This window comes from Desmodus rotundus, chromosome 4 (assembly GCF_022682495.2).
Source record: "Desmodus rotundus isolate HL8 chromosome 4, HLdesRot8A.1, whole genome shotgun sequence".
NCBI lineage: Eukaryota > Metazoa > Chordata > Mammalia > Chiroptera > Phyllostomidae > Desmodus > Desmodus rotundus.
The window spans coordinates 65,949,548-66,021,636 of record NC_071390.1 but is presented as its reverse complement, the minus strand read 5'-3'; the positions used below and the strand labels follow the sequence as shown (position 1 = coordinate 66,021,636).

At 37.9% G+C, this 72,089-nt stretch overlaps 1 protein-coding gene across 1 annotated transcript; it reads left to right on the top strand.

Annotated features, from left to right (window-relative positions):
- Positions 1–26,904: 26,904 nt before the first annotated feature.
- On the top strand, positions 26,905–48,804 carry PTPN20 (protein tyrosine phosphatase non-receptor type 20). Its single transcript, XM_024561057.3, has 4 exons — positions 26,905–27,234; positions 31,616–31,831; positions 47,772–47,834; positions 48,696–48,804. The coding sequence occupies exons 1-4, from the start codon at positions 27,040–27,042 to the stop codon at positions 48,759–48,761; spliced, it is 540 nt and encodes a 179-aa protein (XP_024416825.3). The 5' UTR covers positions 26,905–27,039; the 3' UTR covers positions 48,762–48,804.
- Positions 48,805–72,089: the final 23,285 nt, after the last annotated feature.

Genomic DNA, 72,089 nt, shown 5'->3' with positions numbered 1-72,089 from the left:
AAATGTGTAGAGAAACATCTGTGTTGCTGGTGCATACCATAGCAAGCATAGCATATCTGGTGCTTCATTACAGCTAAGGTGGTACATTACTAGAGCCAATGGCTGTGGTGGTGAATTTTTAAGTCCTCCATGGTTGCTAAGGTAGTGTCATCCAGGAGGCAGGCATTAGAGCTATAGTGTCCAGCTTCCTCAGATTCCTCCTCCTGGCAAAGGTAGCACTTTTCTTGTCAGACCATCCTATAGTGTTATTTTTTGGTTATAATGGGGAAGCATCCAATTTTTAAACCCACCCAGTGATGTTGTCAGTACTAGCTAGCTAGATAACATCTCTCTGTAATGATTTACATTACCTACAGTGAAGCCTGACCTGTACAGATTTTTGGAATACTTGAACCAGGCTGCAATAAAAAGAAAACAAATTCAAAATGATATTAACAGTGAAGAAATATACTTTCGTTTAGGAGGTGTTCCAGGTTCACTATGATTAGTTGTTCAGTGATCTTATCAAGAACATAGATTCTTTATTTTCTTTTTCATATTCACTATACTCAGCTCATTCTTTTTATGGTCACAATAGGGCTGCTTATGATAATCAGGGCCATATGTTTCTGTGCTTATGTCTGGGCAGGGGATAGAAGTGGGACAGAGGCTAGATTCTCTTGCCCATTAGCTCTGAATAAACTTCTCCTTGCTTCTCACTGGCCCAAATCACCTGCCTATTACTGAATTATTCACTGGCAAAGAAATTATTATGGAATGATCATAAAAGGCTTTAACTAACCATCAGGGTAGAATCAGTGTTGGGGAGCCAACAACAGTGTCCACTGCAGTCATTCTACCTTGTCTTTCCTTTCTGCCTTTGCTCGGCACTTTTTCCCCCAGAAAGGTTAGAATACGATGAAAAGCTCTAAGTGTTTTTCTGTTGGGGGTCAAAGATGACAGAATGGCTTCTGCTCTTGTGGGTATTTTATCTCTCCTTCTGAGCTTTCTAGACCTCATCTCATACTAAAGTTAGAGATATCTGTGAAAAATTTTAAGATTTCTGTGAATATTTCTCCCAACCCACAGTCCTTCACTCTCACCCCTACAGAAAGCTTTTAGGTGTAGTAGTGTTCCAAGAAAAGATGAGTTCCCCAAGGCTGTGCAGGTTTTCAGAAACTTCTCTCTTTTTTTATGCCCATTATTCTGCTTTGTTGCTTCTAATATACTTTTTGCTGGTATTAACCTGATTTTATTAGGGATGGACAAAAAGTTTGTTTAGTTTTTTCCATAAGATGGCTATAGGAGTACTTAGTTGTCTTTAACTTCATTCAAATAAATTTTGTTAGATTGTATCGTGACAGCTGTCAGTGTGCATTTAAAAAACTTACCAAAATTGGTGAATTTTTGTGGAACCACTTTGATATTGAAGATGAAAAAAATACATAGCATTTTTGGCATATTATGCTTTATTATTTCAAGAAAGGTTAAAAACACAATTGAAACACACACAGAGTTGTGCAGTGTATGGAGAAGGTGCTATGATGGTCAAGCGTGTCAAAAGTGATTTGTGATGTTTCTTGGTACTGTTGACATTTTGGCCAAATAATTCTTTGATGTGGGGTTGGCTTAAGCATTAGAAGATGTTTAGCAGCACCTGGCCTCTATACACTAGAAGCCAATAATGGGAGAAAGTCAACATACTCAAAATATCCAAATCAATAAAATTATTGGTAAAAATGAAAAATGTGTCTTTTATATGGAAAAACCAAAATGGACTCTTTGGCCAACCCAATACTTTATATTATTTGGCTTTAGACAGAGATTTAGGGAACTGGTTTCACTTGGGCATTTTACTTCAAAATTCTGAAATTTAAAAAATATTCTTTTAATACTTTTAGACATTACATTTTGGCCAGTGGACATTATCTATAAAATTTCAGATATGTGGAATCTAGACTGTCAACATGATCTAAAAGATCATCATTTTAAAAAGAAAATTTCTGTGTGTACTATTAAATAGAAACTATTTTATTCTAAGTGTATAACTGTATAATATGTATTATATGTAATTATAATAGTATATGTCTATTTTTAGTTTTATTGATCACATATAGATCCTCTTTATTCCTGTGTGTTATATGTATGTGTACATGTATGTGCACACATATGTATTTGTGCTTGATTTGTTTTAGAAGGAAGAGTGTGTTAGACTCTATACATCCTCTGATCTCAGACTCCAGGGATTTGCAAACACTTGGATCCAGGAAGGGAAAGGTTCTCTCTTTTTCTGTCCACATCTTGTACATGCTTGCCTTGGTGTAATTGTCAGTACATAGGCCCAGTTCACATTACACACAGAGCACTTACAGTGCAAGTCTAGTGCATCTGTTCTGCTTATAGCACTTACAGTTTTATCCAAGAACAGTGGGTCTTATGTAATTTCAAGGTACATAGTTATGATTTTTCCAAAACAAGGGTACTTTCTTTCAAAGTAATAGATGCTTCACCTCTGAAACAATAAACTTCCATTAATCCTTAAGTGACTGTGTCTTTATTTAGGAGAAAACAACAACAACAACAATAAAATCTCACTTCACATATATACAAATAAGTTACAAATGTGAATTTTTCTCTCTCTTAGGTATACAAATTGTTTCTGAAAGGGAGTTAGCTCAGTTGGCTCAGGTTCAGCCATTAATATTCAGTTTTCATGAGAAATCAGCCATCAAGGATTGTTTTAAAATACTTCAGAAAAAAGTACAAGAACATGAAATCATCCAGGAATTTATGGTAAATATTTTGGTCTTAACAAAAGTCTATATATTATTTCTTTTTCCACATCAATGTCAGAGGGTTTCTTTTCTTTTCTTTTTTTTTTTTTAAGATTGAGTACATACATTGTTTTTGTTTTTAAATTACATTTATTTTATTTTTAATTTTTTTTGTTGTTCAATTACAGTTGTCCCCATTTCCCCCATATCTCTCCCCTGCCCTGCCTATCCCCCTTCTACCCCTGCACATTCAGTCCTCCCCCACCCATTGTCCTTGTCCATGGGTTCTTTATACATGTTCCTTGACTTGACCCTTCCTCTTCTTTTCTCCCATGAAATTACATTTATTTTTAAATATTAAGTTTGTTTTAGAATTTACAGGTGTACCTGGTAAAAAAAAGTCAAATAGCATAAAAGATTATAAAATGGATAAAATGTCCTTCTTCTTCTCCCTTGAGTTGTTTTAGGCCCCCTTTCCACCAGTAAGTTTGCCATATAGACTAATAGAAAAATTGTTAGCATATACTTTCCTTACTATTCTACCCTTCCTTTCCTTTTAAAACATTTTCTGCATAAGAAATTTCCAAATACATTATCAACACATAGAGTTCTAGCTCATTCTTTTTGTGTTGCCTGGTTGTTGATTGTCTGAATGAAGACCTTTTCTTTAAATAGTCACCGATGATGGATATTTAGATTATTCTTGTTTTGACTATTGTGAACAACATTCACCCTTCTTCATATGCCTGTGCATATGTGTACATATTCTTTAGAACAAATTCTTAGAAAGGCAACCAGTATTTTGTGCTATCAAATTTTTAGATATTTGCTCATTTCTTATATGACAAATGATTCCTTATTGATGATCTAATTGGCAGTTCTTTATTTGAGAACAAAGGAATAGCTTCCCATGTGTTTTTAATTAAGCCTTTCATGTTTATTTTTAGTGAACTGGTAGTTCCAATTCTTTGCACAATGTTCTGCTTATTCTGTTTCTTATCCATTAATAAGTCTTTACATAATGAAGAAATTATCCCTTTTGTATGTGCACACATTTACTAAGAAAAAAATAGCTAAATTTTAATGGTCACATATGGCAAGGTTTTCTTTTGGGGTTTCAGGGTTTTCTGTGTCTTTTATGAATTCCACTTTCACTTTAGGATCATAATAATTTCATGTTTTTTCCTAATATTTTGATGATTTTTAAAATTTAAATCTTTGATCCAGCTAGAATTTATTTTTGTTATAAGGTACTTGGCAGGGATCCAGCATTATATAGCTACCTAGTAGTCCAAGGATTCTCTGGAAACTTCTTTTTTTTAAAATTTTTATTGTTATTCAATTACAGTTGTATGCCTTTTCTCCCCATCCCTCCACTCCACCCCAGCTGAACCCATCTCCCTCCCCCACCTCCACCCTCCCCCTTGATTTGGTCCATGTGTCCTTTATAGTAGTTCCTGTAATCCCCTCTCCTCACTGTCCCCTCTCCACTCCCCCCTGGCTATTGTTAGATTGTTCTTTAAAATGTATGTGGGACTTCAGTAGATGATAAAACTGGCATTTTACATCACTGAAAAGAAGTTTCCATCTTTTACTTACCGAAGATGGAAACTTCTTTTCAGTGATGTAAAATGCCAGTTTTATCATCTACTGAAGTCCCACATACATTTTAATATGTTCTTGGTCTTTTTCTACACATTTGTTTATTCATAGACTGGTAATTCACAAACTGTTTTAATTAGCATAGCTTTATATTACTTTTTACCATCTGTTAACTCTGGTCTTTCCTGATTACTCTTATTTTACAAAATTGTTCCCAACTTCCTACAAATTTTTTTCCTCATTCCCCATTGCAGGACTTGCCAGTACTTATTTAAAGACTGGTGGTGCCAAGTTGGCAGCTAAGAGTTACTGAATAACTTTTAAAATGTGCAGGCTTTAAGGCTTTATCCAGTGATGTTCTATAGAGTAGGACTAGATATATCTCAATTTCTTTTGAAGACCTTTATGAAACAAGGCCTTCCAGGTAGTTTTAGTTTCCTTTGGGCTAGGTCACATGCTCTGTGCTCTTGTTACATATTATTCACTGTTTCCCTGAGAGGACACCTATGCCTCTATGCCTTTATTCCTATCTTTTAACCTGGAATGATAACCAGTCACCTTTGCTCTTCTTTCCTCACACACACACACACACGCACACACACACACACACACACACACACACACACACACTCACACACCAGACTTTCTGGGACCTTTCCTTCCCATACCTTCAGGTACACCCTGGTGGTATCATTTATACTGTTATCTTTGTACATTGTTCACAGGTCCACCTCTCCAGCTTCTCTGTTAACTCCTTTAGGGTGAAGCCATTTTTAGATTCAGATTCATTTCTGTACTGTAATATCTAGAAGAGTGTTAAATACATACTAAACATTCAATAAATGTTTGTTGAATTTACATTTGGCAGATAACTTTTTTTGAAAGGAAGAATTCTTTAATTGGTGTCCTAGCTGTAATTTCTTTATGGGGTAAGGAGTAAACTGTGAGATTATTTATATGTTTTGTTTAAATGTTTATATATTTTTGTTGCTGTTATTCTTTTTTTTTGTCTATGAGATGGTAGATTTATGGAGAGGTCTTAAGTAGTGAATATTCTGTATTAGCTTTTCTTTTAAGGAAAATTCAAGCAAAAAAAGAATCTTTAAGAGTTTAAAATTTCCTCATCAAGCAATGTGTTGATTGACATATCAAATTTGAGATACTTTATATAGTACTTTTTAAATGGGGTTTGATTTCTCCACTTATTGCACAACATTTAACATAAGGTCATGTCATATAAAGAGTTAAGGATCATGAACACTAAACAAAGGCAGGTCTTTTTTGTTATAGTAAATACATGACTTGTATTTCTTACCTTTAAAGGCTTTAGAATATAAGAATCTGCCTTGTGAGTCCAACTCTGGGAATGAACGATGCAACAGAGACAAAAACAGATATCAAGATATTCTTCCATGTAAGCTAAAAATGGTTTTGATTATTTTCTTGTTTACATTTGGGAAAAGGTAAGAAGTGGGTTGTATGGCTTTTAATGTTAGGCATTTTGACCTGTAACCATGATGAGGAGCTCTAGCAGTTAGCAACCGGGGCATATTTTTTGGACATGCTACAGGGGTGTCCAACCTGCAGCCTGCAGGCTGCATGCAGCCCAGGATGACTATGAATGTGGCCCAACACAAATCATGAACTTACTTAAAACATTATGAGGATTTCTTTGTGATTACATGTTACAATATATTTAATGTGTGGCCCAAGACAACTCTTCTTCCAGTGTGGCCCAGAGATGCCAAAAGGTTGGATACCCCTGGCAGCCAAAAGGTCAAGTCTTCTACTCCAGGTACTTCTTCCAGCCACTGGCACAGGGTTATTTACAAAAGTCCTTCAACCTTGTTTTTATGCATTTGTTGTTACTGCTATAGCTATGGACTATCTAAAATATAGTCTAACACTTTGAGACATCTGTCACTTTTGCTTCAACAAGCCCTGACCACCTTCCCTAGACATTTCATTCAGACACATGATTAGAATGGGGCTATTTATATTCTTTGTCCTGGACCATAAATCTGTCAATATATTCTCCAACAGGAGGCTACCCTTTGATTGTCTCCATAGGGCCCTACACATTGCTTGCCTGTACTGCGTGATACTAATGCCACTGCCCTTCCCACCAGGTTGGTTGCTTACAGGATTTAACTGTCTCAGGCTATCCAAACAGCAGAAATAAAACAACACGGTTTTAATCTTAGGCAATCTCATTCTAGGCCTTACATTCTTTTCAAAGTCAAAAAATTTCCAAATTAAATTACAATTTTTCTCCCAATTTGACCTTCCTCCTTTATTATATACCTTATTTAATGTGACCACCCAGTTGTCCAAACTAGGAAATTGAATCACCTGCAATATCCAAAAGTAGTCACAAAGCTCTTTGATTCTACCTCCTTCATCCCTCTGGAATTCTCTCAAATCTCTCAATTCCCACTGCCGATAACTTAAACATTGAGCCTGTTTCATGTCTCAGCTGGTCTCTCTCTTCTTCACTGCCTCTACTCTCATCTACTAACAGCAGCTACTGAAATGATTTTCCTAAAATGCAAATCACATTTTACTCCTATGTAAAAAGTTCTTTGCCTCTCTGTTTCTATTATGGTAAAGGTCATTAGCATGGCTTAAATTTTACCTCTCCAGCTTCAGCTCTCTCATAGGACTTCTTTTGGTTTCTGGAATACGTCATTCTTTTTTTGTTTGTTTTTTGTTTTTCAAATTTTTATTGTTATTCAATTACAGTTGTATGCCTTTTCTCCCCATCCCTCCACTCTACCCCAGCCAAACCCACCTCCCTCCCCACCTCCACTCCCCCCTTGCTGTTATTAGATTGTTCTTAACTTTAATGTCTCTGGTTATATTTTGTTTGCTTTTTTCTCCTGTTGAGGGACAAATACCATATGATCTCACCTATAACTGGAACATAATCAACAGAAGAATACATCATTCTTTTTATCTTATCTCTAGGCCTTTGAGCCTGAGGTTCTTGCAAGAACCATCCATCCTCCCTTCTTTGCTGATGTAATTCCTGCAGTCTCTCAGAACTAGCTCTACCAGGCCTTCCTTATTTTCCTCAAAGCTGGGTTTGGTGTTTTTCTAATACTCTCTATCATTTTGTGACTACCCCCTGCCACTTACCAAACTATATTTGAATTATCTATTATGTTCCTGTTTTCTCCACTATACTTGAAGTGGTTATTATAAAAATCAAAGTAGAACACAGTGACTGCCATCACTGAATAAATATGTCATTTTTAGTTGGTTCATTCAGAACCAACTAAAATAACTCTATGATTATAGAAGTAATGAGTACCTTCACAAGATTATTCTGCTATCTTCTATATAGAGAGTGCAGAAATGCACTGATGAATATTTCTGAAATTAGAGGAACCATTATTAGATATTTTAAGAGATAATGCCAAAAAGAGGTTAGAGGTCCAGTTGTATAATTTCTATCCCTGCATTGTTCATTATCCCTCAAGGAGACTGAATACAAGCAGGCCTTTAAACTGAGCCTCTTGGTAGTACAAGAAACTCATCTTAGGATATTTGGTACACTTAACATTTAATCTGGCTTTTTAATTCTGTGTATAAGAAGAGTGACAACTAAAAAGATGCAAAGATATGAAAAAGGAAAGTTAAATGATTAAAACTATGGAAAATCATGTAAAACTTATTGATTTTATCTTAAAAGAATATCAAATGTTACCCAACCAAGTTCTATTCTGAAGTTCACTGATTTATCTACCTCATATCACAGTGTAATTTAATTTAAAATAAACCTACATAAGTGACAATCATAGAACATTTCTTTGTTTTCTGCACCACACTTATTTGGAATTAATAGAGGAGGTTCCTGAAGAAATATAAAGAAAGTCAAAGAATTAACTAATTTTCCTTCCTCTTCCAATGCTGAGTACACTGAATGGGGATTTCACACATTTCGGGACACTGCAAGTACAGGCAGTCCTCACTTTGCATGGCACCCGTATGCACAAATTTCAGTTACTGTGTTTAGTTAAATATCAACAACCCCTCAACAACACAATTGAAATTTCAGTAATCATGACATATTAACTATGAATAATTACATAGATCATAAACTTCATTCCTAACTTTTCTGTCCACAAAGCACTATGTAACAGATGTGCATCATGATCAGTAACTAATCATGTTACGTCTTTTCAAATATGTCCGCAGTTGTCACTCTGTGCTGATTATTCAACTCACACACAGACAACAAAATATGCAGCTGTGTTGCCTCCTTATCTTTCAATGATAAACTGACATAACATTTTACTCAATATGGATAATCAAAAGAAGGAGCCCTGGCTGGTATAGCTCAGTAGATTGAGCACAGGCTGAGAACCAAAGGGTCACCAGTTCGATTCCCAGTGTAGAGCACATGACTGGGTTGCAGGCCAGGTCCCCAGTGGGGGCCAGGTGAGAGACAACCACACATTGATGTTTCTCTCCCTCTCTTACTCCCTCCCTTCCCCCGTCTCTAAAAATAAATAAATAAAATCTTAAAAATAAATAAATAAAATGTTTTTAAAAATCAAAAGAAGGAATTGATGAAAAAGATGAAATTGTATCAAAAGAAGGAAAAGTGATAACAGTGGGAGTAAAATTCTAAGAGAATGTAAATAGAGTTATAGAAGAAATAGCTGACCAGGAAAATGTTAGCACTGCCACCACTGAAGATACTCTAGATATGAAGCCAGAACTTGTTAAAGGGGAATTTATTGGCATAAATGAGGAAAGCATTTGTGACAGAAAGGATAAATGTGTCCTAAAGTAAGTAAGTGAGGGTGGCAAAACCTTCACAATAAAGGAACTTGAGTTGCTGTTCCACAACATTGAAAGTGCAAAGGATGAAATGGTGGGAACTGATCCAAACTAGGAAGGAAATATGATAGTTCATCAAGACATGGAAATGCTCAGCCTGTATTGTTAGTCATGTGATGAAAAGAAGAGGCAAATACTGTTCAGACTACTCTTGATGAGTTTTTTTAACAAAGTAATTGCTCTGGTTTTCAATGTTTCTAATGTTTTAAATTCCAGTGTGCTAAATTAATATTATTCTTGCTATCTTTACACTTTTCTCAGATTAGTAATCAACAGAGGGTTTCTGATGTTTTGAAAACATTTTTTGAAAACATTTTTAAGGATTATGAAGTAATCATAATTTGTACCCTTGTTTATAATCATTTTTTTGCATAGCTCCAGCTTACACAGTCATATTTATGATCCTGTACTATCATGCAAAGCCAGAATGGGCCCCCCTGTGACATCCAGGGATTTTCAGGTGTAAAGAAGTATCTTGCATTTCTATAGCACTTTACAATTTATAAAGCACTTTAAAATGCATAATCTTTATAAAATTCATCTGAAGTAGACCAGTCAGATATTGCTATTGTGTTTTACAGATGAGATTAAAAGATATTTAAGGCTAATAAAAGGGTGCCTGACCTACTCTGAACTAAGTAATAATGATAGTGACTTATACTTCTATGAATTTTCCACTTTTCAGAGAAGGTTTACACATTTTTTAAACATTATTTTATTGTTGTTCAAGTACAGTTGCTTGCATTTACCCCCCACCACTCCACAACCACCCCAGCCATCCCCACCTTTCTCCCCTGATTCCACCCCCCTTAGTTTTTTCTATATGTCCTTTATAGTTGTTCCTGAAAACCATTCCCACCTTTCCCACCAAAATCCCCTCCCACCTTCCCCCTGGTTACTGTCAGATTGTTCTTAATTTCAATGTCTCTGGTTATATTTTGCTTGCTTGTTTGTTTTGTTGATTAGGTTCCACTTAAAAGTGAGATCATATGGTATTTGTCTTTCACAGCCTGGCTTATTTCACTTAGTATAATGGTCTCTTGTGGGGGTGCTTCACCCACAGAGTCCCCCCACATGTCATGGATGAGAATAAGTCTACCAAGACATGATCTGTTTGGGGAGGAAAGGTGGCCAATCTCTCAAAGGAGAAGGGCCTACAGCCTGTACCTCAATGGGCTTTTATTTGGTTTAATTTGCATAGAAATACAGAGTGTATATACATAAAGCTCATCAATCATTGTTAGGCAGTAGTGATCAAACAATAGATAACATTCGAAGAACTATGAGGGCTTACTCTGAGTCAGGGTCAGATACCCAAAGGGCCATAAAACTTTGGGAAACAAACTCATTTTGTGCTTGGACCCTTATCATTTATTTAAATTGAGGGCATTCTTAGCAAATAAGGTTTCACAGGATTTTATGCATTCTTTTCTTAGGCCTGATTGCCCTGGAAACCCGTCCTTTCCAGCACAGGGCTCCACCTGGCATTGTTTCAGGCTTAAGTCAGGTAGGGGAAGTAAAGCGGCCAAGAGATTAGGAGACTTCTTACAGACAGAATGAGGACTCAGGCTATATAAAAGCTGAAGGGTGAGGACCCATCATACCCTTTTTCTATAGCCCCCCAAGTCCTTCCCTGATGGCCACATCACAACTCTGCCTGCGTTAGGTCATCCCTCACTTGAACAATCTTACCCATCATTGGCTAACCAGTCATCTTCCAGGGGCCAAGCAGGGTGAAGTAAAGGGGGCAGAGGCAGCACCCCTGCCAGGAAGATAAGCTTTGTCTCCTTAGTGCCTTATCATCCCAAGGTCTTTTACTTAGCCTTAGCCGTGGCGGCTTACAGCTTCTGAAACCAGGAAGGGTGGTTCCCAACACTCTTCACTTCCATCCATGCTGTTGTAAAGGGTAGGAGCTCTTTCTTACTTTCTGCTGCATAGTATTCCATTGTGTAAATGTACCTTAGTTTTTTTACCCACTCATTTACTGATGGGCACTTAAGTTGCTTCCAGAACTTGGCTATTGTAATTGTGCTGCTATGAACTTCGGGGTGCAAGGGTGCTTTTGAATTGGTGTTTCAGGATTCTTAGGATATAATCCCAACAATGGAATTGCTGGGTCAAAAGGCAGTTCCATTTTTAGTTTTCTGAGGAAATTCCATACTGTTTTCCAAAGTGGCTGTACCAGCCTGCATTCCCACCAACAGTGCACTAGGGTTCCCTTTTCTCCACATCCTCTCCAACACTTGTTGTTTGTTGATTTGGTTATGATGGCCATTCTGACCAGTGTGAAGTGGTATCTCATTGTGGTTTCAATTTGCATCTTTCTGATGGCTAGTGATGCTGAGCATCTTTTCATATGTCTCTGGGCCCTCTGTCTTCCTTGGAGAAGTGTCTTTCAAGTCTTTTGCCCATTTTTAATTGGGTTGTTTGTCATCCTGGAGTGGAGTCCTGTGAGTTCTTTATATACTTTAGAGATCAGACCTTTGTCCAAGGTATCATTGGCTAACATGTTTTCCCATACAGTTGGTTCTCTTTTCATTTTAATGATGTTTTCTTTAGCCATGCAGAAGCTTTTTATTTTGATGAGGCCCCATTTGTTTATTCTTTCCTTTATGTCCCTTGCTCTAGGGGCATATTGGTGAAAATATTGTTGCATGGAATATCTGAGATTTTCTTGCCTGTTTTCCTTTAGGACTTTTATGGTGTCAAGACTTATATGTAAGTCTTTTATCCATCTTGAATTTATTTTTGTGTATGGTGTAAGTTGATGGCTGAGTTTCAGTTTTTTGCATGTAACTGTCCAGATCTCCCAACACCATTTGTTGAAGAGGCTATTTTTACTCCATTTTATGCTTCTGCTCCTTTTGTCAAATATTCATTGATCATAGAGACTTGGGCTTATTTCTGAGGTCTGTATTCTGTTCTATTGGTTTGTGTGCCTGTTCTTATGCTGGTACCAGACTATTTTGATTACAGCAGCCTTATAATATAGCTTGATATCAAGTGTTGTGTTCCTTCCTACTTTGTTCTTCTTTCTCAAAATTGCTGTTGCTATTTGGGATCGTTTATGGTTCCATATATATTCTTGAAATGTTTGTTATATATCTGTGAAATATGTCATTGGTACTTTAATAGGGGTTGTGTTGAATCTATAAATTGTTTTGGGTGGTATGGACATTTTGATGATATTAATTCTTCCAATCCATGAACGTGGTACATGCTTCCATTTGTTTGTGTCTTCCTTAATTTCTTTCTTCAATGTTGTGTAGTTTTCTGAGTACAAATCTTTTACCTCCTTGGTTGGCTTACACATTTTTCATCAAATGTTTTCTACAGTCACATGAGGAAGAAAGAGCAGATGATCATACCTGATTTTAAAGACGCAAGTCAAAAAGCAAATGACAATCATTCAATAAATGGTTCAATAAATATTTCAATAAAAAGTATACAGGTGACAAATATGTGAAAAGATATTCAATATCATTAATCATTAAGAAAATGAAAGTGAAAATTATAGTAATATATTTTTCCCACCCACTACAATGAAGAGCTTAACAATTTCTTGTAAAGTTAGCCATCTACCTACCATGTGGCTCAGCAGTTCTACTCCTATGTATTTTCTTAAGAGAAATAGAAGCATATGTCTGCATAAAGACTCAAATACAAATGCTCATATCAGTTTTATTTTCTATAGCCAAAAACTGAAAACAACCAGATGTTCATCAATAGAGTACATAAACAAATGTGATACACTCATACAATGGAATACTGCCCAGCAAGAAAAAAAAATGCAAACTAATGATACATTCAACAACATTAAATAATGTTGTACATAGTCAAAATAATTATGTGGAGTGAAAAAAGCCAATCAAAAGAGCATATACTATACATTAAAGGCTAAATTGAGTTCCTCCAAATTTGTATGTTAAAGTCCTAACCCCTAGGACCTCATAATGTGACTGTACTTGGAGAAAGGGCCTTTAAAAGTGTGATTAAGTTAAAATGAGGCCACTAGGGTGGACCCTAATCCAACATGATGTGTCCTTACAAGAAGAGGTGATTAGGACACTCAAAAGACTTCAGGGGCGCATGAGCACAGAGGAAAAAAGAGGATATGAGGGACAAGAGAACATTGTAGTAGTGATGGAAATGTTAAATTACCTTTACTGTAGTGATGCTTTCCTGTAGGTCAATTATACCTCAATAGTTTGTTTAAAAGTGTGGTTTGTGACTGAGTGCAAAAAATATATTATACCTTTTATATTTTGTACAGTTTATCATTATAATGTGATAGCTAGGAAAATACCGGCTCTCTAAGGGAGAGATTCAACAAGGATTCATACTTTAGTGATTGTTTAATGTTTGTTTCTATTAATACCACTAACAGTAGTAGCAATAATAATAGTAGTAATAATATGTTTATATGTGCCCAGCACTGATCTAAGTCCCTCATAGGTAGTAACTCATTTCATCCTCACCACAAGTCTATGATGTTGGTGCTCTTAGTATCTTTGTTTTATAAAATGGCTTAAGCTAATTACTTTCCTCACAGTCACACTGCAAATAGAAGATAGATCTGGAATTTAAACCTAGGCTTAACCATTAAGCAATAGTGCTACCCTATATTAATTATTTTTCCAGACTATTAATAGGTTTTCCTGTGTTTTATGCTTTCAAGAAATAATTTTTAGTACTTAAATTCTCAGCCAAAAACTGTTTTTGCAAGTCTTGTTGTTTTCTACCATTTCCCCTTCTTTCCATGTTCCCTTCATTTGAGGTCTTTGTTCGGATTCATTAGTTGTTTGGTTAGAGATGGGCTAAATAGTTGATATAGTCTCAAACTCTGTATGCAGCTCTCTGTAGTTTTTTTTTTACCTTCCACACACTCCTCTGCCATCTTGGGTCTCTAAATCAGTATACTTTGAATAAAGCAGATTACCCTTCATATATGGAAGAACTTTCTTCAATCAGGTAAAGGCATTGAGAGAAAAAGATTGACATCCCCCAGAGGAAAAAGTCATTCTCCCTCCAAATTGCCTTCCCAATTCAAGGCTGCAACATCAGCTCTTCTCTAAATCTTCAGCCTGACAGCCTGCCCTGCAGATTTCAGACTTGCTAGCTTCATAGTCATGTGAGCTGATTTCTTAAAATAAATTCTTCACTGTATACATACAGCCTGTCAATTCTATTTCTCTGTAGAACACCAACAAATACAAATTTCAGTATCAAGAGTGGTTCTGGAAGATCAGTATCTTAAAGATGAGTTTTATTAATTTATTCCCTAATCTGAAAATATATAAAGGCATTAATGACTATTTTCAGTTAGTAAAGAGAGCACTGGTAATCCATGGTATGTATGAAATGGCACAAAATATCACTGCTTTATATTCCTACTCAAATACTTATAAGAAGCAAGGTTCTGTATGTCTGTGTATTTGATACATTAGAACATTTTTGTCAGACTAACAAATATAATGAGATTAGCTATTTGCTCCTAATTGTGCTAGACAAAGTGGGGAAAGAAAAAAATGATTTCAGGGATTTGAATTTCCAGCTCAAGCATCACATAAGTGACTTAAAGTTTTTGTGTCTTCCCTGAAAGAAACCCTTATCTCCTGTAGCCATGGAGTAGGGACTGCTGAAAATAACACCCAGAGACTCATCTTGCAAATAGCTGAATTACAATGCAAAGAGAATTGCTAACCTTACAGGGTGTTTCCCATTAAAAGTTATGGTACCAATGGAGAAGGTATGAGATCCTGAAATTTGGAATGGAAGATCCTGATGAAGATGAGCACATCAAACCCTAAACTCTGGAGAGTCTTCTTTGTCAATACTGACACTGGCACTAATCTGACACTAATTCCAGGAGACCCAAAACATCACTGTGGCCTACCAATTAGCGTGATGCTGATGGAGATCAGATTATCGGTGAAATTTTATATTCAGTCCATTTTACAGTGAATCCAGTAGGTCCTGAACCATTGTAGTTATTTCCCTAGGGGGAAATGCATAATTGGAATAGAAATACTTAGCAGTTGTAAGGATCCACACATTAGTTCCTTAACCTGTAGAGTGAGGGATATTATAGTGGAAAAGGCGAACTGGAAGCTACTACTTACACTTTCAGCAAGGAAAATAGTAAGCTAAAAGAAATACTGCATTCCTAGAAAGAATGCAGAAAGGTTAGTAACACCATCAAGGGCTTAAAGATGCAGGGGTAGTGGTTCCCATTACATTTCCATTCAACTCACCTATTTGACCTGTTCAGGAACCAGGTGGATCTTGGAGAATGACAGCAGATGAGTTTAAGCTTAAGCAGACAGCAATTCTAATCACAACTGTCAGGTGTCTGGCAGCACAGTAGGTTGGTTAACACCAGCATCATCACAAAACATGAATAATGTGTAATGATACAATGTTACCAAGGACTGCTACGATGCAACTGGGTAATAGGAATATTTTGGCTTCATTATAATCTTATGAGATCTTTGTCATATATGTGGTTCATTGTTGACTGAAATGTCTTTATGTAGCATATAACTATACTTGTAGACTTACTGGTAAGACATTTGTATATTAGAGAGTGGGAAATGAATCCAACAAAAATTCAGTGGCCTTCTACTTCGGTGAAATTTCTAGAGATCCAGTGGTATGAGGGGCATGCCAAAATAATCTTTTCTAAGGTGATGGATAAGAAGTTGCCTCTGACCCCTCTTATAGCCAAAAGAGGCACAATACCTAGTGGACCTCTTTGGACTTTGGAGGCAATATATTCCTCATTTGGGTGTGACACTCTGGCTTATATACTAACAGACTGGAAGAGCTACTGTTCTGAGTGGGGCTCAGAACAACAGAAGTCCCTGCAACAGGTCCATGTGCAAGCTGCTCTGCCACATGAGCCATATAATCCAGCAGATGCAATTTCAGTGGAAGGTGGGGATACTGTTTGGAGCCTTTGCCAGCTTCTATATACAGCCCCTGCAGCTCAGACCCAAGGGATTTTGGAGCAAAGCCCTACCAATATCTGCTTATAACTACTTTTCTTTTGAGAAACAGCTTTTTACCTACTACTGGGCCTTAGAAAATACTGAACACTTATCCATGGGCCATCATGCCAGAAAGGTATGCTTGTACAGCAGCACTCCATCCTCTAGTAGGAGTGGTATATAGGTCAGGCTTGAGCAGGCCATGAAGGCACGTGGAAGTTACATAAAGCAGCCGAATGCCCATGGTCCCTCTCTTGCTAATCACCTTCTCTTTCCCAGACTCTTTCTCTGGCCTCATGAGTCATTCCTAATGATCATTTAACTGAAGGACAGAAAACTGGGTCTTCATTCACAGATGATTCTACATGTTATGGAGGCACCACCTGGAAGTAGATAGCAGCAGCACTATGGCCCCTTTTGTGGAACATCCCTTAAGGACAGTAATGAAGGGAAATCCTCCCAATTGGTAGGACTTTAAGCAGCGTACTTAGTATTCATTTCACTTTGAATAAAGAAGGAGAGATGACCAGAGGTCAAATCTGTAGCAATTCGTGGGCTGCAGCCAGTGGCTTAGCTGGATGGTCAGGGATTTGGAAGGAATGTAATTGAAAAATTGGTTACGAGGAGGTCTGGGGAAGAGGTATGTGGCTAGACCTCTCTGAATGGGCAAAAAAAAAAAACAAAAAAAAAAAACCCAAACAAACATGAAGATATTTATGTCCCATGTGAATGTTCACTGAAGGGTGCTTTATATAAAGGATTGTAGTAAGTGAACATAGCCCATTCTGTGGATATCAGTTAGCCTCTTTCCTGGCTACTCCCACCAGTGTCCAGAGACCCAGGAACAAAATAGACATGCTGTCAGGAATAGAGGTTATGCATGGGATCAGCAGCATTGACTTTCACTTACCAAGACTGACCTTGCTGTGGCCACTGCCAAGTACCCAATCTGCCAGCAGCAGAGACCAACACTGAGGCCCCAGTAGGGCAGCATTTTCTGAGGTCACAGCCAGCTTTCTGATGGCAGCTTGATTACATTGGACTGCTTCTGTCATAGAAGGAACAGTATTTTATTCATACTAGAATAACATTGAGTATAGATTTGCCTTCCTTGGATACAATGCTTCTACCAAATCTACCATCCATGGACCTACAGAATGCTTTATCCACTGTTACGGTATTCCACACAGCACAGGGAACTCACTTTGAGACAAGTGATTTGTGGCAGTGAGCTCATGCTCATACAATGCACTAGGATTACCATATTCCTCATCATCCTAAAGCAGCTGGCCTGATAGAACGGTTGAATGGCCTTTTGAATACTCAGTTACAGTGTCGGCTAGGTGGCTATGCCTCACAGGCCTGAGGAAATGTTCTCTAGGAAGTTGTATATGAGTATACTCCAAATTGGTGTCCAATATATGGTGCGATTTCTGCTATAGCCAGGATTCAGGAATCCAGGGCTGGAAATGTGAATAGCATAATTCTATTTTACCTCCAGTGATCTACTAGCGCAGTTTTTGCTTTCTTTCTCTGTAACCTTATGCTCTGCTAGTCTCAAGGTTTTAGTGTCTCTCTTCATTAATGTCATCTGATGCTAGGTAAGGCCTTTCCATCTTCAAGCTTGAGTCTTACTTGCAGGGCAGCCGATCATGGAATTATTTGTGGACTGTGGAGTCTAGGAGAATTGTTGTATAATATGAAACAAATTATTTAGCCACTTTGAATTAAAGGCTCCTCATCTGAAAAGCATGAATAATAGTATGCCTTCTTCAAAGGATTATATTGAAGTTTTTATTTATGTATTTATTTTAAAGGATTGTATTGAAGTTTAGATGAGGTGATACATGCAGAGTATAAACCATGCTGCTTGGACCTGGTGTGAATTCCTTCTTTTACTATCTATTATTATCCCTTCTTTTCCCCTATGATCACTTGAGTTAGTTCTTTCCTGCTGTGTATTTTATACTTTTCTTCTGAAATTCATTTTACATATTTCCTTTATATGTTCTGCCTCCTTGCATTTTAGTCATTATTGTTATTTTTTTCATCATTTTTTCCAAGTACTGGGAAAATTCCTTAAGCCAGTTTTCTTTTTAATTTATTAATTTATTTTTATTCAGTTACAATTGTTTGCATTTTCTCCCCATCCCTCCACCCCACCCCAGCCAGTCCCGACTCCCTCCCCCACCTCTACCCTCCCCCTTGATTTTGTCCTTGTGTCCTTTATAGTAGCTCCTGTAGACCCCTCTCCCCACTATTCCCTCCCCACTCCCATCTGGCTATTGTTACAATGTTCTTAATTTCAATGTCTCTGGTTATATTTTGTTTGCTTTTTTCTTTTGTTGATTATGTTCCAGTTAAAGGTGAGATCATATGGTATTTGTCCCTCACCGCCTGGCTTATTTCACTTAGCATAATGCTCTCCAGTTCCATCCATGCCATTGCAAAGGGTATAAGCTCCTTCTCTCTCTCTGCTGCGTAGAATTCCATTGTGTTAATGTACCATAATTTTTTGATCCACTCATTTGCTGATGGGCACTTAAGCCAGTCTTCTAAATCACTAATTTGTTTTTCTGTTCACTTCTCACTTTATGGGTTTTAATTGAGTTAGGCTGTTACCCTAGTAAATTTTATAACAATTTTATTTTTATTAAATTTACTAGGGTAACAATGGTTAATAACATTATATAAATTTCAGGTATATAACTTCATAATATGAAATCTGTGTACTCTATTGTGTGTTCATTACTTGATGTCTAGTCTTGTTCCATCACCATATATTTGATCCACTCTACACCATTTGCCCTCCTCCCACCACTCTTTCCATCTGCTAACCAACAAATCTCTTCTTTACACCTATGAGTTTGCTTTGTTTATTCATTTATTGCTTTTTGTTTTATATCTCACATAAGTGGTATCATATGGTTCTTGTCCTTTTATATCTGACTTATTTCATGTAGCATAATACTCTCAAGATTTGTCCATATTGTTGCATATGGTAATATTTCATCATTTTATTACTGAGTAGTATACCGTTGTATACGAGGTCTGTCCAGAAGGTATCCAGCCATGTATTATGAAAAATCGAGACATTTATTGAAGAAGATACAAGACACAAGAAACATTGTACATAGCAAGGCAAATCACCAAATGTCCATAGCTGCGGCCTTCTGAATCATCCGAATAGTTCTCATGGAGGAATGTTCATGCTCAATGCAAAACTTGATGCAGATTTGATGTTCTACTCATTCAGTCATTTTGAGTGCCACAGCCACACAGTACACATGCTCATTCAATGGCATCTACTGCCCCCACTGATTAGCACAGTGAAGTCATCATTGCTTGTGCATGCACATTCCAGTCCACTGTCCTTAGCTGCTACGTTACACTGATGTCATGCAAATCATTCTCATTATATTAACAATGGTCAGGCTTTTCCTGGGCAGACCTCATATATGTACCACATCCAGTCATCTGTTGAAGGATACTTGGGTTTTGGCTATTGTGAGTAATGCTTCAATGAACATAAGGGGGGTGTATGTGTATGTATATATATTCATACACACCCACCCACCCACCCACACACACACACATACACACACACATATATATTTATGAATAAGGGTTTTCAAAATTTTCAGGTAGTACCCAGAAGAGGGATTATTGGGTCATATGATAGTTCTAGCATTAATTTTTTGAGGAATCTCCATACTGTTCTCTATAGTAGCTGCACCAATTTACATTTACATTCCAACTAGCAGCATGCGAGGGTTCTCTTTTTTCCACATCCTCTCCAACACTTGTTATTCATTGGCTTAATGGTAATAGACATTCTAACGGGTGTGAGGTGGTATCTCATTGCAGTTTTGATGTGCATCTCACTTATAACTAATGATGTTGAGCATCTTTTCCTATGTTTGTTGGCCATCTGTATTTATACCTGGGAAAAGTAAGTATTCATGTCCTCTGCCTATTTTTTAATCAGATTGTTTGCTTTTATACTGTAGAGTTGTATGAGTTCTTTATGTATTTTGAATATTAGCCCCTTATCAGATATATCATTTGCAAATATCTTCTCCCATTTGGATGATTGCCTTTTTGTTTTGATAATGGTTTCTTGTGCTCTGCAGAAGCTTTTTAGTTTGATATAGTCTCATTCATTTTTCTTTTAATTTCCCTTGCCTTTGGGGTCAAGTTCACAAAAAACCCTCTGAATCCCAGGTGGATAAGTTTAGTGCCTATGTTTTCTTCTATGTATTTTATCTTTTAGGTGTTTAATCCATTTTGAGTTGATTTTTGTGTGTGTTATCAGATAGCAGTCTAGTTTCATTCTTTTACATGTGGCTTTCCAGTTTTCCCCACACCATTTATTGAAAAGACTTTCCTTTCCCTATTGTATGTTTTTGACCCCTTTGTTGAAGATTAGTTTCCCATATTTCTGGGCTCTCAATTCTGTTCATCAGTCTGTGTGTCTTCTCTGTTTCCACCAGTACATACTGTTTTGATTATTGTAGCTTTGTAGTATAATAAGAAGTTAGGGAGTGTGACACCTCAGGCTTTTTAATTTTTTCCTCAGGATTGCTTTGGCTATTTGGGGGTTTTTGTGGCTCCATATAAGTTTGAGATTTTTTTTCTTATATTTTTGTGGAAAATGACATTGGGATTTGGATGGAGATTGCATTAAGTCTGTATATTGTTTTTGGTAATATGGCCATTTAAAAAATATTAATTCTTATAATTCATGAACATACCTTGTATCTTCCTCATTTTTTAAACAATATCGTGTTGTTTTCAGTATACAGGTTCTTCACCTCCTGTATTAAGTTCATTTCTAGGTATTTTATCTTTTGTATTGCAATTGTAAATGGGATTGTTTTATTTGTTTCTTTTTCTGATATTTTGTTGTTAGTATATAGGAATGCAATAGATTTTGTATATTGATTTTGTATCCTACAACTTTACTATATTTTTTATTGTTTCTAATAGTATTTTGTGGTTACCATTAGTCTTATGTAAAAAATGTTCATACATACAATAGTCCTTTTTCTTTTGATTGCATTTCATTTTTATTCATCTGTGCAAGTTCAGTTATTTTTCTCTTCCCCTTTTATAGTTTTGTTGTCACAAATTAGCCTTTTCATTGTTGTGTGTTTGTTTCCCAATTTCAAAAGTTATAGTCTTTTTAAAAACTACTTTTTTCCCCTTTAACCTCCATGCTATAGTTAATACCCTATTCTGAAAAAAAAGTTGCATTTTCCTGCTTTGGCCTCTCTGTCATACAAAAGTTTTGTATACTTTTGTCTTTTTGTTCCAGAATTTCTTATAATACAGGTCTTGTAGTGGTAAAATCCCTCAGCTCTTATTTTTTGGGGAAAGCCTATTTCTCCTTTATATCTAAAGGATAATATTGTTGGATGTATTCTCTTGGCTGGTAGTTTCCCTCTTTCAATAGTTTGAATATTTAATTCCACTGTCTACCAGCTTGTAAGGTTTTTCCTGAAAAAACTAATGATAATCTAATGGGGTTTCCTTTGTAAGTTACAGTCTTGTTCCCCACTCCTTGCTGCCTTGAAAATTCTTTTTCACTAACTTTTGATAGTTTTAATATAATGTGTCCTGGAGAAGGTCTTTTGCATTGAGATATGTAGGTTTCCTGTTAGCTTCTTGGATTCCAGGATCCAGCTCTTTTCATAGGTTTGGGAAGTTCTCATTGACTTACATGACTATTTGCTTTCGTTTCCTACTCCCTCTCTTCTGCTGTATCCATTATGCTTGTGTTGTTCTTTGTAATGGAGTCAGATAGTCATGGGTCATATAAGTTTCTATCTTTGAGCTAATTCTTTTTTACCAGGTTTGCTGTTTCAAATGCTTTCTGATGTGTTCCTCATCTTATTTATTGAGTTCTTTAGCTTCAGAATTTTTGTTTGGTTCTTTTTATACTTTCAGTCTCTTTGGTAAAGCATTGCATTTGTTCTTTAATTTTCTTCCTGAGATCATTGAACTTTTTTTCTAAGTACTCTTTTATCTCATTGAATGTCTTCATAATTTCAATCTTAAATTCTGTCACTTAAGTGACAGTCTTCCATAACTTTGAGTTTGGTTTCTGGAGAATTCATTTTCTTTCTGTGCTTCCATGTTAACTTGGTTGTTCATGGTATTTGATGGATTGTTTCTCTGCCTGGGCATTTGAGGTAGTGACCTCTCTTTTCTTCTTTAGATACTGTTTTGCTCTCAACAATTCAGCAAGTTAAGATATAGGGTACTTTTTTCTTTTGGTTTTTAGTAGATGGTGTTAGCACAAGTTTGGTTTTCTCTTACCTGCACTATTTGCACCTCTGGGACTGAGGTGGAGCCATATCACTTTGGTTAAGAAAAATGCTGTGTATCCACTGAGATGCTGGATGTTCTTTGTGCAACCAGCTCACCTTGTTTATGGGACACTACCACTGTGGTGGAGGTATGTGGTGGGCGGCAGAAAACTGGCTTTATGAGCTCTCAGCACTGTGTCCCTTTCACTAATGTTCTAGCCCTGCTATGTTTCTGAAAGCATCTCCACTGCCTCTATTGATCTCTGCCAGGATGAAGAGGGCAGAAGGATGGGGGTAAGTTCATGATTTCACAGCCTCAATGTACAATTTAAGGCATCTCAGTGATCTCTACCTGGCTCTTTTAGGGAAGCAAGGTCAAATTCCAGCAGCCCTACACTACTTCCAGCAACAGCCATGGGCACCAGTGGTCTGTAGAAGGCTTCTCAGGTTTATTTACTAGGCTCTGTCAGAATGAGTAAGGCTATGGAAGCAAGTGTGGCTCTACCCCTCTTCCAGTAATGGCTGTCAGAGTTGCTCTATTGTTTTAAGCTTCCAAGCTATCTCGGGGAGGGGGGAATCTGCTGCAATGGGGAGAGGGGAAAGGAGAAGCCTTTTCTCAGGAACCACTGCCTCTGCCTCTGTTTCCCTCCAGGCTCAAATGTGAGTACTGCAGCCAGATTCCTCCACTGCTGCCCTCACTGGAGCCTCTGTGAACTGCTTCTGCAGTGAATGTCCTAATCCTTCTGCCTGTCAGCCTCTCCTGTTCATTCAAATCTGCCCACCGTCAGATATTTTCTTTCTTTTTTAAATTGTTTTATTGTTGTTCAAGTACAGTTGTCTGCATTTACCCCCACCACTTCCCCCTCCCCAGCCATCCTCACCTTCCTCCCCAGATTCCCCCCCTTGGTTTTGTCCATGAGTCCTTTATAGTTGTTCCTGAAACCCTTCCCACCTATCCTCCCATTATGCCTTCCCCTGTCCCCTCTGGTTACTGTTAGTTTGTTCTTAATTTCAATGTTACTGGTTATATTTTGCTTTCTTGTTTGTTTTGTTGATTAGGTTCCACTTATAGGTGAGATCATATGGTATTTGTCTTTCAATGCCTGGCTTATTTCACTTAGCATAATGCTCTCCAGTTCCATTCTGATGGGTGGATCTTTCAGACATCTTTGTGTGTTGAGCAGGGGGATCCTTTGTTGAGTTATAATTGTCTTACTTGTCAGTTTAAGAGGAGAAACAATGGAGTCTTCTTACTCTACCGTGATGCTAACATTACCCTCTGAGTAATTGTGCTTTTTATCTGAAAACAAGCTTTTATTATTTTGGATTATTTAATTTTCACAGATTTAATCTCCATTTTGAAAATTAAAAAATGCTTTTCTATCATAAAATAGTTCATATTTACTATAAAAATTTAGGTAATGAAATAGCCACTGTTAGTGTTTTGATAAATGCTTGCTAGGTTTTTTGGTTTATTATATTTTTATATATGGTGCATGTGTATTGTGTGTGTGTATGTGTGTGTGTATACATATATAAAATGAAAGATCTCACTATAATTCTCTTATTACCTCCTTTACAATTTAATAATGTAGCATATTTATATAAATAAACAGATATATTATCCTTTTAAATGATAACATAATATTCTCTTGGATTTCATTTAAAATACAAATAGGAGTTCGTATTTATTTTCATTGAATTTATTGGGATGACATTGGTTCACAAAACCATATAGACTGCAAGCATACAACTTAACAAAACATTATCTGCATACAGCATGGTACACCCATCACCCAAAGCAAAGTCTCTTTTCATCCCCATTCTTGGTTTGCATGATATTGATGTAATCTGGCAGCCAAGGAGACTGGACTGGGATATGTATGCATGAACAATAATGACTTCACTGCACTCTTCATTGGGGTTGGTAGACAATGTTGAGTGAGCATGTGTACTGTGTGGCTGTCACATTCAAAATGACTGAGCTAGTAGAGCAACCAATCTGCATCAAATTTTGCATTAAGCTTGAACATTCCTCCACTGGAACTATTCAGATGATTCAGAAGGCCGCAGCTATGGACAACTGGCGACTGGCAGCTTCATCATGACAATGCACTCACTCATGCATGGCGTCTCCTGCAGAGTTTTTTGGCAAAACATCAAATCACCCAGGTGACTCAGCCCCACTACAGCCCAGATTTGGTGCCTGTGACTCTGCTTTTCCCGAAACCAAAACCACCTTTGAAGGGAAAGAGATTTCAGGCCTTCAGTGAGATTCAGGAAAATACAACGAGGCAGCTGATGGTGATTGGGAGGATTGTGTGAGGTCCCAAGGTGCCTACTTTGAAGGGCACTGAGGTGTCCTTGTCCTATATACAATGTTTCTTGTATCTTGTATCTTCTTCAGTAAATGTCTCTATTTTTCATACTACATGGCTGTAAACTTTCTGAAAAGACCTCATTCAATGTTTTGTTTTTGCTTTTGCTTAATCCCTTCACCTTTTTTCATCAAGTCTCCCAAAATCTCACCCCTCTGACAGCTGTTAGTCTGTTCCATGCCTCTGTTTCTATTCTGTTCATCAGTTTATGTTGTTCATTATTTTCCACATATAAGTGAGATCATGTGGTATTTTTCTTTCTCTGACTTGTTTATTTTACTTAGATTCATAACCTTTAGGTCCATCGATGCTATCACAAAAGGTAAGTTTTCTTTTTTATGGCAGAATAGTATTCCATTGAGTAAATGCACCACAGCTTTTTGATCCACTCATCTACTGATGGGCACTTGGGCTGCTTCCAGATCTTGACTATTGTAAATAATGCAGCAATGAACATAGGGCTGCATGTATTCTTTTAAGTTAGTGTTTTGCATTTCTTAGGTTATGTTTCTAGAAGTGGGATCACTGGGTCAAAAGCCAGTTCCATTTAAAAATTTTGAGGAAACTTCATACTGTTTCCCATGTGGCTCCACAAACCTGCATTTTCACCAACAGTACATGATGGTTCCCTTTTCTTCACATCTTCACCAACACTTGTTTGTTGATTTATTGACAGTAGCCATTCTGACAGGTGTGAGGTGGTATCTCATTGTAGTTTTAATTTACATTTCTCTGATGATTAGTGACATTGAGCACTTTTTCATATATCCCTGGGTCCTCTCTATGTCTTCTTTGGAGAAGTGCTTATGCAGGTCCTTTGCCCATTTTTAAATTGAGTTTGTTTTTTTTTTTCTTTATTTGGTGTTGAGTTGTATAAAATATAAATAGGATTTTCAAAGCATTCTTTCCTCATAGAAAGGAAGACATTTGCTATGATTCCACAGAATGGTCTCCTTTTGTGAAGTAGCATATATCTTTAAGTATCTAGTGATTGTTCTTCCTATTTGTTCATATTTATAAGGGATGGTGCATGTTTGCTATGTTGGAATTTGAGAAGGGTTCTGTCAGATATTGTGTAAACTCCTTTAAAATTATCTTGGTCATAGCATATTTGATAGGTAAATGATCCATGTGTAGTAGGGACAGGCTATTGGTGTGAGAGCTACATGGCAGAGAAAGTCTCTCCTTTTCTGAGGTCATTTGCTTTCTGTGTGTGGGAACAGTGGTGGAGCCAGATCTCCAAATTTTGCTGTACAGGGAAGAAAGAGCACCCATGCCAGTGGAGTTTATTAGTGAGTCAAGTGGGCCAGTAGAGTTTATTAGTGAGTCAAATAACTGGATTTCCCCCTCTCATATTTGTTGTAACACTTTGTGTTAGGTATGTCTCCTGTTACTTGGAGTAAATCCTCTTTATAGCACCCTTTCCCCATATCTTTGCTTTGGTTAATGTCACTTCACCAGGTGGAGGCTGAGGATCAACATAACAGATGGCTGCCTTGTATGCGTGTGGCATTGACAGAATTCTGTTAATCCTAGTATGTGTACTTGATCAACTGTCTCAGTTCTTAGTTGTTGGTATTTTTTCCTCCTGGTCCCTGCTGCTTTGGCCTTGATGCTCCAGATTTGTAGGAGAATGTTACTCACTTAGGGCTCCTTCTTTGCTGTGTTTAGCTGCAGACTAGTAGGTACGTCCTTTGACATAATCCTCCCTGTGCCATTTCTAACAGAGGTCTCTCAAAGTGTCTGGATACTGGTGGAATCTTTCTCTGTTTAGTAGAAATTGATTACAACAAAAACTCCCCTAATTGTTTATTTCTTAGATCATGCCAATAGGTTTTTGTGAGGGAGGAATTTAAATTTATAGACTCAAATAATGTTTTTGAAAAGAAACTCCTATGCCATCCTCTCTATTGGTCAAAGAGATAAATGGATTTATCTATAGGAAATGCTTTCAGGAAATCTGTATGTGTTGTTTCCTGCTTTTCCTTATCTACCAGATGTTTCTGTTTTTGTAACAGATGATTCAACACGCGTTCCTCTTGGAGAAAACAAGGACTACATTAATGCTAGTTATATTAAAATAACCAATTCTGGAGAAGAATATTTTTATATTGCTACCCAAGGACCACTGCCAGATACCACAGATGACTTTTGGCAAATGGTTTTGGAAAATGACTCTAATGTTATTGTCATGATAACCAGAGAGATAGAAGATGGAATTACCAAATGCCACCGTTACTGGCCCATTTCCAATAAGAAGCCTTTGGAATTGAAAAACTGTCAAATCTTCCTGGAGAACTACCAGATACTTCAATATTTCATCATTCGAATACTTCAAGTTGTCAGGAAGTCTGTAAGTTTTTAAAAATCAGTATGAGATATATATTTCATTATATGAGCACGTGTCAGGACATTAAGTTAGGAGTAGGATAAGGTATAGATTGGGAATACTTTTTAAATAACTTATTTTTAATTCTCTCTGGTACCAGAAACTATGACACCACCACTTCTACTTCTGCTTAACCAAACTCTGGCTGGAGAGAGGAAAAATTGAAAAGGGGAGATGGGGCGAGGATAGCAAGTATTGGAAGTTACCTAATCCCAGGAGGTACTTTGGCTGCTTCTGCCAAGTGAGACAGATATGTATCAAATTCTTAAGTTGTGCTAATCAGTGTGCCAGGCACTGTTGCTGCTTACTGAGTGGTGGAAAGTTTGGTATGTTCACTGATAATTCCTTCCAAGGAACTGTGCTCAGTGGTAACATTGAGATCTGTATGGAGGGTATGAGGGCTTGGAAGGGAAGTACTTAGCATTACTTGGAGTTTGGGGGAAGGTTTTCTAGAGGAGGTAACATCTTGATTAAGAATTGTCCAAATAGGTAGGTAGACACACTGCGCCTCCTCACACAACCAGAACTGACAGAAAATTGAACAGCAAGGAAGTCCAACACCAAGGAAATAAAAAATAAACATTCATCCAGACCAGTAGGAGGGGCAGAGACAGGCATGGGGCAGAGAGGACTCCCGTGGCCGTTGGGGGACCTAGACTGGCGGAGTGTGGGACCAATGGGGCAGGCAGTCTGACCACTAGCAGACCCTGAGGCCCCACATTCGCGCAGATAAACCAAGAGGGCCGGACTCAGAGTGGCGGAGAACAGGGCAGGCAGAGTGGTGGGTAGCACCCTATGGCCCCACATTTGCACACAGATAAACCGGACAAACAGCGGGGAGCGAAGCAGACCACACAACCCAGGGCTCCAGCTCAGGGAAATAAAGCCTCAAACCTCTGATTGAAAACCCCTGTGGGGGTTGGGGTGGCAGCAGGAGAGACTCCCAGCCTCACAGGAGAGGTCGTTGGAGAGACCCACAGGGGCCTAGAGTGTGCACAAGCCCACCCACTCAGGAACCAGCACCAGAGGGGCCTAGTTTGATTGTGGGTAGCTGAGTGAAAGACTGAAATCCAGAGGAGAGTGAGAGGAGCACCATTGCTCCCTCTCGGCCCCTCCCCCGTGTACAGCGTCACAGTACAGCAACCAGCATTACCCCACCCCTGGAACACCTAAGGCTCCGCCCCTTAAAGTAACAGACAGGCCAAGACAAAAAAAAAAAATGGCCCAAATGACAGAACACTTCAAAGCTCCAGAAAAAATACAACTAAGTGACGAAGAGTTAGCCAACCTATCGAATGCATAGTTCAAAGCACTGGTTATCAAGACGCTCACAGAATTGGTTGAATCTGTTCGAGAAGTAGATGAAAAAATGAAGCCTATGCAAATAGAAACAAAGGAAAATGTACAGGGAACTAATAGTGATGCAAAGGAAAGTGGGACTCAAATCAACGGTGTGGACCAGAAGGAAGAAAGAAACATCCAACCAGAAAAGAATGAAGAAACAAGAATTCAGAAAAATGAGGAGAGCCTTAGGAACCTCCAGGATATCTTGAAACATTCCAACATCCGAATTATAGGAGTGCCAGAAGGAGAAGAGGAAGAACAAAAAATTGAAAACTTATTGGAACAAATAATGAAGGAGAACTTTCCTCATCTGGCAAAGGAAATAGACTTCCAGGAAGTCCAGGAAGCTCAGAGAGTCACAAAGAAGCTGGACCCAAGGAGGAACACACCAAGGCACAACATAATTACATTAGCCAAGATGAAACAGAAGGAGAGAATCTTAGAAGCAGCAAGAGAAAAGGAGACAGTTACCCACAAAGGACTTCCCATAAGACTGTCAGCTGATTTCTCCAAAGAGACCTTACAGGCAAGAAGGGGCTGGCAAGAAGTATTCCAAGTCATGAAAGGCAAGGACCTATATCCAAGATTACTGTATCCAGGAAAGCTATCATTTAGAATGGAAGGGCAGATAAAGTGCTTCTCAGATAAGGTCAAGTTAAAGGAGTTCATCATCACCAAGCCCTTATTATAGGAAATGTTAAAGGGAGTTACCTAAGAAAAAGAAGATCAAAAATAGGAACAGTAAAAATGACAGCAAACTCACAGTTATTAACAACCACACCTAAAACAAAAACAAGAGCAAACTAGGCAAACAACTAGAACAGGAGCAGAACCATAGAGATGGAGATCACATGGAGGGTTGTCAATAGGGGAGTGGGAGGGGGAGAGGGGGGGAAAGGTACAGAGAGTAAGTAGCATAGATGATAGGTGGAAAACAGACATGGGGAGGGTAAGAATAGTGTAGGAAATATAGAAGCCAAAGAACTTATAAGTATGACCCATGGCCATGAACTATAGGGGGGGAATGTGGGAGGGAGGGGGTGGGCAGGATGGAGTGGAGTGAGGGGGGGAAATGGGATGACTGTAATAGCATAATCAATAAATATATTTTTTAAAAAGTATTGTCCAAATAAGAAATATGGAAAGGGGAAGTAAATGAAACTAAGAGGTATAAAACTCAAAAGAGAGGGAGTTTATTCAAGGAGAAGAAATAGTGCATTGGAAACAGGAGTGGGCAGCAAGCAGTATGTAACCTAAGCTCTGTGCTTTGTGGTACTTGGGCAAAGGAGAACAGGTAGCCTTGATCAGAGAGGCCCTCAGAGAGTAAGGTGCCTATGAGAAACAAGGCAAGGAAATGGAATAAATATTTAGGGAGGTGATTAGGGTTTCCAAGAAATTACTGTGGATGGGGGACCTGAGTGCAAAGGGAGAAGTTGAAGAGATAGAGGAGTAGAAAAGGATGGGAAAAGATAAACTTGAGGAGTATGAGGAGTGTCAGAGCCCAGACTGAGGAGCAGGTATGTCAAGAATAATAATGGCTGACATAGATACAGAGCTTGCTGGCTGTGTGCTGGGCACTGTGCTTGTTCTGTGTACCTGGGGATTTGCCTCATCCCTCATTTCTCTAATACTTGGTGATTCCTTCCTATTAACCAGGTACTATGTAAGGTGCTGGAGATATGAAACAGACACAGTCTCAGCTCTTAGAGTACTTACAGTCTAGTGTGGAAGGAAGACACCAAGCACATCAATTCTAAATGCCATGTGATACATGCTATGGCCCCAGGACAGTATGTTTGGAGAATGTAGGCCAGGAGGCACAGATGAATGATCTGTCTACAAGGACTCAAATTCTGGGGTCCACTTATGGAGTATTGGCAAGGGGGTATAGGACAGGAGCCTTTGGGCTGAGGCCCACAAGCCTCAGAACCATGTGGTTCGTGTTTGGAGAATCTGCATCAGGGGTTCTGTCTTCATGGCATAGGGTCAGGAAAGCGGAAAGATGAGGCCCACCTTTTTGCAGACTCTTAGTGGTCAACAAGTAACAGGAGACATTTAATCCCTGAAATATGTGATAGGGTGAGAGTTATCCTAAACTTCATGCCTTCACAGGATTTTCAAGTATTGTTTTCATCACTGAGATTCATATACTAATGATTCAGACCTGAGTTTTCTATTTCAAACTTAGGGAAAAAAGATGCATTGGGGGGAGCAGAAGAAGAGTGAGAAACCCATCCTCCGTTTTTCCAGAAGGGTCCTCAGTGAAGTAAAATAAGGACTTCAAGTGGGAAAAGTGTGATCCCTTTGGAAGGAATGATGGGTAAACTCCAAATGTTTTATCTGTCAACCTTGAGGAGAGTTTCATGACTCTACTTCCAGGGGGCTCATCATGAGAGTGGTGGCCACAGTCCAGTCACATGGCCATGAACCACCCTATCCTCATTGCCAGAGAAGATTGGTGACCCCAGTCAAGCAACTTGATGGCACCTACCTGTTTTAATTATATTTAGTATTATAATACTTAAGCTAAGATAGATGGATTCTTGTTTTTTCTGCAGCCTCATGGTGCAGCAATTTGTGTTCAGGAGGCCTGAATGACAGTCCCAACTCTAAACATGTGAGCCTCCTGACCTAGCGTACATTTCTCAATCACTCTAATCCTTACCTTTTTATCTGTAAAATGAGAATTAAATGCACGCAGTGCCACCTCTCAGGATTGATGTGAGAATTAAGAAATAATGCATGTGAAGTTCCTAACACAATACTGGGAACATAAGTGCTCAATTCATGTTACATGTTAGTATTCATATTTTTATTATTGTGTTGCCATATAGCTGTTATTATTATTATTATTATTATTATTATTATTACTGGTATATTAGAAATTGAAATGAGATCGCTAATATAAGATGTTGATAAATCTCTCTTCTCTCTCCCCAACTTCCTTCTCTTCCTCTTTCTCCCTCTCTCTCACTCTTTTTCCCTCTCTCTCCCTTAACAGACAGGAACAAGTCACTTCGTAAAACAGTTGCAGTTCACCAACTGGCCAGACCATGGCACTCCTGCCTCAGTAGATGGTTTTATCAAATATGTTCGTTTTGTGAGGAAGAGTCACCTTACAGGACCCATCATTGTTCACTGCAGTGCTGGTGTGGGCCGGACTGGGGTGTTCCTATGTGTGGATGTTGTGTTCTGTGCCATTGAAAAGAACTTTTCAGTAAGTGTGTGAATTAAGCAGATAAACCCATTTTAGTAAACACTCTACTTTTAACAGCCCTCTTATAGCTGAAGACTAATATTTGGCCTTCAAGAGCAACTTAGTATATAGATGTGAGCTTTGGGTACCTGCTTCTTATTTAACTGTTGCAGGTTCCTGGAGATGGATATGAGGGTTAAGTACATGATGTGAATGAATGGCTTAGTACACAGTAAATGTGAGTTCATTTTCCTTTTTCTGCCCTCCACTCCACAGGTACAGTTTTTATAATCTTGTTAGAGAATGTTGATGATGTGTACATATTTTTAATGGACAGAAATACATGGATGTGAGCAAACTGAAAAAACGTAGACTTCAGAGTTAATGAGAGGTTCCCTGGGTTGTACTGCCAGTTTTACCACATACTGTAGATTTTTAGTGATTTTCCAAATTGTTCATCCTCTCTGAAACCCAGTTTTCTCATATGTAAAATAAGGATAATAATGTTGTTGTGTTTGAGTCCATTTTTAGCAATTCTTTGCTCTCCTCTTAATTTAGAACCAGCTAAGAGGTAGACACAATAATTAGACATATGGTGATTATACTAATACCTTTATCATTGATTAAACTGAGTAAGGAATATGAATTCAGATCTGTGGTCAAAAAATTGTTTTCCTGTGCTGCAGAATAAGGAGGCACTGGGGGTGGGGGAGTGGCTCTTACCATAAATAACCATGAGGGATATGAAAATGCCCATCTCAGCCATGAGAAAACAGGATCTATGTGGCATTTTCCCTGGTAGACAAATTCTGCAGACTTCTGTTGTCAGAACAAATGTCAGACTCTCCTCTCTCAGACTTTATGTAGTTATACCCAGACAGTGACAGGGTCTCCCTGTGGCAGCAAATGGCTGCATGGTCTCCCTGTGGCAGCAAATGACATGGGTTCTTAGGAACTCATCATTCTCAGGCCATATTATGTGGGATGGTAGACAAATGGCCTCTCCCAGTAACTCCTGAAGGATAGAAGGAATTTCCTTCTTTTCAGAATCTTGAGCCCAGCATTTCCTAACATTTCACTGTTTTCCACTGAGTTATACGCCTTCACTGAACTAGTCACTGTGGGAGATTCTGGTCAATGTAGGCCAGTGAGGACTACTCCAGGCCATATGGCAGAGAATGAGAGAGGAATGGTTTTTCAGAGCAAATTCAGGGCTCTATGACAAAGAATAAATATTAAATGTCTGGCCAGAAATAAAGACAAAGGCTATCAAAAATGCTAAAAATTTGAGTCTGATGTTACCTATTCCCATAACAAATTGCATTAGTATAATTTTTATATGTTCATCATAATTTCTTAAGTAGTTTGTTTACATTAATATTTACCTTTATTTTATATCCCTTGTAGGAACTGTATTCATGATCCTAAGGAGCACTGTTTTTTCCCATGTTATACCTTCTTTAAACTCTAAATGTGTTTTATAGTGAGTCATCTGAGAGTTTAATTGACATAGGTTTTTTTTTTTGTGGTGCATAAAAGGATGCATTTTACAATCAAGGATTCTTAGTTTCATGAAATATAGTGGTTCAAAAATAGGCAACACATCCGTTGTTTCCTTATTGGCTTTCCAATAGAGTCTTAAATTTTCAAATATTCTTACTGATGCCCCTCTCTACTCTAGAAATTTTGTAGAGCTACTAGAACTACTAAAAAATGTGGTCTTGGACCAGCATCAATCCGTGGATGTTTGTTATGTGCTGCAAGATAAGTTTACAGAAATGGGCAGTAAGCATTTAGAAACACTCAAGGCAGTTTGATGCATTGCCATACCATCCAAGAGCAAGCCCAGTGTTTTGGTGGTGTTGAGCAGCCATAGACTAGTGTGCATGGTGTGGAACTCACACGGGAAAGTCTTACATGCTGCAAGCTACATACCAGCCTAATTATGATTCTAAAGGATATGAAAATCTGAAAATCTGAAACCACCCATTTCTTTTCATTTTTACTTTTATAGCCATTTTCGTTTTTAACCAAGGCTGCTTAAAAATTTCTGAACCTTTGGGAATGTTAAGACTTCTCATTCTATGTAGAACTTCCCCTTCTCACTATCTGCAGCATACAATAACAGTTGTTAATTGTCAATTATCATATGATCCCATCATGAAATGACTGATCCAAATTCTTACTATACCATTCACTAAGCATATTGCTTAGTTCATCGGGCAGGTGTGTTTGCATTTTTTAGGTCTGTGTTAATACCTTCAACTGTTTTCCAGTCATTGAAGCCCTACTACCAGTATATAATCATACACAAAATTAAAACTCCAAATGACATTTGTTGACAATGCATAGTTAGTACTTTGCATTTTTATACAGTTTTGAACTAGTTGTATTTGTCAGTAATCAAAATGCAAAATGGAATTGTTCCTTTGTATCTCATCATGTTCAAATCAAATATATACTGAAAGAATCACTATGTAAGCAATACCTATGCATGATTAAGTTTCAATAGTAAATAGCTACTTTTGTTTCATAAATTAGTACTACTCTATTTCATTACCCAGTCCCTGAATTCATCAAGCTGGGGTGTCATTACAAAATGGTACTTTAGAGCTAGACTTCTGGCCAAGATGGAGGTATAGGTAGACACACTTTGCCTCCTCCATAACCAAAAGAAGAACAACAACAAATTTAGAAACAAAAAATAACCAGAACTACCAGAAAATTGAACTGTATGGAAGTCTGACAAGCAAGGAGTTAAAGAAGAAACATTTATCCAAACAGGTAGGAGGAACAGAGATGAGCAGCAGGGGTGGAAGAGGATGTGTGGCAAGATGCATGCTGGAGGACTAGGTGGGTGAGGCAGTGGCTGGTGGATGAGGCAGTCCCACATTTGTGTGTGGATAAATTGGGAGGAACAACTGGGGAGTAAAACAGACTGTGCAACCCAGGGTTCCAGCACAGAAAAAGAAAACCTCAAAAACTCTGCCTATAAAAATCTTTGGGGGTTGCAGAGGCAGGAGGAACTCCCAGCCTCACAGGAGAGTTTGTCAGAGAGACCACAGGGTCCTAGAACATACACACACTCACCCACCCAAGAATCAGCACCAGAAGGGCCCAATTAGCTTGTGGGTAGCATGGAAAGTGACTGAAAGTGAGGTGAGAGCCAAGCAAGTGGCATTGTTCCCTCTCTGACCCCTTTCCCATATACAGCACCACAACACAGTAATGTGGGTTGCTCTGCCCAGGTGAATACCTAAGGCTCCACCCCTTATAACATAACAGGAGCTCCATGACAAAGAAAAAGGGCCCAAATGAGAGAACAGATCAAAACTCCTGAAAAACATCTAAGTGATGAAGAGATAGCCAACCTCTCAGATGCAGAGTTCAAAACACTGGCAATCAGGATGCTCACAGAAAGGGTTGAGTCTGGTCACAAAATAGAGGAAAAAGTGAAGGCTATGCAAAGTGAAATAAAGGAAAATGTACAGGGACCCAACAATGACAGGTAGAAAACCAGGACTCACGTGATGATTTGGAGCAGAAGGAAGAAATAAACATTCAACCAGAACAGAATGAAGAAACAAGAATTTAAAAAAATGACAGACTTAGGAACCTCAGGGAAAACTTTATATGTTCCAACATCTGAATCATAGGGGTGCCAGAAGGAGAAGAGGAAGAGCAAGAAATTGAAAACTTACTTGAAAAAATGATGGAGAACTTCCCCAGTCTGGCAAAGGAAATAGAATTCCAGGAAGTTCAGGAAGCTCAGAGTCCCAAAGAAGCTGGACCCAAGGAGGAACACACCAAGGCACATCATAATTACATTACCCAAGATTAAAGACAAGGAAAGAATTTTCAAAGCAGAAAGAGAAAAGAAGACATTTACCTACAAAGGAGTTCCCATAAGACTGTCAGCTGATTTCTCAAAAGAAACCTTATAGAAAAGAAGGGGCTGGAAAGAAGAATTCAAAGTCATGAAAGGCAAGGATCTACATCCAAGATTACTCTATCCAGAAAAGCTATCATTTAGAATAGGAGGGCAGATAAAGTGCTTCCTTTCCAGATAAGGTAAAGTTAAAGGAGTTCATCATCACCAAGCCTTTATTATATGAAATGTTAAAGGAACTTACCTGAGAAAAATAAAATGATCAAAACTATGAACAGTAAAATGATAACAAACTCACAACTATCAACAACCAGACCTAAAAATCAAAAACAAAAATAAATGAAGCAAACAACTAGAACAGGAACAGAATCACAGAAATGGAGATCACATGGAGGGATATCATTGGGGAAGGGGAGAAGAGAATGGGGGGAAAGGTACAGAGAATATGAAACATACATGGTAGGTACAAAATAGACAGGGGGAGGTTAAGAATAGTATAGGGAATGGAGAAGTCAAAGAACTTACATGTATGACCCATGGACACGAACTAAGGGGTGGGGGTTGCGTGTGGGAGGGAAGGCTGCAGGCAGAGGGGAATAAAAGGGAGAAAAAAATGGGACAACTGCAATAGGATAATCAATAAAACATACTTTAAAAAAATGGTACTTTAACTTTTATTTGACACATACAGTGGTGGGCAAAATAGGTTAATATTAATACAGTAATTAATAAATAATAATACAGGAAAAAACCCTGTTTCTTATACTCACAGCTGTGAACCTACTTTGCTCATCTCTTTATTTACTCAGCATTTTAGAGAAAACATCTTTAATACAGTGTTTTACCATTGTCTTGACAATTGTTTCTGGGTTTTTAGTCTTAGCAATTCAAAGTGATATTTTGTAAGTCTAGTAGATTGATGTTATGTGAAATATTGAACATCAGTTCCTGTTGGCTTTTTAATTTAACATTCTTTAAAATAATCCTTTTGTCTTTGAAATTATTTTTTATGTACATGGCAAGTAATATTAATGGTTGCTTTCCTTTGTTAGCTAGTACATCTTTGCAGTTAACAAAAGTGCAGTTTCAGCAATTCACAGTCAATAATGGCTATACTCTTCAACAAATAATGTTGGGAGAACTGGACAGTTACATGCAAAAAATTGAAACTCAACCATCAACTTACACCATACACAAAAATAAATTCAAGATGGATAAAAGACTTACGTATAAGTCTTGACACCATAAAAGTCGTAAAGGAAAACAGGCAAGAAAATCTCAGATATTCCATGCAACAATATTTTCACCAATATGCCCCTAGAGCAAGGGACATAAAGGAAAGAATAAACAAATGGGGCCTCATCAAAATAAAAAGCTTCTGCATGGCTAAAGAAAACAGCATTAAAATGAAAAGAGAAACAACTGTATGGGAAAATATATTAGCCAATGATCCTCTGACAAAGGTCTGATCTCCAAAATATATAAAGAACTCACAGGACTCCACTCCTGGATGACAAAATATATAAAGAACTCACAGGACTCCACTCCTGGATGACCCAGTTAAAAAATAGGCAAAGGACTTGAACAGACACTTCTCCAAGGAAGACATATAGAGGGCCCAGACATATGAAAAGATGCTCAGCATCACTAGCCATCAGAGAGATGCAAATTAAAGCCACAATGAGATACCCCTTCACACGGGTCAGAATGGTCATCATAAACAAATCAACAAACAAGTGTTGGAGAGGATGTGGAGAAAAGGGAACCCTAGTGCACTGTTGATGAGAATGCAGATGGGTGCAGCCACTTTGGAAAACAGTATGAAATTTCCTCAGAAAACAAAAAATGGAACTTCCCTTTCACCAAGCAATTGCACTGCTGGGATTATACCCTAAGAGCCCTGAAACACCAATCCAAAAGAACCTATGCATCTCAATGTTCATAGCAGCACAATTTACAATAGCCAAGTACTGGAAGCAACCTAAGTGCCCATCAGCAAATGAGTGGATCCAAAAACAATGGTACATTTACACAATGGAAATCTATGCAGCAGAGAGAAAGAAGGAGCTTATACCCTTTGCAACAGAACTGGAGAGCATTATGCTAAGTGAAATAAGCCAGGAGGTGAGGGAGAAATACCATATGATCTCACCTTTAACTGGAACCTAATCAAAAAAAGAAAAAAGGAAACAAAATATAACCAGAGACATTGAAGTGAAGAACAATCTAACAATAGCCACAGGGGAGTGGGGAGGGCACATTGGGGAGAGGGATTTACAGAAACTACTATAAAGGACACATGGACAAAATCAAGGGGGAGGGTGGAGGTGGAGGAGGGAGGTGGGGTTGGCTGGGGTGGGGAGAAAAGGCGTACAACTGTAATTGAATAACAATAAAAAATTTTAAAAAATAAATGATATACTTAAGAAAAGAAAGCTTTCATTATTTCACAATTGAGTATATAGCTAGTGGTGAGGTTGTCATATATACTCTTTATCAAGCTGAGATTGCTTCCTTCTATTAGCCTTCTTTGAAATGTTTTTATCAGTAATGAATATAGTATTCTTTTTCTTTTCCTGTATCTCTTGAATATTCATATTTTTATTGATGTGTTGAATCACATTAATTGTTTCCTGGATGTTGAGCCATTCTTGCATCACTGGTGTATTCACACTTGATGAGGGTGTATAATAATTTTAATATATTGTTCAATTTGGTTTGGTACTATTTTGTTGAGAATTTCAGTGTGTACATTTATCAAGAATATAGGCCTGTAAGTCTCTGTCACCCTCTCTCCTTATTTTTTGCAGTCTCCTGCATTAGTTCACGTATAAAAGTAATGCTGGCCTCATAAAATAAATTTGTAAGTGAACTTCAATTTGTAGATTAGTTAAGAAGGATATGTACTAATCATTTTTTAAATATTTGTTAGAATTCCCTTGTAAATCTATGCAGGCCTAAGCTTTTTATGAGGGTGTTTTAATTACAGATTCAAATTAATTGCTAGTAATTGGTTTGTTCAGATAATGTGATTTGTCATGATTTAGCCTTCAAATGGAATATGATTTAAAAATTTTCCATTCCATTAAATGGTCAAATTTGTTGTAAAAAAATAATGGCTATAAAACTCAATATGTGAGGAATCATAATGCCAGGTAAACTTAACATGAACTTTTTTGGTCTTCATTTCTCTGCAGTTACATCTACAGTCATAATTTGGTAACAAGACAGTCCAATGAAGCTTGTTTTGCCATTAGTAAATTGAGGTTAAATAAATACAAATTTATTTCCACAATTTCTCTAATCTTAAATTACAAATTTAAAGAACAGGCTTTCACAGAAGTAATGATTTTAAAATTCATGAGGTTTTATTTTATTAAGTTGGTGATCAAGTTTCATTTTTGCACATACCTGTCCAGATCTCCCTACACCATTTGTTGAAGAGGCCATTTTTGCTCCATTTTATGCTCCTGCCTCCTTTGTGAAATATTAATTGACCATAGAGACTTGGGTTTATTTCTAGGCTCTCTGTTCTGTTCCATTGGTCTATGTGCCTGCTTTTATGCCAGTACCAGGCTGTTTTGATTACAGTGGCCTTGTAATACAGTTTGATATCAGGTATTGTGATCCCTCCTGCTTTGTTCTTCTTTCTCAAAAATTGCGGCAGCTATTCGGGGTCTTTTATGGTTCCATATGAATTTCTGAAATGTTTGTTCTATATCTGTGAAATAGGTCATGGGTACTTTAATAGGGATTACATTGAATATATAAATTTCTTTGAGTAGTATGGCCATTTTGATGATGTTACTCCTTCCAATCCATGAGCTTGGTAAATGCTTCCATTTCTTTGTGTGTTTCTTCATTTCTTTCTTCATTGTTGTGTAGTTTTCAGAGTACAGGTCTTTTACCTCCTTGGTTAGGTTTTCTTCCTAGGTACTTTATTTTTCTTCTTGCTATATCAAATGGGATTTTTTTCCTGATTTCTGTTTCTGCAGTTTCATTGTTGGTATACAGGAATGCCTTTGATTTCTGAGTATTGACTTTGTATCCAGCTGTTTTGCAAAATTCATTTCTTAGGTCAACTAGTTTTTTGGTGGAGTCTATAGGATTTTCCAGGTACACCATCATGTCATCTGCAAACAGTGACAGTTTCATTTCCTCCTTTCCAATTTGGGTGCATTTTATTTCTTTTTCTTGTCTGATTGCTGTGGCTAGGACTTCCAATACTATGTTGAATAGGAGTGGTGAGAGAGGGCATCCTTGTCTTGTTCCTGATCTTAGTGGGAAAGATCTAAGCTTTGTCCATTGAGTATGATGTTGACTGTAGGTCTCTCATATATGGCCTTTATTATGTTGAGGAATGCTCCCTCTATTCCCACTTTGCTGAGTGTTTTTATCAGAAATGGGTGCTGCAAATGCTTTTTCTGCATCTATTGATATGATCATGTGATTTTTGTCTTTGCTGTTGCTTATATGAGGTATTATGTTTATTGATTTGCAAATATTGTACCATCCTTGCATCCCTGGGATAAATCCCACTTGGTCATGGTGGATGATCTTTTTAATGTATTGCTGGATGCGCTTTGCTAATATTTTGTTGAGAATTTTAGCATCTATGTTCATCAGCAATATTGGCCTGAAGTTTTCTTTCTTCGTTATGTCTTTATCTGGTTTTGGGATTAGGATGATGCTGGCTTCAAAAAAAGAGCTTGGGGGTCTTCCCTCAGTTTGGATTTTTTCGAATACTCTGTGAAGGATACGGGTTATCTCTTCTTTAAGTGCTTTGTAGAATTCTTCTGTGAAACCATCTGGTCCAGGGCTTTTGTGTGTTGGGAGTTTTTTGATGACTGCTTCAATTTCGTCTGCTGTTATTGGTCTGTTCAGGTTTTCTGCTTCTTCTTCATTCACTTTTGGAAGATTATATTTTTCTAGAAATGTGTCCCTTTCACTTAGGCTTTCAAGTTTCTTGGCATACAGTTCTTCCTAGTAATTTCTTACAATCCTTTGTATTTCTGTGGTATCAGTTGTAATCTCTCCTTTTTTTTTTCTTCTATTTGTGTTTATTTGTCTCCTCTCTTTTCTTGATGAGCCCTCTTAAAGGCTTGTGGATTTTGTTTATCTTTTCAAAGAACCAGCTCCTGGCTTCGTTGATCCTTAGAATTGTGCTTTTAGTCTCTATGTCATTTAACTCTGCTCTGATCTTGGTTATTTCCTTACTTCTGCTTGCTCTGGGCTGTCTTCCTTATTGGTCCTCCAGTTCTTGTAGGCATAGGGTTAGGTTGTTTGTTTGAAATGTTTGTATCTTTTCAAGGTAGGCCTGTATTGCTATGAACTTTCCTCTCAGGACTGCCTTTGCTGTGTCCCATAAGTTTTGGGTTTTTGTGAGTTCATTTTCATTTGTATCCAGAAAGTTCTTGATTTCTTCCCTAAGCTTGTCCTTGACCCATTCATTGTTTAACAGCATGCTATTCAGTCTCCATGATTTTGAGTGTTTCCGGTTTTTCCTTTGTGGTTGGTTTCTAGTTTCAGTCCCTTGTGGTCAGGGAAATGCTTGATATGATTTCAATTATCTTGAATTTGTTGAGGCTCGCTCTGTGGTCTATCTTTGAAAATGTTCCATGTATACTTGAAAAGAATGTGTATTTTACTTCTTTGTGACAAAAATCTCTATACATATCAGTTAATTCCATTTCTTATAGTGTATTGTTAAGTGACACAATATCCTTGTTGATATTTTGTTTGAAAGATCTGTCCATTTTTGACAGTGGGGTGTTAAAATCCCCTAGTATAATTTTGTTGTTGTCAATATCTTTCTTGAAGTCCTCCAAGATTTTCTTTATGTATTTGGGTGCTCCTATGTTGGGTGCATATGTATTTACAATGTTTCTGTCTTCTTGGTGGATTCTTCCTTTGAGTATTATGAAGTCATCTTCTGGGTCTCTCTTTATGGCCCTTCTTTTCAAGTCTATTTTGTCTGATATGATTATTGCTACCCCAGGTTTTTTCCTGTCCATTTGCTTGGAAAATTTGTTTCCAGCCCTTCCCTTTCAGTCTGTGGAAGTCTTTTGTCCTGAGGTGGGTCTGTTGTAGGCACCATATGTGTGGGTCATGCTTTCTTATCCATTCAGCTATTCTGTGTCTTTTGATTGGAGCATTTAATCCATTTATGTTTAAGGTTATTATTGATAGGTATTTACTCATTGCCATTTTTTCATACCTGTGTTCCTCTCTCTTTCTCTTTTCCTTCCTTTCCTTCAAGCAGTCCCTTTAGCATCTCTTGCAGACCTGGTTTGGTGGTAGTGTATTCTTTTAGACTTCTTTTGCCTGGGAAACTCTTTATATGGCCTTGTATCTTGATTGAGAGCCTTGCTGGGTAAAGTAGCCTTGGTTGCAGGCCTTTGGTTCTCATTACTTGGAATATTTTTTGTCGTTCTCTTCTGGCTTGGAGCATTTCCATTGAGAAGTCAGCTGCTAACCTTCTTGGGGCTCCCTTGTATGTTACTGCGTGTTTCTCCCTTGCTGCCTTTAAGATCCTCTCTTTGTCTTGGAATTTTGCCATTTTAATGATGATGTGTCTTGCAGCGGGCCTCTTTGGCTTCCTCTTGCTTGGGACTCTCTTTGATTGTGTGATTTTTTTCTCCCATCAGATTACGGAAATGTTTCATCATTACTTTTGCAAACAGGTTTTCTATCCCTTGCTCTTCTTCTTCTCCTTCTGGTATGCCTATTATATGGATATTATTACATTTCATGTTGTCCTGCATTTCCCTTAATCCCTCTTCATTCTTTCTGAGCCTCTTTTCCTTTTCTTGCTCTTTCTGGGTGTTTTTTTCTACCTTGTCCTACAGCTCGCTGATCTGATCCTCTGCTTCATCAAGTCTGCTTTTGATTCCTTCTACTGTGGTCTTCAGTTCAGAAATTGTATTCCTCATGACCTCTTGGCCCTTGGTGATAGTTTCTATTTCTTTTTCATATTGATATAGTTTGCAGTGAGTTCATTGTAGTTTCCCTGTAGTTTCTGGTAGTTCTCGGTGAGCTCAGTGAGCTTCCTGATAACCACTGCTTTGAACTCAGTATCTGATAGCTGACTTGCCCCTTTTTCAGTTAGCATTTTTTCTGAGGCTTCCTCCTTTCCTTTCATTTGGGTATTGTTTCTTTCTCTTTCCATTGTTTTTGAGACTCTTCTTGTTAGCCTCTGCCTCTTAAATTGATATGTTCTGACTCCCTTGGTTTATGGTATGAACTTCTATGGTAGAATGCCAGTGGGATTCAGTGGTGCTGTCTCCTTAATCTCCTGATCTCACTGGTCTTGAGCTGATGCTTATGGGTCTAACAGGTTCTGCCTCTGGTCTTTTCAGAGCTCCAGGTTTTATTGTCTCACCTGTGGGAAAAGGAGAAAGAAGAAAAAAAAAGTAGAAGGGAAGGAAAGAAAAAGGGAATAGAAAAGGAATGGAAGTGTGGTCGGAAGGAAGGAAGAAGGAATAAAAAAGATCAGAGGAAAGATAGGAAGGAATTTTAACAAAAATTAAAATAACATAAATAATAGAAGACAGAAAGAAGGAATAAAAAAGTAAAGAATGGAAGGAAGAAGAAATAAAAAAAAAGGAAGGAAGGGCAGAAAGGAAGAAACAATATAGGGGGAAAGGAGAAAAAAAGAAGAGAGACAAAAAAAAGCCTTTCGTTGGTTTTAAACTGTTCAGGTTAGTTCTGGTGGTCTTTCTGTCTGTGAAACAGGAGTGGGTGGTTGGAGGGATTGGTTTCACTTTTCTCCCTTCCTAAGCCACACTCTTCATTGTTGTCCAGCCTCTAGTCCAGTTCCTCAGGGTCCTTCTGCTCCCCCCTAGGCCTTTAGTTCACCAGTTGTGCTGTCCTTGAGGTACACCAATTAGGGGCAACTGACATTCCACCTTCTTGCTCTTTGCTGTGTTGGATTCTAGGGGCTCTTGTGTTCCTTCAGGGTAGTTCATCTCCCTACTGGGTCAAGTGTTTCTGGGGACTGCAGTCTCCCCTAGCCCTGCAGCTCCTCTCTGCTAGGCGTTCTGCCTTCCTCCTAGAGAGCGAGTACGCCCTGCAGGGCTCTGTGCGCAGGGGCTAGGTGGGAGTTGTTCAGAACAGGTGCTTTAGTTGTGGTTGCCCTCAGGCAACCAGTTGCTGATTTGGGTGCGCACCCACCTGAGGTTTCAGGTGTGGGTGCCCAGGCTGCTGATCTGGGTGCACACCAACCAGGATTCAGGTGTGTGCTGGGGCTGCTTATCCCGCGTTCACAGTTCAGGGGCTATGGGGGTAGGAGCGCAAGAGGCCAGGGCTGCTGTGAAGAGTTCTCTAACTACCCACTGAGTGCCTCTATTTTCTCTTTTTCTTTTCGAGGAATTCTTCCTATTCAAGTCCCCCTGGTCCAAACAAGCACCTGGCCTCTCATACAGCCCAGCCTGGCTCTTTCCCAAGAATCCTGCAGGAGACACTGCACTGCGGCAGGGCACTTCAGCCCCTTGGTCCCCGCGCAGGTCCCAGGGACCTTATTGTTCTTAAGCACTCTTCTTACCGTCTGATCTTTCAATGTCCTCTATCTTTGGTCTCTGATCTTCATATATGCTGGAATACCATTGGCTGTTTGCTCTGTTCCTCAGATCAGCTAGGCATTTCACTGGTGCCAAGGGGAAGTGGACTCTGCTCCCACCTATCTTGCCGCCATCTTCCCAAGTTCCTTATCAATACTTTCTTTGGTGGATCATACTTTTGGTTTCAAGTGTCAGTATATCTGAGCCTAAATGTCAAAGAATTTTTCTGAACGTTCTGTAGTTTTATGTTTTACATTTAAGTCCATAATTTATTTTTTGTTAATTTTTGTATAATGTGTGAGGTTTAGGTCAAGGTTTAGTTTTCTTTCTTTATTTCTCTGCCCTTCCTTCCTTCCTTCCTTCCTTCCTTCCTTCCTTCCTTCCTTCCTTCCTTCCTTCCTTCCTTCCTTCCTTCCATCCTACAGATGTTCAATTGCTCCAGCACCATTTGTTGAAAAGGCTGTTGTTCCTTCATTGAATTGCTTTTGCACATTTGTCAGAAATCATTGGACGTGTTTGTAAGGGACTAGTTATGGTTCTGTAATCTATTCAATTAATCTATATGTCTGTTCTTTTGCCAATACTACACTTGCATTCCTGTTGTTATATAGTATGTCCTTATATCAGGTGGAGTGATTCCTCACACATTCTTCTTCTTTTTTGAAATTGTTTTAATGATTATAGGGTCTGTGCATTCCCATATAAATTTTAGATTTAGCTTGTCTCTGTCTACAAAAAAAGCTTGCAGGGATTTTTATAGGAATTGATTAAAATCTAGATCAACTTGGGGAGAATTGACATCTTTACTCTGTTGAATCTTTTAATCCATGAATATGGTATGTCTCTCCATTTATTTAGGTCTTCTTTGGTTTCTTTTATTAGCATTTTATAATTTTCAGCATACAGATCCTGTACATGCTTTGTTAAACTTATTTCATTTTCTTTTTTTTAGATTTTATTTATTTATTTTTAGAGAACAATAAAGGAAGGGAGAAAGAGAAGGAGAGAAACATCAATGTGTGGTTGCCTCTTGCATTCCCCCTACTGGGGACCTTGCCTGCAATCCAGGCATGTACCCTGACTGGGAATCAAACCTGTGACCCTTTGTTTCACAGGCCCATACTCAATCCACTGAGCCACACCAGCCAGGGCAACTTACTTCATTTTATTTGGAGTGATTGTAAATGGTATTGTGTTTTTACTATTGGTTTCCATATGTTCATTGTTATTATGTAGAAGTGCAGTTTTTGCATGCCGATCTTATGTCCTTTGATCTTGTTAAACTTAGTTCTAGGAAGATTTTGTGTTCTGTTTTGTTTTTAGATTTCTTGGGATTTTCTACATAGACAATCATTCAATCCGAAAAATAAGGACAGACTTATCACTTCCTTTCCAATCTGTAAGCCTCTTATTTCTTTTTCTAGCTTTATCGTGCTACCTAGAACTTTCAAGTGCTTGTGTTGAATACAGGTGATGACAGAACACATTTTGCCATCACTGATGTTAGGGGGAAAGAAAATTAAAATGATTTGTTCTGTTAAAGACCCTATGAAGAAGATTGAAATACAAGCTGCAGACTTGGAGAACCTGTAAGCTATATATTTACAAAGGTCTTACATCTAGAATATATAAACAGCCCTTGAAACACAATTGCAAAAAAAATCAATCCAGTTATAAAGTGGGTAAAAGTTGTGAAGAGACATTTCACCATAGAGGATATATAGATGACAAATAAGCACTTGAAAAGATGCTCAGCTTCATTAGTCTTTAGGAAAATTAAATTAAAACCATGATGAAATGTCACTGGACATCTATCAGAAAGGCTAATATGAAAATAATGATAAAAAAATCTTCAACAAATGCTGGTAAAGATTAAAGAAACTGGATTAATCATGCATCACTTGTGGGAATGTAAAACGGTATATCCACTCCAGAAAATAGTGCTATGATTTCTTTAAAAAAGAAAACAGTATAAACACAACCATAGCACTCTTGAGTATTTATCCCAGAGAAATGAAAACTTATATTCACATAAAATCTGTACACAAATGTTCATAGCAGATCTATTCATAACAGCCAAAAACTGGAAACAACCTAGATGTCCTTCAACAAGTTGATGGTTAAAAAACTGGTACATATCCAGACCATAGAATACTATCTAGCAATAAGAAGGAAAGGACTATTAATATCCACAACAATTTTGATGTGTCTCAAGCAATTATGCTGAATGAAAAAAAGTCAATTTCAGAAGGTTAGGTAGTACCTTATTCCAGCCATGTAATCTTGAAGTAAACTATAGAGATAGAGAACATATTACTGTTGCCAAGGGTTAAGGATTGTGGTGGGTGGGTGCTCTAACAGATAGCACAAGGTAGTTTTATGGTATAATAGGCATGTTGACTGTGGTTGCAGTTACATAAATTTTTACATATGATATCATTGCACAGCACCACACACCCACACAAGTGCACACACTCGCAAATGATTGCATATAAAACAGGCAAAATCTGAATAAGCTTTGTGAATTATACCAATGTCAATTTCTTGGTTGGGATATTATACTATATTATCCTAGATGGTATAATATGGGGAAACTGGGTGAAGTATACACAGAATTTCTCTTTAAATTTTTTTTTTTGCAATTTACTGTGAATAATTCAATATAAAAAATTTTAAAGCTAAATTAAATATTTTAATTATTATAAAACGATAAGTTATAAAAATAGAGGAAAGCTTACATTTTGTCTGATTTTTTATATACTTTGGGTTATGGTTGACAAACCTGAAAATTTTCAGATGTCAGCATGGTCTTGTTGCATATAACTGGTCCTCAGCTTACACCACATGTGACCCTTCAGGCCAGTTCAGCAACACCCTAGCTGGTCTGTGTACTGTTCCACTGATGACACCTCTTGATGCTGCACCAGTATCAGATTGGCATGAGAGTTTCTAAAACTTACTACTAGCTTCTGGGCTTATTGCATTGTGGACCAGCAACAGGCTTTTGCAGACTTGCTCCAGCTCAGCGACTACACTGAGTAGAGTAGATCTATGCACACTTGCAGAATCTGGTGTTGAGTCAGACGTTGTTTGGGGTCTCCATTTGAGTTAAGAGGGCTCTTTTTACAAGAAACAGCTGTACTACTATTGTAGCCAGAAAAAGTCTTCGATGCTTCCAAACTCTTCCAGAATTATAATGCTACTTTAAGTTCTCCCTTTGGAGAATGGAAAAGTATACACAGGAGAAAATTTGTTGTTATTTCTTTTGGAGAGCATTTCTTGTTATAAATGATTGCTTCCTGCTTTTTCCTGGAAACCCATTTAAACAAGTCTTCCTTATCCATTATACTAGGTTAAAAATAGTATATTTTCTTATGACTGAAAATGAGAACTTTCTGATTAAATCTTGACATCTCTTTTACTGGAAAGCAGTATGGAATACTCATTTGTCAATCTGTACATTTATGTTTTCCCCCTACATGGATAATATAAAATTACTATCATCCTATTGCAGTTCAACATCAGAAATATAGTGGCCCAAATGAGAGAACAGCGTTATGGCATGGTTCAAACAAAGGTAAGCTCTCACCTCATAAATTCTAATTTGAAGAATAATTAATATAAAAGTTAACACTGTATATAGCACATTACAATTTATAAATCTCTTTTACCTACATGATTTCACTGATTTTTCCCTTTTGAGGTAGACATTGGTTTGGCTCTGATATTACTGATGTAGAACTTTTAAGTTCAGAGCAATGCAGTCTGTTTCATAAGTTCATTCAGATAGCAAGTGGGGGAGCCAAAACTAAGACTGAAGTCTCCTGATGCCCAAACATGAGCTTTGTCCATAATGCTGTGTTATTTAAGTAACATAATTTAATTTATTTCTCATAAATTTTATGGATAACAATTTTGGGATATTTACCTTCCACTGAAGTATTAGTCATTGGCATGTCATAAAATGATATAATTTGTGACAGGTTAATTATTAATCATTTGGGGGGTTAAGAGAATATGGATAATGAAAACAAATATGTACCCTTAAATCTTTATCTTAGACTGTTTTTAGGCCAATGTTGAATAATATAAAGCATTTTATTTGAACTAGTAGTGTGAGAGTCCTGAGGCTATTTCTAAAAAATAAAATTAAAATTAAGTTTAAAATTAAATTTATCCAGGCAAAATATAAGAGATTGAGGATGAGAGTTGGTTTCCCCTCTATTCAGTTTATCCTTTAGTTCTAGAGCAAGAACTATATTGTCATCATTTATTTTCCAGATATTTAAAAATATATTTATGTAAATAAATAATTAGTTAAATGTTTGGTCTTTTAGGAACTTTCCTTTGTGGTTAAAAATACAAATGTGTTCTCTGAAAGTGGATATTGGTATTCAGTTACTTAACATTCTGTTGTTTTTCATATACATGTATGTAGGAGCAGTATTACTTTTGTTATAAAATTGTGCTTGAAGTTCTTCAGAAGCTTGTGACTTTCCATTAAGAAGGACTTCCGTTGCCTCACACTTGAAATCACCAAGTGGCTTGGAGCTTCCTCATAAAGAACATGTTCCAGCTGTGCTGACTGGCTTTGCTTATGCCTAGAATGTACTTTCTTGGTATATCATTTAATTTTCTTTCCGACAACTTTCTGAAGGCAGCATCATTTGGTTGGTGGTGAACAAAGTTTACCCACTGATTTTACTTAGATAATATCAAAATACCCTCCCACATTTTCCAGTGAAATAAAAATAAAAAACAACTGCTTGAAGAGATTACAGAGTCCAATAAATGACTTAAACTCTATTCATTAAGATTTTATTTGGAAAGACAGTTTAAAGGGACTGAGGATTTCCAGGACCTTCTAAAGCCCTGATTCTGGCAGTATATGGGGCCAATAAACTGCAAGATCATTATGACTTCTTACAGGCATTTTCTAGACAGATACTTGTTTGTTTGTGTGTGTGTGTGTGTGTGTTTAGCTAGAATCTGTATTTTTAGATGGTATTTGAATAACTCAGCTCAATAAAGAGCCCTATTAGCATGCTTTATCTTGTTATGCAAATTGAATTTCATTTTTCCATACTTCCATGCTCCCATGGGGCCCATGGACCTCAGAGGATGAGTTGCTTTTATAGAGCCACAGGACAAGGACCTGTTGGTCTGGGAAGTATTTATGGGGGCGAGGGGTAGAGTTCCTCCTCTCCATCACATGAGCACACTGGTGAACAGTCCAAAACTAGAATAGATGTTTATATAGAAGGTCCAAGAAGAAATTTTTGCTCGGCTCAATTTCTTTCCTATCCCACCCTAACACTGGAACATATTACTCAGTCTGCTTGTTGAAAGCAAATATTACATTCTACTTGCCTCTTATATTTTTCCCTTTAGCTCACAGATAAACTTTGACATAAGTATTATCAAGTAATTCTGAATATCTCTTATGCTAGATATATTTTTCAAACTAAGATCTATGATAGTTATATTTTCCTTCAGAGTTACATTAAATAATTTATTTTCATTACCTCCCACCTCTGCTGTAACATTTAGAAGTTGGCTTTGGGAACCAAATTTTGGAAAACCAAATTCATAGTTTAGAAAACAAAAACTTCCACATTCTGTTTTTTGAAAAGATTGTGGCCATTATTACATTCATCTTATTTTAGAACTTTGCCTCATATAATTACAGTGATATTTTTATCAAAGAATTTTTGGACCAATTAGACTTGATTATAAGCTATAAAGCAATTGATTCAGGTCATTGCACAGTGTGATTCAGTGCAGATCAGAATATTCTATGTATTATATTGAGAGAATTTCTAATATTAAGCTGTAAATCTTTAATTTTTAAGAGGCCTATATTGTTCCTATGGCTGAATAAATACTTGATTGGATGAATTAAAATTGATAATTCTCATTTTAAAAATAATTATATGCCAAAAATGTATTTTACATTAAATAAAATTGATGATTCTACCTATTTACATTGTTCATATAAACAATGGTCTATGTAAATATTAATTTAATTTTGGTGATTAGACTTTAATATTTGTATTCTTAATTTTTTCTCTTTATGTAAAATAATAGATATAATGTACAACAGTGTTCCTGAGGATTTCATGTTATTATTTAAATAAAATATTTACTATGTATTATTGCCTGTTTTATTTTTATTATCTAGTCCTTAAAATACTCTTGTAGTGAAAAATTCCACAATTTTTGATGGTAAATATGTCTCTTCTTTAATGTGTGCCTCATATTTTTTATAGCTGGGTTAATTTTTAGTTGTTTCAGGGAAATTAAGTAAATATGGAAATGTTGATTGCATTTTTAAAATTTTATTTCTAAAAAGTGAATTTCAAATTGAAAGCTTCTGAGTAATTGAAATACTAAGTTTCATACCAGCAATAAATCAATTTTTGGCTAGGATATGAATATGAAACTCCTATTGACACCTTTGTGAGTATATGAATTATTTAAGGGAAATTTTAAAAATATTTAAATATAAACATATGCATTTATTAACGTTGAACTTTAAATTCATATTTTAAAAGTTGTATGTGCTTGATGGACTCAGGTTCAATCAAAGCTTTTCAGAAATAAACATTGTAAGTTTTATTCTCATTTAAGTCTTCATAATTCTTTTTACTTTTAAACCCCAATTTGTCTAGAACATTATTAAATTTTCAGTGAAGTTTACATTTATATTCAAAGGTCATTTCAGTGATTTATTTTACTGAAAAATCTCAAAGGAAAGCAACTCTAAAACAAAAAAGTTTAATTTCCTACTTAATTTTTCTTAATCTCTTGGAAGAATTAATTTTCTTCTATGGTGTATAGAGAGGTTCAAGTAATTGAATCAGAAGATCTGGAAGGTATCCATTAGGTAAAAACAGGTCAATAGGTTTCAGTGGGGTGTGTTAGATTGCTCAGTGGAATACTGAGTACTTAATTTGTTTACAGTTATAACCAAAAAACAGTATGACCTCATAGTGAAGCAATTGGAATTAGAAGGGATTTTCGAAGAGATCTAATGCTGATATCTGAAACTCGAATGGGACAAAGAACATTTTTTTAGAAACTCATAGCAACATCATATTTGTAGGGGAAAAAATACTCTTCCCATTAAAAAACAGCAGTACCTCCTGTTAGCAATTAAGTATTGTTTAGAGTTATGTAGCCAATGCAATGAGACTATAAAAAGGAATAGTTGGTATAAATACTGAAAAGTTAGAAAAAATGGTCTTTTGTTTATTTAGTTGCCTGCATAGAAATAATAGACTCAACTAAAAATTGTATTGGGTTGGACAAAGAGCCATCTTACAGAAAACATACTTTTTGGCCAACGTGATATTAGTAAAGTCATTACAAAGTCCAGACATGAGATAACTATGTAAAAATTAATCTTTCTCTATATCAGGGGTCAGTTAACTATGGCCCACAGGCCAAACCTGATCTGTTGTCTATTTTTGTAAATAAAGTTTTGTACCCATTTGTTTATGTATTTTATATGACTGCTCTTGTGCCACAATGGCAATGGCCAAGTTAGTAGTGGTGGAGATTGTATGGCTCATAGAGCCTAAAATACTTACCACCTGGCCCTTTGAAGAAAAAGTCTATCAATCTCTGTTCTTTATCTTCAATAGGAAAAATATATGTGAGCAACAACGAAATATTAAATATATATTTTATAAAATACAAAAATACCTAAGATTAATCTCAACAAGAACTTGACCAGTTGATGCTCACATCCTAAATGACAGAAAATGCATGAAAAGAACCAATATATTTTTGAAAAAGAAAAGTAGGGAAGGGAGAGGATTTACCTTAAAGATAATCAAAGTATTGTCTAAAGTCTTAGTAATTAAAATAATATGGAGTATATAAACAGAGCAATGGAACAAAATAGTCAAGAAATACACAACAGATTCATGTATATTTGTGAACTTATATGCTAAAGCCAACATTTCAAATCTAGAGCTTCAAAATAAATGAAGCACAAACTGATAGAACTGATAAAACTGGAAGAACAGACCACCATTCCTTTCCTAGTAATCAATCGCATAAGTAGAGAGAAAAATGAACTAGCTTGACCTATTTGACATTTTAGAACACTGCACCAAACTACAGCAGAACACATATTCTTTTCAAGTGTATATGGAACATTCTCCAAGAAATTATATATTGGGTCATAAAATAAATCTCAATGTATTTCAAAAGAAAGGAACTGTATATGTTTTCTTATGGGATTAGCTACAAACCTATAGTGAAGATGAATTTCAAAAATTCTTAAATATTTGGAAATTCAACGAGGTACTTTTAAATAACCTATAGGTCAAAGAAAGTAATTACAAGAAATTAGAAAATATTTTTAAATAAATGAAAGTGAAAACATACCATATAACTTATGGGATGCAGTGACAAAACTTAAGGGAAAGTTATTCACTTTGTTTGGGTCATGCTATATTTGAGTTTGTTATGCTCGCAGGAACTCCAAGTGCCTCAACATCTGATGTTAAAAAGAATTAGCTGTTCCATGAAGCCTCCTAACACTTATCTTACCTGCCTTTCATCAGTGCTCCTCCAACTCTGGTGAAGGACCCATTTTATTTACAAACAGAGGATCTGAAGACAACCAAAATAGCCAATAGGAAAGTTCAGTGAGCTAATTTGAGGACAGCAGCTGAAACTGGAGGAGTGTGCCATTGTCCACTTCAAAAGTCAATAGATAGATGGAAGGAGCACTATGTAAGGCCTAAAGGGGTTAGAGCAGTCTTGTCCTTAACTCCTCTAAAAGCTGACCAACCAAGACTCCTTCCAGAACAAAATCCCACACTGAAGAGAAACGAATGGAAATTCAGCAAAAGACAGTTAGTAGGGGTGAAGAAAAGAGAAGGTCTATATAAAAGTGAGTGAAGGGAGCAGAGCCAGGAAACCTCAGAAGGCAAGCTCAGTAAAGTTACAAGAGCCATCTGAAAAACCCACTCAGAAATTCAGGAAAACTAAATTTACATAAAAATGAAAAATACAAAAGTATCATGATAAAATCCCAATTACTATAAAGAAAAGCTAAAGAACATAGAATCTCTACAGATAATAAAATACACCAGAAAGACATGCTCAAAAGCAGATCAAAACAATAACAATATTTCAAAATGAGCTGAAAGACATTAGGGAAATTACATAAGACAAAGGACAGAAACAAAACCATAATATAAAAAATTCAAAATTATGTGACAAATCAAGAACTAGACACAAAAAAAATAAGAAACAAAGACTAAACTATTAAAAACACAAGTAAATAATAATGAAAGTGAATAAAGACTATTTCAGACACAGCAAAACAGTTTGCCTCCAGCAGGAGACCCTGCTACTATAAAGAACACATGGACAAAATCAAGGGGGAGGGTGGAGGCGGGGGAGGGAGGTGGGATGGCTGGGGTGGGGTGGAGGGATGGGGAGAAAATGCAGACAACTAACTGTAACTGAATAACAACAAAAATTTTAAAAACAGAAAATTCTAAAAGTGAAAATGGCAGAAAATGATCTCAAATGAGTTAAAGATATAATTAAAAGCAGAGAATAGATTAAATACTTGGGGGGATTTAAAATTCACATATTGAATTAAAATACATTATATCACTGGCATATTGGTCAGGGGGAATACAAATGGGTTTAAAACGTTCCCTATTAAGGTGGGTAAAAGACTTAAATATAAGTCGTAACACCATAAAAGTCCTAGAGGAAAACATTGGCACGTAAATCTCAGACATTCCACGCAGCAACATCCTCACAGACACATCCCCTAAAGCAAAGGACATAAAGGAAAGAATAAACAAATGGGACCTCATCAAAATAAAAAGCTTCTGCATGGCTAAAGAAAACAGCATTAAAATAAAAAGGGAACCAACACTATGGGAAAACATATCTGCCAATGATACCTCAGACAAGGGCCTGATCTCCAAAATATACAAAGAACTCACACGACTCTACTCCAGGAAGACAAACAAGCCAATTAAAAAATAGGCAAAGGACTTGAACAGACACTTCTACAAGGAAGACTTACAGAGGGCCCACAGACATATGAAAAGATGCTCAGCATCACTAGCCATCAGAGAGATGCAAATTAAAAGCACAGTGAGGTACCACCTCACACCAGTCAGAGTGGCCAACATAAACAAATCCACAAATCAATGTTGGAGGGGATGCGGAGAAAAGGGAACCCTAGTGCACTATTGGTGGGAATGCAGACTGGTGAGGCCACTGTGGAAAACAGTATGGAGTTTCCTCAGAAAACTAAAAACAGAACTGCCCTTTGACCCAGCAATCCCACTGCTGGGATTATACCCTAAGAACCCTGAAACACCAATCCAAAAGAACCTGTGCACCCCAATGTTCATAGCAGCACAATTTACAATAGCCAAGTACTGGAAGCAACCTAAGTGCCCATCAGCAAATGAGTGGATCCAAAAACTATGCTATATTTACACAATGGAATTCTATGCAGCAGAGAGAAAGAAGGATCTTATACCTTTTGCAACAGCATGGGTGGAACTGGAGAGCATTATGCTAAGTGAAATAAGCCAGTTGGTGAGGGACAAATACCATATGATCTCACCTTTAACTGGAACATAATCCTCAAAAGAAAAAAGCAAACAAAATATAAGCAGAGACATTGAAGTTAAGAACAATGTAACAATAGCCAGAGGGGAGTGGGGAGGGGATAGTGGGGAGAGGGGTTTACAGGAACTAATAAAAGGACACATGGACAAAATCAAGGGGGAGGGTGGAGGTGGGGGAGAGAGGTAGGACTGGCCGGGGTGAGGTGGAGGGATGAGGAGAAAATGCAGACAACTGTAATTGAATAACAATAAAAACTTAAAAAAACTTAAAATAAAAATAAAAAAATAAAATGTTCCCTATTAAAATACCAATGCTATATTTCACAGATATAGAATAGATATTCAAAAATGTATATAGATCATGAACGACCTTGAATAGCCTCAGCAATGTTGAGAAAGAAAAATAAATTAGGAGGGATCACAATACCTGATATCAAGCTATATTACAAGGCCACTGTAATCAAAACAGTCTGGTGCTGGCACCAAAATAGACACATAGATCAATGGAACAGAATAGAGAATCCAGAAATAAACCTCAGTCTCTATGGTCAATTAATGTTTGACAAATGTGGCAGAAACATAAAGTGGAGCCAGAAGAGCCTCTTCTACAAATCATTTTGGGAGATCTGGATAGCTCCATTCAAAATTGAAACTCAATCACCAACTTACACCATACACAAAAATAAACTCAAGGTGAATAAAAGACTTAAATATAAGTCATGAGACCACAAAAATCCTAGAGGAGAACATAGACAGGAAAATTTGTTATTCCATGAGGCAATATTTTCACTGATATGTCCCCTAGAGCAACAGATATAAAGGAAAGAAACGAGTGTGACAACATCAAATTAAAAAGCTTCTGCACAGCTAAAGAAAACTTCAGCAAAATGAAAAGGGAACTGACTGTATAGGGGAACATATTCGCCAATGATACTACAGACAAGGGTTTTATCTCCGAAATATGTAATGAACTCATATGACTCAACACCAGGAAGACAAACAATCCAAATTAAAAAATGGGCAACAGACCTGAACAGACACTTCTCCAAGGAGGACATACAGAGGGCCCAGAGACATGTGAAAGGATGCTCAGCATCACTAGTCATCAGAGAGATGCAAATTGAAACCACAATGAGATGAAATTTCACACCAGTCAGAATGGTCATCAAAAACAAATCAACAAACAACAAGTGCTGGCAAGGTTGTGGAGAAAAGGGAACAATGGTGCACTGTGGGTGGGAATGCAGACTGGTGCAGTCACTGTGGAAAACAATATGGAATTTCTTCAGAAAACTACAAATGGAACTGCCTTTTGACCTGGCAATTCCACTGTTGGGATTATATCCTAAGAATTCTGACACACCAATTTAAAAGAACTTATGCACCCCAATGTTCATAGCTGCACAATTTGCAATAGCCAAGTGCTGGAAACAACCTAAATGCCCATCAGTAATGAGTGGATCAAAAAACTGTGGTACATATACACTATGGAACACTACACAGCAGAACGAAAGAGGGAGCTCCTACCCTTTGTGACAGTATGAATAGAACTGGAGAGTATTATGCTAAGTGAAATAAGCCAGGCAGTGAAAGACAAATACCATATGATCTCTCCTATAAGGGGAACATAATCAACAAAACAAAAATAGAACCAGAGACATAGAAATAAAGAACTGACAGTGACCATAAGGGAGGGGAGAGGGGGATAACAAGGGGAAGGGTCAAGAAACCTGAATAAAGGACACATGGACAAAGACAGGAGCAGGCAGGGGGAGGATTGAATGTAGAAGGTGGGTGTAGATAGGGCAGGGGAGAGTCATGGGGGGGAAATGGGGACAACTGTAACTGAACAACAATAAAAAAGAAAAGAAAAAAATGTTCTAAGTGTTACTGAATAGAAGTGGGGTTCAGGCCTGCCACCACCCATACAGGCAAATTCCAGAGGCAGAGGTTTGGTGAGAAAAGGAAAGGGGTATTTTATCCAAAAGCTGAATAATTTGGGAGGATGGCAGGCTCCTGCCTCAAAGCCATCCCTTCTGGAAAACCCAGAGGAAAACCCAACCACCCTGTGCCAGACTAATCCAAGGCTGCAGCAAGAGTTCCTTCTCCCACTTAAAAAGAGGGTCCTTTGGGAACCACAGGTGGCTGCTGCACCATCATCCAAGTGGCTTGGCTTGTTCCAGGTTGCAGTTCAGCTTTAGGCTCCTTCCTGGGGACCCATGTGTGGGGTTGGCACTGCCACGGGCCCCATGGCTTCCAGGGCCCTCTGGTCCTGCAGCCAGTCTGCCTGTGGTGTGTTCAGGAGAGAACTGCTCTCCCTTACCTTGGTCTGTATAAGCTACTCTTGTGGGTTGGACTCAGTGCTCAAATTTCCACATGCTTTGGGAGAGTCTGCCTCCCACCTCCACTAATCCCATCTTTCCCCAGGCTAGACTGACAGGTCTTCACCCAACTGGAAGGGATTGGAGGTCTTTTCCCTTAGCCAATCTCCCTCTCTAGCCTTTCCCATCCTCAGCACAATGAATTCCTCCAGTCACATCTTTCCAGGGGCTGGGGATCTGTCCTTGTGCACCACACCACACCAGCCTGGTTACCCAGGCAATGTGGTGCTGCCCCTACAACCCCTCCCCTCTGCTCTGGCTTGCACTCCAGGCACTGACCTGGTTAGCACTATCATAAGGTCCTTGAATTATTTAAGAAAATAAATTTCTCAATATTAGGTTTTAATAACTTTAAAATGCTTTTTAGTTTCTGTTATAGCAACTAAAAGAATAGGAAAAGTGTGTTTTTTCCACACTAAGAAAAGGTAATGTATGGGCAAGACAGGAAAGAAGAAAAAGTCCAAGAAGGTGGTACAAAGCACATAATAGGAGAGAAGATTGAAGCCCCAAAATATCAGAAATTATAATAAGTGGTAAGTGGATCAAATGCTCAAGGTAGATGATGAATACTATCTGGAAATCCAGAACATAAGAATACCAAAAAGGTTGAAAATGAAAGAGTCTAAATAAGGATTAAACATTAGCCAAAAGAAAGCAGGTATGATATATTATTTTTAGACAAAATAGAATTCAGGTTAAAAGTATTACTAGAGAGGTTCCCTGGAAATATATGACCATTTTAAATTTGTGTACACCTAGTAGGACCTTCAAATATTTAAACCATATATACAAAGTAAATGAAGCATATATATGTAAATTGAAAATTATAAAGAGACAGACAAATACAAAATACTATTTGGGGATTTTAACCTATCTTTGTTAGTTACCAACACAAAACAGAGACAAAAATAGACAGTTATCTACAAATCAAGAAGAGTGCTCTCAGACTTTTGCCCTCCAGAATTGTGAGAAAATAAATGTTTGTTGTTTAAGCACACCCTCAAATTAGTGTGACTGCAGAAGAGCATCATGTGCCCAATTGACCAAATAATATGTATAGAACACTGCAAACAACTATTGCAGATTATCATTCTTTTCAAGTTTTCTTGATACATATAACACCCTGCACATAACACATAAAATGACCACACCCTGGGCCACGAAAAAATTTCAAATTATTTCAAAATAACAAAAGCTTAGGCAGTATGGATTCCAAATCAAATGCATTTACATGAGAAATTTGTAACAAGAGATAACTGGAAAAGCCCATATATTTGAAACTTAAAAATGTATTCTATTTTTTTTCTAATTTTTAAAAATTAATTAATTTATTTTTATTCAGTTACAATTGTCTGCATTTTCTCCCCTTCCCTCCACCCCACGCCAGTCAGTCCCACCTCCCTTCCAAACCTCTACCCTCCCCCTGGATTTTGTCCTTGTGTCTTTTATAGTAGTTCCTATAGACCCCTATCCCCAGTATCCCCTCCCCACTCCCCTCTGGCTATTGTTACAATGTTCTTAATTTCAATGTCTCTGCTTATACTTTGTTTGCTTTTTTCTTCTATTTATTATGTTCCAGTTAAAGGTGAGATCATATGGTATTTGTCCCTCACCAACTGACTTATTTCACTTAGCATAATGCTCTCCAGTTCCATCCATGTCATTGCAAAGGGTATGACCTCCTTCTTTCTCTCTGCTGCATAGAATTCCATTGTGTAAACTTACCAGAGTTTTTTCATGCACTCTTTTGCTGATGGGCACTTAGGTTGCTTCCAGTACTTGGCTATTGTAAATTGTGCTGCTATGAACATTGGGGTGCACAGGTTCTTTTGGATTGGTGTTTCAGGGTTCTTAGGGTATAATCCCAGCAGCTGAATTGCTGGGTCAAAGGGCAGTTCCATTTTTAGTTTTCTGAGGAAATTCCATACTATTTTCCACAGTGGCCTCACCAGTCTGCATTCCCACCAACAGTGCACTAGGGTTCCCTTTCTCCGCAACCTCTCCAACATTTGTTTGTTGATTTATTTATGTTGGCCACTCTAACCAGTGTGAGGTGGTTCCTCACTGTGCTTTTAATTTGCATCTCTCTGATGGCTAGTGATGCTGAACATCTTTTCATATGTCTCTGGGCCCTCTGTATGTCTTCCTTGGAGACGGGTCTGTTCAAGTCCTTTGCCCATTTTTAAACTGGGTTGTTTGTATTCCTGGAGTGCAGTTGTGTGAGTTCTTTATATATTTTGGAGATCAGGCCCTTGTCTGAGGTATCATTAGCAAATATGTTTTCCCATACTGTTGGTTCTCTTTGTAATTTGGTGCTGTTTTCTTTAGCCATGCAGAAGCTTTTTATTGTGATGAGGTCCCATTTGTTTATTCTTTCCTTTATGTCCCTTGCTTTAGGGGACATGTCTGTGAGAATGTTGCTGCGTGGAATGTCTGAGATCTTCCTCCCAATGTATTCCTCTAGGACTTTTATAGTGTTACGACTTATATTTAAGTCTTTTATCCATCTTGAATTTTTTTTGTGTGTATGGCGTAAGTTGGTGATCAAGTTTCATTTTTTTGCATGTAGCTGTCCAGATCTCCCAACACCATTTGTTGAAGAGGCTATTTTTGCTCCATTTTATGCTCCTGCCACCTTTGTCAAATATTAATTGACTGTAAAGACTTGAGTTTATTTCTGGGCTCTCTGTTCTGTTCCATTGGTCTATGTGCCTGTGTTTATGCCAGTACCAGGCTGTTTTGATTACAATGGCCTTGTAGTACAGTTTGATATCAGGTATTGTGATCCCTCCTGCTTTGTTCTTCTTTCTCAAAATTGCTGCAGCTATTCAGGGTCTTTTTTGGTTCCATATAAATTTCTGAAATGTTAGTTCTATATCTGTGAAATATGTCATAGGGATTGCATTGAATCTATAAATTGCTTTGGGTAGTATGGCCATTTGGATGATGTTAATTCTTCCAATCCATGAGCATGGTACATGCTTCCATTTGTTTGTGTCTTCCTTAATTTCTTTCCTCATTGTTGTGTAGTTTTCTGAGTACAGGTCTTTTACCTCCTTGGTTAGGTTTATTCCTAGGTACTTTATTTTTCTTGTTGCTATATCAAATGGGATTTTTTTTCCTGATTTCTGTTTCTGCCGTTTTGTTGTTGGCATACAGGAATGCCTTTGATTTCTGAGTATTGACTTTGATTCCAGCTGTTTTGCCAAATTCATTTATTAGGCAGAGTAGTTTTTTGGTGGAGTCTATAGGATTTTCCATGTACACTATCGTATCATCTGCGAACAGTGACAGTTTCATTTCCTACTTTCCAATTTGGATGCCTTTTATTGCTTTTTCTTGTCTGATTGCTGTGGCTAGGACTTCCAATACTATGTTGAATAGGAGTGGTGAGAGAGGGCATCCTTGTCTTGTTCCTGATCTTAGTGGGAAAGCTCTAAGTTTTTGTCCATTGAGTATGATGTTGGTTGTATGTCTCTCATATATGGCCTTTATTATGTTGAGGAATGCTCCCTCTATTCCCAGTTTGCTGAGTGTTTTTTATCAGAAATGGGTGCTGTATCTTATCAAATGCTTTTTCTGCATCTATTGATATGATCAAGTGGTTTTTGTCTTTGCTTTTGTTTATGTGGTGTATTATGTTTATTGATTTATGAATATTGTACCATCCTTGCATCCCTGGGATGAATCCCACTTGATCATGGTGTATGATCTTTTTATATATTGCTGGATGTGGTTAGCTAATATTTTGTTGAGGATTTTAGCATCTATGTTCATAGTGATATTGGCCTGAAGTTTTCTTTCTTTGTTATGTCTTTATCTGGTTTTGGGAGTAGGATGATGCTGGCTTCATAAATCGAGTTTGGGAGTCTTCCATCTTCTTGAATTTTTTGAAGTAATCTGGGGAGGATTGCAGTTAGCTCTCCCTTAAATGCTCTGTAGAATTCTCCTGTGAAACCGTCTGGTCCAGGGCTGTTGTATGTCGGAAGCTTTTTGATTATTGTTTCAATTTCATCAGGCGTTACTGGTATGTTCAGGCTTCGTGCTTCTTCCTCATTGAGTTTTGGAAGGTTATATTTTTCTAGAAATTTGTCCATTTCATCTAGGTTATCAAATTTTCTGGCATACAGTTCTTCATAGTAATATCTTACAATCATTTGTATCTTGGTGGTGTCCATTGTAGTCTCTCCTCTTTCATTTCTGATTTTGTTTATTGGGGTCCTCTCTCTTTTTTTCTTGATGAGCCTGCTTAAGGGCTTGTTGATTTTTTTTTATCTCCTGAAGGAACCATCTCCTGGATTCGTTGATCCTTACAATTGTGCTTTTAGTCTCTATGTCATTTAATTCTGCTCTGATCTTGGCTATTTCCTTCCTTCTACTTGCTCTGGGCTGTCTTTGTTGTTGTTCCTCAAGTTCTTGTAGGTGTATGGTTAGGTTGTTTATTTGAGCTGTTTCTATTCTTTTTAGGGAGGCCAGTATCGCTATAAACTTCCCCCTCAGGACTGCCTTGGCTGTGTCCCATAGGTTTTGGATTGTTGTTAGTTCATTTTTGTTTGTTTTAGAAACTATTTGATTTCTTCTCTGAGTTCATTTTTCACCCATTCATTGTTTAATAGCATGCTATTCAATCTCCATGTTTTTGAGTGTTTTTGGTTTTTTTCCTGGGGATTTGTTTCTAGTTTCACTCCCTTATGGTCAGAGAAAATGCTTGATATGATTTCAGTTTTCTTGAATTTTTTGAGGCTTGCTTTGTGTCCTATCATGTGGTCTACCTTTGAAAATGTTCCATGTGCATTAGAAAACAATGTGTATTTTGCTTGTTTGGGAGAAAGGCTCTATATATATATCAGTTAAGTCCATTTCATCCAAGGCCTTGTTCAATGCCACAATATCTTTTTTGATATTTTGTTTGGAAGACCTGTCCATCTTTGACAGTGGGGTATTAAAATCCCCTACTATAATTGTGTTGCTGTCAATATCTTTCTTGAAGTCCTCCAGGATTTTCTTTATGTATGTGGGTGCTCCTATGTTGGGAGCATACACAGTTACAATGTTTATGTCTTCTTGGTGGATTCTTCCTTTGAGTATTATGAATTGACCATCTGGGTCTCTCTTTATGGCCCTTTTTTTGAAGTTTATTTTGTCTGATATGAGTATTGCTACCCCTGCTTTTTTTTCCTGTCCGTTTACTTGGAAAATTTGTTTCCAGCCCTTCACTTTCATTCTTTGTAGGTCTTTGTCCTGAGATGGGTCTCTTGTAGGCAGCATGTGTGTGGGTCATTCTTTCTTGTCCATTCAGCTATTCTATGACTTTTGATTGGAGCATTTAATCCATTTCCATTTAAGGTTATTATTGATAGGTATTTATTCATTACTGATTCTTTGTACCTGTGTTCTTCCCTCTTTCTCTCTTTTCCTTCCTTTCCTTACAGCAGCTCCTTTAGCATCTCTTCCAGAGCTGGATGGGGGAGGTGTATTCTTTTAGACTACTTTTGTCTGGGAAACTCCTTATTTGGCCTTGTATCTTGATTGAGAGGCTTGCTCGGTAAAGTAGCCTTGGTTGCAATCCTCTGGTTCTCATTACTTGGAATATTTTTTGCCATTCTCTTCTGGCTTGGAGCGTTTCCATTGAGAAGTCAGTTGCTAACCTTATCGGGGCTCCCTTGTATGTTACTTCCTTTTTTTCTCTTGTCTCCTTTAAGATCCTTTCTTTGTCTTGCAATTTTGCCATTTTAATTATGATGTGTCTCGCAGTGGGCCTCTTTGGGTTCCTCTTGATTGAGACTTTCTGTGATTCCTGGATTTGTGTGACTTTTTCTCTCATCAAATTAGGGAAATTTTCCATCATTACTTCTTCAAACAGGTTTTCTATCCCTTGCCCTTCCTCTTCTCCTTCTGGTATGCCTATTATATGGATATTATTGTGTTTCATGTTGTCCTGCATTTCCCCTAACCCCTCTTCATTCTTTCTGAGCCTCTTTTCCTTTTTTTGCTCATTCTGGTTGTTTTTTTCTACCTTGTTCTCCAGTTCCCTGATTTGGCGCTCTGCTTCATCAAGCCTGCTTTTGATTCCTTCTACTGTGCTCTTCAGTTCAGAAATTGTATTCTTCCTTTTCTCTTGGCCTTTGTTGATAGTTTCTATTTCCTTTTTCGTGTTGATATAATTTGCAGTGAGTTCTTTGTACTTTCCCTGTAGTTTTTGGTAATTCTGTGTGATCTCATTAAGCTTCCTCATAACCAATTCCTTGAACTCAGCATCTGATAGTTGACTTGCCTCTTTTTCATTTAGCATTGTTTCTGAGACTTCCCCCTTTCCTTTCATTTGGGGATTGATTCTTTGTCTTCCCATTGTCTGTGAGATTCTTCCTGTTAGCCTCTGCTTCTTAAGTTGCTGTGTTCTGACCTCCTGAGTTTTTGGTGTAAACTTCTGTGGTAGAATACCTGTGAGATTTTGTGTACAGTCTCTTTGATCTCCTGATCTTACTGATCTTGGGATGTGGTTTCTGTTGGCTCTGTGTATGTCTTTGGGTTTTGGTTCTTGTTGACTCTTTCTTTGGTGGGTCTTTCCCACCAGCTGGTTATCTGAGGGTCAGTCTGTCCCCCACCTCTTGTTTTCTGTTGTGCAGGTGTGGGCAAGTTGTGTTGGAGCTGGTTCTTCCATGTTTACAAGATTTTGAGGCTTTTCTCTTTCTCTTGTTCAGTTGTTTGTTCTCACTATTTAGTTGTATCTCCAGTTAGGTCCTGGGTTGAGTTAGTGTGACTTCCACTCCCTCTTTCACCTTCTTCTGTTGTTATCTGTTGGTGATTCCTTTGTTGGTGGGTTTCCTCTTCCAGGAGGAATCCTGGTGTTCCCAGCTTCTACCCACTCTTTTTTGTGGTAGGCCTGCTCTGCGCTATGGGTGTGTGTGCAGAGCCTTCTTTGATTTGCACTCTCCCTGGTTCCTGTGGTCTCAGTTCACTCCGGGATGAGGTGCAGACACTCCAAATTCTCTGGGTACCCTCCCCCCAGGTAGTTCCTGTAGTCTGAGCTCCCTCCTAGATGAGGTGCGAGCACTCCCTGGTGGGTAGGCAGACTCCAGGTTGCTGGGCACCCTGCCCCTGGTGGTGCCTGTAGTCTCAGCACTCTCCTAGATGAGGTGTGCACAGTCCCCCGACCGGTGGTTGGGTGGAGAGGGGACTGGAGCTGTTGCTGCAGGCCAATTCCCCAAACTTCCCCAGAGGGTCTTTTTCTTTTGGGGAAAAATCCTCCTGCTCGATCCTGTGGTTCCCTCGTTACAAGGAAGGGCCTGACCTCTCACACAGCCCACCTCTCCAGCTAGGTCAGGGGCTGTCCAGGTCAGGATGGCACAAGGCCCAACTTTCAACTCTCCTTGGCCAGAGCCTGCAGTCTCCCTGGGTTTTCCACTTCCTCCTTATTCCCCTCCCTGTGACTTCAGGCAACCAGGTCTCCTACAGTGTTGCTCAGGCCTTGTTTGGCAGAGGAGGGAGCCGTTAACCTGGCTCTCTCCCAGGAGTCCTGCCACAGGCCCTGCATGGGCGGGCCTGGGGCTGCAGTCGCCCTGGTCCCTGTGTTGGTCCCAGGAACCTTTTTGTCTTGAAGCAATCCCCTTACCTTCTGTTTTCTCAGTGTCCTCTGTACTTTTTGGTCTCCTATCTTCATGAACACTGTGCTGCTTTTGGCTGTTTGCTTTGTTTCTCAGTAGAGTGGGTAGGTGTTTCACCCAGGGGCAAGGGGAAGTTAACTCCACTCCCACCCATCTCTCCGCCATCTTCTCTCAGGCTTTAAAAATGTATTCTAAATAAATAATAGGACAAAGGAAAAATATTAGGTTGGACAAACACCTCATTTGTTTTTTTATTCCTTAAGATGTGCTAAGTTGTCTCTAATTTCATTCAAAACAATTTTGTTAGATTTTATTGTGACAGCTGTCATATCAGCGTGCATTTAAAAAAAAATCAAAATTGGTGAATTGTTGGTAGCCATTTTAATATTGAAGAGGGAAGAATATATGCAACATTGTCAGCATATTATGCTTTATTATTTCAAGAAAGGCAAAAATGTACCTGAAATGCAAAAGAAGATTTGTGCAGTGTAAGGAGAAGGTTCTGTGACTGATCACTTCATCAAAAGTGGTTTGTGAAGTTTTGTGCTGGAGGTTTTTCTCTGGACGATGCTGCACAGCAGGGTAGACCAGTTGAAGTTGATAGCCATCACATTGACACATTAATTGAGAACAATCAACAGTATACTATGAGGGAAATGGCCAACACACTCAAAATATCCAAATCAATAAAGTTATTAGTGAAAATGAATAATGTATTTTTTTTATTTTATGAAAAAAACCATGTAGACATCTTGGTCAACCAAAAATAATCAAAATTAAAATGTTTTAAATTGACAATAACAGTAGTACATTTAAAACCTTTTTGAGACAGAAAATCATAGAGAGAGAGGAATTTATAATCATAAATACATATACTAGGAGAGAAAAGTTAAACTATTCAGCTAAAGAAACATCAGTCTCAAGAAGTTAAAGAACAGCCAAAGTAAACCAAAGTAAAGTAGAAGGAAGGAAGTGGTAGTGTTCAGACTAGAAATTAATGACATAGACAACAAATATACAATAGGGAGAATCAACATAGCTTGATCAATACTGGTTCTAGTAAGACTGATTCAGATAAAGAGAGCAGTCACAGATAAATAGCAGAAGGAGAAAAAAGGATTATATCATTACAGAATCAGAAAACTTTAAAAAGGAAAATGCAAAAATTGTATAAATAAGTTTATACCTATAAATTTGAAATGGACTGATTCCTAGAAAAGTACTAAAAACCACACAATAAAAATAACTATAATAGGTCTAAAAGTTCAAAGAAACTGATTCATAATTAAAACCATTCAAAATAAACACTTCAAGTTCAGGTGGATTCATAGGAAAATTCTAACAAAATTATTAAGTAGAACTACAACTTTATGTAATTCTTTGAAAGAAATGAAAAGGGTTGGCATAACATTCATACCAAAACCCAAAAAGGAAATTATGAAACACGGTGGGTCAGTTTCCCTGTTGAATATGTATGTATATATCCTAAACAAGATATAGCAAGTTCAATCCAGAAATAAACTGCTAGAAGATAACTTTTAAAGAAAATATCATTATGACTCATAATATTGAACAGAGACACAATAAATGTTTTCTTTAATTATCAGTTAATGAGGAAAACAATAGCTGGTTCACAGGAAAATTTTGAAACCACATATAAATGCTAAATTTACACATAGATGATGAACTATCTTTTACCATAGGGTGTAGGAATAATAAATTTTCCCTTCACTGGGCAGAATTAACTTGCAAATCTATAGATAAGAATCATTTGCACTGTTACCAGTTATTTACAATTTATAGTAGTTATAAAATAGCTCGAAGACTATGAAAGGCAGGATTTCCACAGAATAAGAAAATCTGGAATTAGAAAATTCCTTGTTATCCTTTAAGAATACCTAGTTAAAGAAACCAACCCCGAAGGAAAAAACCCAAAACCATCAAAATCATGGAGACTGAAGAGCATGCTATTAAACAATGAATGGGTCAAGAACAAGATTAGGGAAGAAATCAAAAACTTTCTGGAAACAAATGAAAATGAACTCACAAAAACCCAAAACCTATGGGACACATCAAAGGCAGTCTTGAGAGTGAAGTTCATAGCAATACAAGCCTAATTAAAAAGACAGACACATTTCAAACAAAGAACCTAACACTACACCTACAAGAACAGGAGGAACAACAACAAAGACAGCCCAGAGCAAGCAGAAGGAAAGAAATAACCAAGATCAGAGCAGAATTAAATGACATAGAGACTAAAAGCACAATTCTAAGGATCAATGAATCCAGGAGCTGGTTCTTTGAAAAGATAAACAAAATCGACAAGCCTTTAAGTAGGCTCATCAAGAAAAAAAGAGAGAGGATCCAAATAAACACAATTAGAAATGAAAGAGGAGAGATTACAACTCATACCACAGAAATACAAAGGATTGCAAGAAATTACTACGAAGAACTGTACACCAAGAAATTTGAAAACCTAGGTGAAATGGACACATTTCTAGAAAAATATAATCTTCCAAAACTGAATGAAGAAGCAGAAAACCAGAACAGACCAATAACAGCGGATGAAATTGAAGCAGTCATCAAAAAACTCCCAACGCACAAAAGCCCTGGACCAGTTGGTTTCACAGGAGAATTCTACAAAGCATTTAAGGAAGAGCTAACCCCTATCCTTCACAGACTATTTGAAAAAATCCAAACTGATGGAAGACTCCCAAACTCGTTTTATGAAGCCAGCATCATCCTAATCCCAAAACCAGATAAAGACATAACGAAGAAAGAAAACTTCAGGCCAATATTGCTGATGAATATATGCTAAAATTCTCAACAAAATATTGGCAAACCGTATCCAGCAATACATTAAAAAGATCATACACTATGACCAAGTGGGATTCATCCCAGGGATGCAGTGATGGTACAATATTCGCAAGTCAATAAATATAATACATCACATCAATAACTGCAAAGACAAAAATCACATGATCATATCAATAGATGCAGAAAAAGCATTTGACAAGGTACAGCACCCATTTCTGATAAAAACACCCAGCAAACTGGGAATAGAGGGAGAATTCCTCAACATAATAAAGGCCATATATGAGAGACCTACAGCCAACATCATACTCAATGGACAAAAACTTAGAGCTTTCCCACTAAGATCAGGAAGAAGACAAGGATGCCCTCTCTCACCACTCCTATTCACATAGTATTGGAAGTCCTAGCCACGGCAATCAGACAAGAAAAAGCAATAAAAGGCATCCAAATTGGAAAGGAGGAAATGAAACTGTCACTGTTTGCAGGTGACATGATAGTGTACATGGAAAATCCTATAGACTCCACCAAAAAACTACTTGACCGAATAAATGAACTTGGCAAAACAGCTGGAATCAAAGTCAATACTCAGAAATCAAAGGCATTCCTGTATGCCAACAACAAAACTGCAAAGACAGAAATCAGGAAAAAAATCCCCTTTGATATAGCAACAAGAAAAATAAAGTACCTAGGAATAAACGTAACCAAGGAGGTAAAAGACCTGTACTCGGAAAACTACACAACATTGAAGAAAGAAATTAAGGAAGACACACAAAAAAATGGAAGCATGTACCATGCTCATGGATAGGAAGAATTAACATCATCCAAATGGCCATACTACCAAAAGCAATTCACAGATTCAATGCAATCCCTATTAGAGTAGCAATGACATATTTCTCAGATATAGAACAAACATTTCAGAAATTTATATGGAACCATAAATGATCACAAATAGCTGCAGCACTTTTGAGAAAGAAGAACAAAGCAGGAGGGATCACAATACCGATATCAAACTGTACTACAAGGCTACTGTAATCAAACAGCCTGGTACTGGCATCAAAACAGGCACCTAGACCAATGGAACAGAACAGAGAGCCCAGAAATAAACTCAAGTATTTATGGTTAATTAATATTTGACAAAGGTGGCAGGAGCATAAAATGGAGCAAAAACAGCCTCTTCCACAGATGGTGTAGGGAGATCTGGACAGCTACGTGCAAAAAAATGAAACTTGATCACCAACTTACGCCATACACAAAAATAAACTCAAGATGGATAAAAGATTTAAATATAAGTCGTAACACCATAAAAGTCCTCGAGGAAAACATTGGCAGGAAAATCTCAGACATTCCATGCAGCAACATCCTCACAGACATGTCCCCTAAAGCAAGGGACATAAAGGAAAGAATAAACAAATGGGACCTCATCACAATAAAAAGCTTCTGCATGGCTAAAGAAAACAGCACCAAATTACAAAGAGAACCAACAGTATGGGAAAACATATTTGCTAATGATACCTCAGACAAGGGCCTGATTTCCAAAATATATAAAGAACTCACACGACTCCACTCTAGGAAGACAAACAACCCAGTTAAAAAATGGGCAAAGAACTTGAACAGACCCGTCTCCAAGGAAGACATACAGAGGGCCCAGAGACATATGAAAAGATGCTCAGCATCACTAGCCATCAGAGAGATGCAAATTAAAATCACAATGAGGTACCATCTCACACTGGTTAGAGTGGCCAACATGAACAAATCCACAAACAAATGTTGGAGAGGATGCAGAGAAAAGGGAACCCTAGTGCACTGTTGGTGGGAATGCAGACTGGTGAGGCCACTGTGGAAAACAGTATGCAACTTCCTCAGAAAACTAAAAATGGAACTGCCCTTTGACCCAGCAATCCCGCTGCTGGGATTATACCCTAAGAACCCTGAAACACCAATCCAAAAGAACCTGTGCACCCCAATGTTCATAGCAGCACAATTTACAATAGCCAAGTACTGGAAGCAACCTAAGTGCCCATCAGCAAATGAGTGGATCCAAAAACCATGGTATATTTACACAATGGAATTCTATGCAGCAGAGAGCAAGAAGGAGCTTATACCCTTTGCAACAGCATGGATGGAACTGGAGAGCATTATGCTAAGTGAAATAAGTCAGTTGGTGAGGGACAAATACCATATGATCTCACCTTAATTGGAACATAATCAAGAAAAGAAAAAAGCAAACAAAATACCACCAGAGACATTGAGGGGGGGAACTGTCTAGCAGTGGCCAGGGGGGAGTGAGGTGGGGACAGTGGGTAGAGGGGATTGCAGGAAGTATTATAAAGGACACATGGACAAAATCGGAGGGGATGGTGGGGTTGGGGGAGGGAGGTGGGTTCAGCCCGGGGTGGGGGGAGGGAAGGGGAGAAAAGGCTTACAACTGTAATTGAATAACAATAAAAAATAAATTAAAAAAAAAAGGACACATGGGCAAAATCGGGGGAGATGGTGGTGGTGGGGGAGGGAGGTGGTTTCAGCTGTGGTGGGGGGGAGGGAAGGGGAGAAACGGCATACAACTGTAATTGAATAACAATAAAAATTTTAAAAAAAGAAAAAAGCAAACAAAATATTACTAGAGATATTGAAGTTAAGAACAATGTAACAATAGCCAGGGGGAAGTGGGGTGGGGACAGTGGGAAGAGGGGATTACAGGAACTACTATAAAGGACACATGGACAAAATCAAGGGGGAGGGTGGAGGTGGGGGAGGGAGGTGGTTTCAGCTGGGGTGGGGTGGAGGGATGGGGAGAAAAGGCATACAACTGTAATTGAATAACAATAAAAATTTTTTAAAAATTAAAAAAAAATGACCTTACCTTTTTTGAGTCACTCCAACGCAGAGTAACACGGAAGATGCTTTTCTCAACTATTAAATGGAGGCTGCTGCATATGTATCCTGGACCCTGAAGGAGAGAGCTGTTGTGTGAGGATGATGACTTCAGGACTTTCCAGAGGGACCCGAGAACTGTTTACACAGCTAGCTTAAGTTAAGAACATGGGAAACTTTTGGGGATGTTTCTGACTCACAGCCTGGTGGGGAGGATGGGAAGTGCTGGGTCTCATGGGAAAACTGGGCTTTGTGCATGAGTGCTCTAGGCTTCCCAAGTGGTGGAATGTGTAAATAAAGATCTGCTCCTTCTAGCATTAATTGTTGGGTCTTACACCAAAGTAGCATGTGGACAGGCCCTGCTCTGCTCTATAATATCATAATCTAAAAAAGAAAAGAAAATTCTTAGCAAACTTGAAATACAAGGGAATTGCCTTAATCTGCTAGCAGATAGGTACAGCAAACTTACAGCAGACATTCATTTAATAGTGAAACATTGCTCCCCTTCTACAAATTGTTTTGTCTTCTGAAAGTCAGGTGGGAGTGGAACAGGGGAAATGAGTCCATCACACAGCCTGGCTTGGATAATAGCTCCAAGGAGATGACTAAGTATTCCTTTGTGCTAGAGATCACTTCTTCCTCACTGGTGCTGATTCTTAACTTTTTTTCTCAGATGTGGACAGAATATATTTGGTTAATTATACCTGATAGAATGCATTGAAAATTTTCTGCCGTTATCCTTTCTGCTCAGGAATGCTACTGAGATGTTAGCAATCCAGAACCAATTCTCAATGTTTAAAAAAGGTACTTCACAAGCCAAACAGAAATGCATATGTGAGCAGTATTTTGCTGTCCAGGAAAATATGTCTCCTGAAGAACATAGTACTCTGATATTGAGGTATTTACAGGAATTCTGCCTATGTGCAGCAGAAACAGGCGGAACATTGAAGCTGTTTGCAACAAAGGTCCTGCTCAGCATTCCAGCATCTCAGTCCCACTGCCTGCACACTACAAAATGGTGTGTGGGTCTAGAGCTATGTCCTGGCTGGATTGCCACTAACTACATGGGAATGCTGGAGTGCCTGTGGGCACTGACTGCTGCTTTCAGAGATAAGTGGCACTCTACTACTTGCCATGGCACTTGGGCATGATGGCTACTCCGTAACTTCTCCAGCCAAGTTCTGTGGGGGAGAGTTGTCAGCAGGTAAAGGGTTGCCAAGGCCCCTGACAAAGCCAAGGGCAATGAGTAAGGCATTTATAAGGGAAGCCTGTCTTTCCTTGGGCTCTAGGCCTTCAGGAAAAGTAGAAGGAAGTAGAAGTGGCAGGTAGATGGAATGATAAACTGTAAAAGCAAGTCAAAATAGTATGACAAGAACAAATAGTCTGAGAATACCCTATTGTTGGGCTTCATCAGTGGTTTTAGTGAGAAGAAAAGAGTCCTCAAGTTCATCACTGTAATGATGAAGCCTGGACCAGAGATATGCACCTTTGGCAAAGAGGGTTTCCTTTGGGGAAAAGAGAGTGTGAGGAGCCCAGAGAC

Excerpts from the sequence above, each read along its gene's own strand:
- PTPN20 (XM_024561057.3), top strand. The coding sequence starts at position 27,040 with ATGGTTTTGGAAAATGACTCTAATGTTATTGTCATGATAACCAGAGAG. Across the intron at positions 27,235-31,615 it reads TTCAAGTTGTCAGGAAGTCT|ACAGGAACAAGTCACTTCGT; the intron begins GTAAGTTTTTAA and ends CTCCCTTAACAG. Across the intron at positions 47,835-48,695 it reads ATGGCATGGTTCAAACAAAG|GAGCAGTATTACTTTTGTTA; the intron begins GTAAGCTCTCAC and ends ACATGTATGTAG.